The sequence below is a fragment of the Zingiber officinale genome, chromosome 1B, assembly GCF_018446385.1.
Source record: "Zingiber officinale cultivar Zhangliang chromosome 1B, Zo_v1.1, whole genome shotgun sequence".
NCBI classification, from domain to species: Eukaryota; Viridiplantae; Streptophyta; class Magnoliopsida; order Zingiberales; family Zingiberaceae; genus Zingiber; species Zingiber officinale.
Window position 1 is genome coordinate 38,855,518 of NC_055986.1, and position 72,089 is coordinate 38,927,606.

At 39.5% G+C, this 72,089-nt stretch overlaps 3 protein-coding genes and 3 pseudogenes across 4 annotated transcripts; 3 read left to right on the top strand and 3 right to left on the bottom strand.

Moving 5' to 3' along the window:
• The first annotated feature begins 2,728 nt into the window (after window positions 1-2,728).
• On the top strand, window positions 2,729-9,383 carry LOC122055260 (annotated as a pseudogene).
• A 15,898-nt stretch (window positions 9,384-25,281) lies between these two features.
• On the bottom strand, window positions 25,282-32,212 carry LOC122055271 (N-acetyl-D-glucosamine kinase-like). Of its 2 annotated transcripts, none has more exons than XM_042616647.1 (7): window positions 31,718-32,212; window positions 30,630-30,772; window positions 28,477-28,668; window positions 26,915-27,043; window positions 26,027-26,196; window positions 25,821-25,951; window positions 25,282-25,578 (listed from the first exon to the last, which is right to left on the bottom strand). In XM_042616647.1, the coding sequence occupies exons 1-7, from the start codon at window positions 31,901-31,903 to the stop codon at window positions 25,474-25,476; spliced, it is 1,056 nt and encodes a 351-aa protein (XP_042472581.1). In that variant the 5' UTR covers window positions 31,904-32,212; the 3' UTR covers window positions 25,282-25,473. The 2 variants fall into 2 exon arrangements, with proteins under 2 accessions (XP_042472581.1, XP_042472574.1); XM_042616640.1 differs by having other exon boundaries at window positions 30,630-30,777; window positions 31,718-32,211.
• A 1,321-nt stretch (window positions 32,213-33,533) lies between these two features.
• Window positions 33,534-36,701, bottom strand: LOC122037938 (annotated as a pseudogene).
• A 3,448-nt stretch (window positions 36,702-40,149) lies between these two features.
• Window positions 40,150-40,661, top strand: LOC122055296. Its single transcript, XM_042616667.1, is given in 1 exon segment — window positions 40,150-40,661. A coding segment is annotated over 1 exon segment (318 nt). The 5' UTR covers window positions 40,150-40,343.
• A 411-nt stretch (window positions 40,662-41,072) lies between these two features.
• On the bottom strand, window positions 41,073-43,027 carry LOC122055286 (annotated as a pseudogene).
• Window positions 43,028-43,724: 697 nt separating this feature from the next.
• Window positions 43,725-44,369, top strand: LOC122037945 (F-box protein At1g30200-like). Its single transcript, XM_042597445.1, has one exon. The coding sequence runs from the start codon at window positions 43,725-43,727 to the stop codon at window positions 44,367-44,369; it is 645 nt and encodes a 214-aa protein (XP_042453379.1).
• Window positions 44,370-72,089: the final 27,720 nt, after the last annotated feature.

The window sequence follows — 72,089 nt, forward strand, 5'->3', positions numbered from 1 at the left end:
CACGGGGCCTTCAGATACTATACCTCCGGCTGAGTAGCTCGGGGCCTTAATCGTCGAGCGCTTGACTCAAATAATTTACCTTCGGCCGAGCGGCACGGGGTCTTCCCATCGAGCCTTGGGCTCGGCTAATACACTCCAGGCCGAGCGGCACGGGGTTTTTCCATCGAGCCTTTGGCTCGGCTAATACACTCCCGGCCGAGCGGCACAGGGTTTTCATATCGAGCTCAGGGCTCGGCTAACATACTCCCGGCCGAGCGGCACGGGCTTCCCATCGAGCCTTTGGCTCGGCTAATACACCCCCGGTCGAGCGGCACGGGGTTTTCCCATCGAGCTCGGGGCTCGGTTAATACACTCCCGGCCGAGCGGCACGGGGTTTTCCCATCGAGCCTTGGGGTTCGGTTAATACACTTCCGGCCGAGCGGCACAGGCTTCCCATCGAGCCTTTGGCTCGGCTAATACACTCCCGGCCGAGCGGCACGGGGTTTTCCCATCGAGCTCGGGGCTCGGTGCTCGGTTAATATGATCCTGGCCGAGCGGCACAGGCTTCCCATCGAGCCTTTGGCTCGGCTAATACACTCCCGGCCGAGCGGCACGGGGTTTTCCCATCGAGCTCGGGGCTCGGTTAATACACTCCCGGCACGGGGTTTTCCCATCGAGCCTTGGGCTCGGCTAATACACTCCCAGCCGAGCGGCACAGGGTTTTCCCATCGAGCTCGGGGCTCGGTTAATATGATCCTGGCCGAGCGGCACAGGCTTCCCATCGAGCCTTTGGCTCGGCTAATACACTCCCGGCCGAGCGGCACGGGGTTTTCCCATCGAGCTCGTGGCTCGGTTAATACACTCCCGGCCGAGCGGCACGGGGTTTTCCCATTGAGCCTTGGGGCTCGGTTAATACACTCCCGGCCGAGCGGCACGGGGTTTTCCCATCGAGCCTTTGGATCGGCTAATACACCCCTGGCCGAGCGGCACGGGGTTTTCCCATCGAGCTCGGGGCTCGGTTAATACACTCCCGGCCGAGCGGCACGGGGTTTTCCCATTGAGCCTTGGGGCTCGGTTAATCCACTCCCGGCCGAGCGGCACAGGCTTCCCATCGAGCCTTGGGCTCGGTTTATTTACTCCCGGCCGAGCGGCACGGGGTCTTCCCATCGAGCCTTTGGCTCGGTTTATTTACTCCGGCCGAGCGGCACGGGAGTTTTTACTCAAGAAACTACAAATTTATGAGCAACAGAAATAATTGAAGAACTGACCTGCCGACCAGCAGGGGATCTGACCCAATTTCTTGACTCCCGAATACCCGTGGAGTGAGAAGAATATATATACTTGTCGAAACTCATCAAGTCTTCCTCGTCGGACCGATATCGGGGCAGGCGTTGCTCCCGCTTGAATTCCGGTCGGGCCCCCATTTTGCCCCCATTTCGCCTGTTGCTCCGGTCGGTCCGCTCAGCTGTGCTATCCGCTCAGCTTGAGCCTTCTGTTTCTGTTGTTCCACGAGCTTAGCTGCTCTTGCCTCAATTAGAGCGTCGGGCCTCTCCTGGGAGAGCATCACGGTGTGAGGTCATCCAGCCTCGTCCATCTATTCCGCTCGGATACAGGCGCGTTCCCACAGACGGCGCCAATTTGATCCTGTCTGAGTCGCTGAATCGACGGACGCTGGGCACGTGACGCTCTCCTCTATCTCCGACCAGCTGCACAGACCTCCGGCGAACCTGCACAGAAGTCGGGCCGGGGAGGAGTCCCCGGCGACGACCCTCCGACGCTCAAGTCAGGCAAGAAGAAGACGATGAAATAGCTCCGAAGATCAGAGTTTTCATACCTCCGGCGAAGTCTGCGGGCTCTTATATAGAGCTCTGAGGAGGCTGATGCACATACACCGAGGCACACACGTGTCCTCAGCCCATACCCAGTATGGGCTTGTCAGAGGAGCTTGCCTGACCCCTTATTGCTACAGTCCGAGCACGTCTCTGATGGGACAGCATAATCTTCTGATGAGATAGCATAATCTTCTGTCTTGTCATTCTAGCCCTTCTGTTTCCGCACCGAGCGGCATGCCGCTCGGCAGTCCCATCACGTCCGACCGGACTAAGGTATACGTCCGTTCGGGGTATTCCTGGTCATGTGCTCTGGACTGTTCGCAGTGTTGATACTTTATTCCTTCGGCCGAGCGGGCCATCCGCTCGGCACTACTATACTGTTCATCATGAGCGTCGGAACCCCGACTTCCCGCCGGGGTGTATTGCTTCCGCTCGGAAGCTTCAGCCGGTCGTCACCATCATTATCCGCTCGGCCAAGCTTCTGGTTGGCCTTTTACCTTTCGACCTCCACGTGACGTTGACTCTACTAAATGGGGACTCCCATTCTTACTGTCGGATCAATATTAATTATGTTTTAATCAAAAATATTATAATAGTGCTAAAAGAGAGAAATTAGGCATAAAACACTCTTTGATATAAAAATAAAAAATCCCTTTTAATTTAATTTATTTTATTTTCTACCTTGTTTATTTACTTATTAAAAATGGAGGAGTAAAATGTTAATAAATGAGCTATAAAATAATGGTAACAGAGTAGTAGAATAAAGGGTGATTTGTAAAATGTAATTAAGTGTGGGGCGAAATAAAATATCCCCTCATCTCTCTCTCTCTCTCTCTCTCTCTCTCTCTCTCTGCTTAAAATTACACTACGAAAAAAAAAAAAAAAAAAAAAGGAGGAAACAAAAGCAGAGTTTTGATGGATGCTCGAAAATAAAAAGGCGTACTTGGACACTCTCTTCTCAAACGAAGCGCCGTCAAGCTCTCTCCTCGGAGCACGCACTCGATCGGAGCGAGGAGAGGGTCGGCATTCAATTGCTCCTCCCGAGCTCACGAATCTGTTGTCGCGGGATGCTGCTTTCGCTTCCTAAATGTTCGTCCTGCGCCTGAGATCCCGGAGCGCGGCGCTGGTTCGCGGCGGCGGGGCGCTGAGCTACCTGGGGTTCAAGATGAAGCCTTTTGGGAGGTGGAGCTCGCTCTAGGTTCTTCTCGTTTCAGCTGTCAGCTTGTTTGGGAAGTCCGAGGCCGAGATCGGGGCGGACGTTGATGTTTGGTGAACGAAAGGAGCTGCTTTTGGTGCTTGGGTAGCTGTCGGTGCTGGTTCGGGCCGAGAAGGGAGTTCCTGAGGTGAGATCTGGGGTGGCTTGTATTTAGTACTTTTCTGCCGATGTCCTCCCTCCCCCTTCGAATTCTTAGCTGGCTTTTGAGATTTTGTAGAGTTTCTTTCCTTTCTGAAGCTCGGTTTTGGGTTTCTTGTTGATGCTTTTCGTTCTCAAATTCTTCGTTGGTAGGGTTCAAATTGGTTTGTTTGGTTGAGTTAGCTACTGCGATTTTTCGTTTGCTTGTTTTATGGTTCATTGACCTTGTTCTGTCGTCTGTCGTCTGAGAACCTGGACGAATTATTTTGACGTTGATTGGACAATAAAGAATGATTTTTTGCTTGCAACTTTGTTGAACCGAGAGGCGCAGGATCTCTTGAAAATTAAATAGAAGGGTTAAAATCTGTTTCTTGCTGAGAAATTGCAAATCTTTTTAGCGAGAGCTTACATAGTTAAATTGCTGGACTAAAAATGTTGAATTATAACTTTTTTGGAACTTGGATCGGCTTTGGAAAATTTTTCTCATTTCCTCTCTCCAGAAGATTGAACTTGTTATTCTATTTTGATTTGTTTCTTTTCCATATAGTCTCAGATCGGTAGATTCCATGTCAATTAAAAACATTTGGTGATGATGAAAGAATGATAGTGATAATGTTTTGCAGAGTTGAACATAATCATAGAGATACTTTGTTGTGTGAAAGAGAAAGGAAATTCTTGCTATTCAAGTTCCTTTTCTCAAAAATGTTTTTTGTGGAACTTCAGGACTAGAGTTGCAATTTTTTGGTTCCAGTCGTTGCAGTCTCTCCATTAAATAAGAAGATGAAACTCTCACCATCAGGTCTTGGAAATCAGCAGCAAGATGGTGAGTTCTATTGCATTTTTGTTGATTAGCTTAAAATGTTCACCGTATCAAGATATATATGCATTTTTGTTGTACTTAATCAATGATTATAATAAATTTTCATCATTAGTGATCTAAGTTCCCCTTCTAATTTTTTGCTATTAATCCTTCAATGTAAATGAATCTCATTGAGCATTGCTAACTGTGCTAGTTAACACTGCTGGGTCAATGTGTGGTTTATTAGAAGGATTAATAAAGTAATAATGCAGTTTGTAATTTTAATAAATCTTTCTCCTCCCAGAAGACTTTGTTAAATGTGGCTTTTCAAGATCCCAAACTGTAGTCATTTTTGCAAAACAATATTATTCCTAAATCCATCTGTTTGGAAGTGACATTTGACAAATATGTGTTTTCATCAACAAAAAGAAAAAAGAAAAAAGAAAAAGAAAAGGATATTGACTACTAATTAAGTTAAGACTTAGACATAATTCCATTATTTTTGTATGCAGCTTTGAAAATTTGGAAAACCATGAGCCATTTAGTGTATGTAAACAGTAGTTTTGCTTCTTCCAACCTTCACAGTGACTCAACCACTACATTTTGATGGCAATGATGATTCTCCCATCATTTATATATAATTTCTTCATTTTAACTGTATAATGTGTTAATCATGTAGTTCAAGACACAGAAGAACAAATTTGCTTGAATTCAGAGTTATGGCATGCTTGTGCCGGACCACTAGTTTCATTGCCTCTTGTTGGAAGTCGTGTAGTCTATTTCCCACAAGGCCACAGTGAACAGGTAAGCAGTTTTACTCATTTCCCAGTTGTTTTAAACAGTTGGCAGTCAGCAGTGTAACAATTATCCCTGTGAATCTTTTTTCTTGCTTGTATTTGATTATTTAGCTCGGATTGTTTGGATAAGGCCATTCTTTGTTTTTCTTGGCATGCTGTTTAATCTGGTTATCTCATCAGGTAGCTGCATCTACCAATAAGGAAATTGACTCCCTTCCTAGCTACCAAAGTTTGCCACCTCAGTTGGTTTGTCAGCTTCATAATGTTACTATGCATGTAAGTTTCACTCAGATATTTTTAATTCTCTCTCTTAATTTCACGATCATTTACATACTCATCAGTGTGCATTTTCTACAGGCAGACAAAGAGACAGATGAAGTTTATGCCCAGATGACATTGCAACCATTAAATCCAGTAATCACTTTATCTGTGCTCTCAATGCCTTATTTTGCTGCGACATCCTTTGATTCTCATTGCAACATTTAAATTTGTTCTGTAGCAAGAGCAAAAAGATCCCTATCTACCTGCTGAATTGGGTACTCCGAGCAAACAGCCAACTAATTACTTCTGTAAGACGCTAACCGCAAGTGACACCAGTACACATGGTGGATTCTCTGTTCCTCGTCGAGCAGCAGAAAAAGTGTTTCCTCCATTGGTAAATCTAGCTTGCTAGCAGAAGTTTGAATTGCCATTTAATCGACAAAAATCAATGGCATTTTCTCGCTGATCTGTAGTTGACTAGTATATATCATGATCCTCCTCTTCACCAACAAGCCTTTTTAGTCCCAACTATTTGAAGACTACCACATGGAACTTGTCCCTTGATTGAACTCTGTTCAAGGCTCTATATCCCATCCTAATTAAACTATATTACTGTTGTAGGACTTTTCACAGCAGCCTCCTTGTCAAGAGTTGATTGCAAGGGATCTCCATGGTAATGAGTGGAAGTTCCGCCACATATTCCGAGGTATGTGAATGTCTTGCCTCTATTTGCATTTCTTGATGGTGCTGATGCGTGATAGTCAATAAGATATTCATAGGTGCCGAGGTTGGATTTACTATTTGGTAGAACATGCCATTATGAGTTTGAGTTATGCCATCTCACAGAACTTTCAATGTTCTTGCTGTGGTAGTTTAACATTTCTAGTCAGGTCTAGCATGTGATATAAAATCTTCAACCGAGGGTATGGTCATGGTTCTGATGCAGGTCAGCCAAAGAGACATCTTCTTACAACAGGATGGAGTGTCTTTGTGAGTGCAAAGAGACTTGTTGCAGGGGATTCTGTTCTTTTCACATGGTGCTTCTCCAATTAACAATTTGTGCATTGTTAACAGATTTTTTTAAAAAAAATTATAAATATTGAATTTTTCCCGCCCCTGATATAATAGGAATGACAACAATCAGTTACTTCTGGGAATTCGGCGTGCTAATAGACCACAAACAGTTTTGCCCTCATCTGTTTTGTCTAGTGACAGCATGCACATAGGACTTCTTGCCGCAGCTGCTCATGCTGCTGCCACAAACAGTAGATTTACTATATTCTATAATCCAAGGTGAATAAGACATATCTTAAAGATCTATCTTTTCTGGTCATTTGATTAATCAGAAATTTTTATCTTTTTCAGGGCAAGCCCTTCTGAATTTGTCATTCCACTTGCTAAGTATGTTAAAGCAGTTTATCACACCCGTATTTCTGTGGGTATGCGTTTCCGGATGCTTTTTGAGACAGAAGAGTCAAGCGTTCGAAGGTAGCTTCATATGCAGCCTCTATTTTAGTGATTTGTTTGTCGAGCATTTCCTCTGCACTTCCATGATCATGTTGATGCTTCGTTGTTTATAATTTTCTTATTGTTCTCTTTCATGACTTAAGATGGTTACTTCTTTAATTTAACAGATACATGGGCACAATTACAGGAATTAGTGATCTTGATCCTGTCAATTGGCCAAATTCACACTGGCGATCTGTTAAGGTAAAAATTTACACAATAATCAGATTTACTTTGCCTAAGGAAAATTCTGGGTAATTTCTTTCTGCATAGAAATTCTTTTTGAAACCAATTTCTTGAAGATACGAACAACTCTAATCATCCTGCTTATGCCATCTGGGTTTCATTAATCCAGGTTGGCTGGGATGAATCAACTGCTGGTCAGAGGCAGCCAAGGGTTTCACTCTGGGAAATTGAGCCTCTGACAACTTTTCCAATGTATCCGCCTCCCTTTCCCTTTAGGCTTAAGCGTCCATGGCCAACCGGATTGCCCTCACTTCCAGGTACAATTGCTAATGTTATATCCTTTATGAAGAGATTGTCATTCCACTCACTAATATTTCGATAATTAAGTGGAAAAGAGGATGGTATCAGTCTGAATTCATCTCTAATGTGCCTCTGACATGCAGGAAGTCCTGCATTTCAGTCACTGAACTTTCAGGGTATGGGTGTTACACCATGGATGCAAATGCAGCCACGGTTTGATACTCAAATGCTTGGTCTGCAATCTGACATGTACCAGACAGCGGCTGCAGCGGCACTTCACGAAACTAGGAGCATGGACACTACAAAGCATCCGCCACCTCAGATGCTGCACTTCCAGCAAACTCCAAACAGTACTAGCAGATCATCCCCGATACTAGCCAGTCAGGTTCTACAGACTGGACAACCACAACTTCATCAAACCTTCCATCAAAATATTCAGATAAACCCGGTGCTAGGTCAGTCTCAATCTGAGTATTTTCAGCATCAGCTGCCACAAGTATACTCTCTTGGCGAGCAGCAGCAACCACAAGAAATTCTGCAGCAACAAATCCCAGAGCAGCAGCAAACTTTACATCATCAACTGCAACAGAAGAAATTGTTACCTAATCATGAGCAGAATTCTAATGGTGTACCTTCCTTTCCTCAACTAATGAATGAGTTGCAGTCTCCATCTGCAGCACTGCAAAATGTTTCTCCATTTTTGCAGACTCAGAACTTTACCGACTCGAATTGTAGCAGCGTCCCAACCTCTACTGTCTCCCCATTGCATAATATTTTGCAACAATTATCTCCTGAAGCAGCATCGAATCTACTTGCATGGGCGAGAAGCAACCAGATAATAAGTTCTAGGCCTACTCAATGGTCATCGAAGAGATTAGCAGTCGAATCAATGCTACCGCTCCCTGCTGGAGATCAATCTGTCATGCCTCAGGTAGAACAATTAGGTGTGACACAAAATAGCCTTTCTCAGCATTCTGTTGCATTGCCACCATTTCCTGGAAGGGAGTGCATGGTGGATCAAGATGGTAACGTTGAGACCCAGAGCCATCACTTGTTTGGTGTTAACATCGATTCCTCATCACTTTTGGTGCAGAATGGTATGACAGCCCCAAGTAATACTAGCACTGGGACTGATTCATTGAACATGCATTATGATTTTTCACTGAATCATTCATTGTCTGGTTCACATGGAGATGAACCTGGATATTTGCCATCTCCTGAAAATACAGATCCAATCAATGCAAAAGGTGGAACCTTTGTAAAGGTCAGTAACCTATCATTCTATGAAATTAATGTCGCCTTGCTCTGCGTTTTGTAGTTTGATGTTCTAAAGCTCTCTTTTAAAAAAGTGGATTTCAAATGTTCAGTGTTATTACAATGTTCTACAGCTGGATTTTAGATAAAAAGTTGAAAACCAAAATACTAATTTGTATTTCTTAGTTGTTAAAGACTGGATTGCATTCATGTCAGTCACAGAGTTTCAATTTCAATGATCAATACATTGGTTAGTAAATTTATCTCCTTGTAAATGAGAATGAGAAAGGTCTGCTACATCCAATTGATTGTTAAATAGTTTATGACTTACCAATTGTTTGATACTTTGATTAATACTACGTGCTTACATAGAATGAAAGGTCATTAACTATTTAGTTCAAACATGCTCATAAACTGATTAGTTTGATTTACCGGTGCAGATTTGTAAATCAGGATCCTATGGAAGATCGCTAGACATTACCAGATTTAGCAGCTACCACGAGCTCCGTAGGGAGCTGGAATGTTTATTTGGCCTTGAAGGCCAGTTGGAAGACCCTTTGAGATCAGGCTGGCAGCTTGTATTTGTCGACAGGGAGGATGACATTCTTCTTGTCGGCGATGATCCTTGGCAGTAAGTTCTCTACAATTTTGTGGTTACTTTTTCATATGGCAATTTTCTAATCATTGTTGACTTTCTTTCACGAGTTCATCCATTTCTATAAAATCCTCTGACTATACTTGTGCATCCATCAGTGAGTTCATGAGCAACGTATCGTGCATACAGATCCTTTCACCTCAGGAAGTGCAGCAGATGGGAAAACAAACTACCAATTTCCTCAACTCCACCCCCACCAAAAGGGTTTCGAACAATAGCTGCGACGACTACATAAAGCACCAGGATTCAAGGAACCTCAGCTCCACCACCACCAGAATCGCATCCGTCGGATCGCTCAAATACTGAAAGAAAAACAGTTGTCAATCTTTTTTTATCACACATTCATGCCGCCCTAAGTGCTCAACTCAAGTAGCTCTTAAATTTACTTAATTTATGCGTGTCTAATAATTGTATCATATGATTTCCGTCTCATAGTATTGATGCATAATCCCTTCTACTAGTTTTGCAGAATCTAATTGTTGTCTCCTGTTAATGAGTATCAAAATTACAACCATATTATTCTTCAGGTTTAGCTCCTCTGCCTTATCTTTAGCCATTGGCATGTGGAGCTGGACCACAAAGTATGTTTCTTCAGTCCTTTCCCATGTGATTGGGTCCATGTCTGAGTGCTGGAATTTGCACTCATTAAATTATACTCTGCATCACTGATCCCCACACTCACTTCTGTCCTTTTCATGAGAACAGTGATTCATTGATTGAGTTGTTTTTCTTCTCTTTCTTTCTTTGGATTCAGTCGTTCTTGTGCTTTTACTTCAAGTGGCAATGGAGGAGCCCACCATCTTGTGCATTGTGGTTGACTGTATCATCATCATCATCATTATCGCATAAAGAGAGGTGAGCATGTGGCCTCCATTAAGACACCAGCTGCTAGCTTCGCTTTCATAGATGTCTGTCTATCAGCAGCATCTTTTTTTCTCCATGGCATGGCATCTCATCTTCTTTCTTTCACCTTCTTGGTGATTTCATGGCCCTTCCAAATCCTTGACTGGGGCCACCAGAGAGGCCTCTCAGAGCTCATACCTTTTCTCAGTTTCATGCTCTGCTGCAGCAACAATGGTGGTGGTGATGGTGGTGGTGGTGCTGCTGCTGCTCAATCTGGGCAATTTTCTCAGGCTTCTGATGGCAGTGTGGAATCAGAGTACTGTGCACTCCGTGGAGATTTCTTCTGAATCTTCTTACAAAAAAAAATGTTTCCTTTTGCTTTCTTAAATAGAGGATGAGTTAGGACAGCTGATGGTGTAGATGTTCTTGTTGCCAACACAGTCATCAAAATCTCAGTTAAATCAAAATGATCCATGAAATTTATTTATTTTGAAAATTCAATTCAGCTAATATGAAAGTTCAGTTTATATATATATATATATATATATATATATATATATATATATATATATATATATATATAATGGTGGCAAAAGATAAATACGTTTGTCCTTGTCAATCCGTCCCAATATTAATACGGAGGAGGTAAATTATGAGCTGCCATTAGTGTTTGGAATAATGACTAACACGTAAAAGAGGTATTTATCTTGATTTTATCGAAATTTGAACCTCAAAAATAATTATTTATGCTCCTTGATCAAATATATTTGTTTGCTTTAGCTTCACAATGAACACCAATTTATCTCATTGTCTGTCATTTTAATTAAAACATACTAATACTCATTCTTTCCCTCCAAATTTTCAGTGACGCCTTCTATCCTAAACTATTGATGACCATGACCATCGAATTCGTCGACTTTGAAAGTTAAAATCTCTCCTTTTTAAATAAAAAAGTCTAAAATAAGGTATCATTCTTTCTAAATTTAGTACTATTTAACTAGAATTTAGTATATTTTTTATCTCACTGAGTCGTGTTTAATTGAATAGAAAATATACTCGATTCTAATTAAATAATGCTGAATTTAAGAGAAATTATATATCATTTTAGACTTTTTTTTTTACCTTCTGTTTCCTCACAGTAGATCGATTGATTGACAATCGATTCTTAATTAATAAAATATACTTGATTCTAGTTAAATGAGGTTGAATTTAAGAGAAAGTATACATCATTTTAGACTTTTTATACTTTATATTTCTTCACAACAAACCGATTGATTGTTGATCGATTCTTGATCTATCAAAGTAATCCAATTTATAGAAAATATGCTAAATTCTAATTAAATGATACTGAATTTAAAAAAAATTATATCACATTTTAAATTTTTTATACTTAAAAAAATGAGAACAATTAGATACATGGGTGTCTATTAGGGAGTTGAAGTAAGAAAATATTTAATTAAATTTCCCTTATTCGATTCTGTCTTAGTTAAAAAATTCAAATTTTAATTAAATTGATTAAATAGCAGTGTCAGTACAGTAGTCATCGACTGATGATACTGGTGATCCATAAGTCAAGCATAATAAATGTAGGAATCGACGGGCGCAATCGATTGTTGACATAGCAATTGAGTGTTGATAAAAAGTTCCATTAATTCGATAATTATTAAATTAATTAATTTTATATTAGTTTAATTTATTTGATTTTAATGATAAATTTTATATTAGTTTAATTTGTAATGAAACAGTACGCGTGCACTTTAAAGAGAAATTATACTGCAAAATTTGAATGTCTTTTCATTCATTGGAAGTAATTTAATTTTGTTGTTTCTTTTTAAACCGAGAAAAAGAAACCGAGTGAACACCGTTTAGTTTATTTTAAGTTCGAAAGCTTGAACAATATGATCCCTAGCAAAAATTATAGTGTTAGATTGAATACTTGATGGCTATCATATTTAATATAAAACAAATGCATTTATTAAATTTGATAAAATTTAAAAGTTATATTGAATTTGAAAAAAAAAACAAAAACAAATACTCCAAAAGATTGGACTATATTGATAAATTAAGCTTTGAAAAGAACACATTCATTTAATGTTTTTATAAAAATGGAAAATATAAACATAATAAATAAGAAGCAAAGCTGTTTTGTTTTTATAAAAGGTTACTCAATTGACATTGAGTCTTTATTTAATAGATTTAAAAATAATTTAGTTTGAAAAATAATCTAAATAGATTATTTTAAAACATTTTTATAGATGTTTTTTTGTTAGAGTAAATCAATTGAAAGCTACATTTTTAGAAATTACATATTCATCAAATATTGTGTTAAGGAATGAATTATTGATTTTTCTCCAGAAAATTATTTTTCTTAAATCAAATTTTATTTCCTCAAAGTAACAAATATAATATAACTCTGTCCATGATAAATTACCGAGAGTTATATTAGATTATGTTGTTAACCCGCATTAAACTAAAGTAAATGTTTAATAAATTAATTTATTCTGCTAATAATAGATTATTCTTCAAAAGGAAGACATTGTAAGATCTAATTGTAATATCTCAGCAGGGACTACTATTTCTCTATACCTCAGGTGTAGTATCAAATATACAAGAGATAGCGTTATAGGGTCCGACTGTAACGTATCGACAAGGACCACTATATCTTCATGAGAATTTGGATGTGATGTTAAATAGGCAAGAGTTCTCATAGCATATATTTCTTACCCGAGCCGACATAGGGGTTTTCAAGGTGGGGCTAAAGCACAGGGCCCCACCTTTGGCGGATCCTATTTTTAAAAAATATATATATATATATATATTTTTAGTAAAAGTTAATAAAATATATTCATTAGAAAAAAATTTAAAAGATGTAATTATAAATTTTAAAATATTATGATTTTTTTTTTATAAAGGTGCCCCCAAAAAAGAGAAAAATATGCACGAGAGTAGACGAGTCTTTTTTTATTTCTACCATAAATCCTAATCTTCCGGAATCCACTTTTGTTCATCCTCAAACTCTTCGCCCACACCGATAGCCATCATATAGCGTCATCATTGTCGCATCATCGCGTCACCGTTGTCGCATCGTCACATCGCCGTTGTCACATCATCGCGTCACCGCCCTCCCCCAGATACTATACAGTAGTGCACACATTTAAACCCTTCGATTTAAATGAAATTTTCATACTTGAATTAAAGGAGGGGGTTTTTTTTTTTTGCACCAGGTCTTTTAAAGTCTAGGACGACCCTGTTTATGTCGGAGTAAAAAATGGAAATATAAGAGGGTGCATAGGTTATGAGTTTGGAACAAGAAATAAAAAGGGAAAATTATATTGAATTTTGTGATAGCATATGATCTTATACTAGCTAATATACTTTTTAAGAAAAACTACTACAAAATGAACCTAAGGTATTACTTTGGGAGCAACACTTCAATAAGTATTGTCATATATCAAATTTTAGAAAAAACATGCAATACTTTCAAATAAGCGTTGCATTATAATTAAAATGCAACACATTTTTTAGAAGTGTTGCACTTGTTATTATAAAAAAGCAAACTTTTTAGAAGTATTGTAATAGAAATACATAAGTTATAATCAAAACCCTAAGTTTGATTTCTCCCCTCCCGATTTCTTTCCATTTCCCCCATTCCTCTTCCTCTTTCCCCGATTAATCGCCACCGCCTCCCTCTCGCATCGCCCTCTCGTCGTCGGCCGAGTGAGAACCGTCGCCACCCTATCTCTTCCACTTCACTCCATACCCTAGCCTCCCAATCTACCGGAGCCAACCACTCTCTCTCGCAGATCTGCTGCCCCTCTCGTCCAAGCGTCTCTGCAATCGTAACCACCACGAGCACGAAACATTGTCGTGCTCGCTTCTATCTCGCCACCGCGAGCAGATCTCGACGCTCACCGTCGCCATTGTTCCAGCGGAGTAGATGCCCCTTCTCCTATTTATACGACTACAACACTAGTCCATGGTCGGCCACCTACAGCTATAATCCTCTTCGTAGTCACCCCAACCATTCCACAGTTTGGGCCATCTCCGTTGATACTCCGGCCAGTTGTAGGGTTTTCCGCCTGAACGCTGGAGCTACCATCGGAGAAAGAATCGTTGTTTTACTATCGATGAAGGTAAATTTGGGATTAGATCAAATTTGCTCAATTTGTTAACATGAATCTGAACATTCATTTGCATCATTGTTGGATCAACTAAGTATTTATTTGATTAACAAGCTAATTGGGGGTGCTAACCTTAAGGATTGAGATTTGAAATGGAAGGTAACGGCTGTGAATGAAATTGAGGTTAATTGATTGATTGTTTAGATTGATTAATTCATGTTTATAGGTCAATGCAATTGGATTAACTCGGGCAATTTAATTTGACCAATGTTAATTGTATTTATCTCGAATTGGTGGATTAGATTGGATAACATTGCACCCTTGCATTAGTGTTTCTACCAAGATTAGGGTCATATTAGAGTTTCAAAATGTTTTACGAATCAAGAATCAAATCCATCAACAACTTTGATATACAATGCATTTAATTATTTTGGGTTCAAAAAATGTTTTGTATGTTTTAAATACTGTTTAATTTTTTGTAAGTTATTTGCACCTAACCTCGTTATCCGAGATTATTGAGTTTGGTCATTTGGTTATGTTCTAGTCTACTGTTCAAGACTTGAAGACTCAGTTGAGACCGCCATCAATGTAGGTATGACTCATGAGCATCTGCCTTTTTCTATATAAACTAAGTTAGCTATCAATTTTAGATAATGCGTGTGCTATTGATCTGTCCCCCCCCCTAAAAGTTCATCAATTGTTAATTGCCCTGCCACTTACTTCATAAGATGCATTGTATTCCCAATAATAATTTTCTAAAGTACCTTAGTCAAGTGTCACCCTGCATTGATCCTTTTTTTCTCATTATCAGGAAACATGTAAATAATTAAACTTATCACATACTCAGATTTACATCAAGTAATATGCCAGGGAATCTTAGCATAACTGGTTCATTCAGACATTGATAAATGGACGGTTACTATCACAACATTCCCTTAAGTTTCATGGTGGTGGAATTTTGGAAGTAATTCAGTTTCCATTTGTTTTTTTTTCCTTTCTTGATTTAATTCAATTATCATCCATGTATGTATCTTGATGATCTCACATCTTTTATGTAGGTGTTGCCCACTCGGAATATTTATATCTTGAAGGTATCGTCAGTTTTAGCAATTTAACTTTTTATCTTATCTTGATGATCTCAAATATTTTATGTACGTATATTTTTGTTTAATTGATATTGGGTCATTGTTTCTTAAGGTACTCATTGATGGTTTGTGCATGCACTTTTATTGATGTTTCCTTGTCAAAATTTATTTATTTATATTTTTCTATGTCCATAGTACATCCAAAAGAGGTAAACTAACTACATCATGCCTTCTGCATGTTTCAAGCAAGGAAACTTTCAAAAAACCCATTCTTTTGCCCACTATTTCTTATCATAAACAAGCACCAACATCGAAACTATTCTAGTTTATTTGGTGAACATGTCAATATGTTTGTCAGGTTTTTCCTTAGTTCTCACTTTTTTTTGCTTAATCTTCCACATTTTTTGAGGCAAGCAAAGAGTTTGTGATCTGATTCCACTGTTGAAACTTTAGTAGCATAGGCATGCTCCTCCTCCCCTGCTCGTGCTTGCAAATTTATATGGTTTTGGCAATAATTAACTTGCCAGTACTTTTGGAGATTCCTACTTTTGCATAAGGCTGATAAATTTCAAATGACTTGTAGGAATGGTAAACTCAAAATTTGAAAAGTGTCATGCCTTGACAGCTTTTGAAGTACTGAAGAACTTTTTTTTTCTAGGTTGAGCTCCATGTAAGTTCTCCCTTTCGTTATTTAGTTAAAAGGCTTTTCCTGTTCTTATAGTCTTGAGTTGTTGATTTTTTTTAAAAAAAATTCTTAATAGTCTGTTCTTGGTTTTAATATGTGCAATATTAATGTCCAGTTTAATAATGATTTGCTTATCTTTCTAGCCTCTTAATGGACTTGTAGCTAAAGACACTTCGGATGATTTTATTATTTATGTGTAGTCTCTTCTATAGGTGTGGATGGTTAACCAAACTTATCTATGGGTTTTTGATTTGTTTTTGTTTCAATAATTTCTTCTCAAGATTAAACTGGTAACCATATTTATCAATTTATTTATGTGGTTCTCCCATTTTCTTTTTCAAGATTCAACTAATGACTAGAACTGATCTGCATGTGTAAATATGTTGTGTAGCTTTACTGATTAAAGATCTTTCTTGAAACTGAACAAGTATATTTATTTTCATTGGCAGAACTGAATTATTTCTTTATATATTCTTTATGTTGTGTAACTTTACTGATTAATGTGTGTTGTGTTGTTTTTAGTTTTCATGCTAGCAGGAAAAATTTAGATGTCTTTTTTGGTGGGCACGTTCAATGTATGGACAAATGCCTTTTGGGGGATTAATGAAGTCGACCACACATTGCCATTTGTTGGCTTTTTATAAATATGTAGTTGCCTTTTTTTTGGGATTCATGAAGGTATTAATTGATGGCTTTTGTATAGTGCTTTAGTTGGCTATATATTGTTAGATGTCAGTGTTGGGACCAAATATGTAGCTAGAGGGGGTGAATAGCTCGGCGCGATCTCGTGCTCGTCGTTGCTTGCTTCTTGCGATGATGTGCAGCGAAAAATACAAGAACATAAATACAACAACGCTAACTCGAGGATTTACTTGGTATCCACCTCACAGGAGGTGACTAATCCAAGGATCCATACACTCACGCACCCTCACTAATAAAAACCCTCCTTTACGGTAACTACTGAAGGCGAAGAAGCCTTACCAGCTCTCAGTACAAGAAGAAGGAAAGGGAAAACAAGATACAAGAAAAAGCTTACAAGTTTGCACACGAAACCCTAACCCTAACTTCTTCCTCGCCTCTTGACTTGGACGTGCACCAGCACAAGCCTCCAAGAACCTTCAAGAACTGGCGTGAGAACTATGGAGAAGTGGTTGGATTCGCTGTGAGGATCGGAGATGAAAGCCGTGGAAGTTCTCCCGAGAGAAGCGCTCGCAAACAGCTATATCCTGCGCCAATGGTCAGATCCCGATCGATTGGATTGCTCCCAATCGATCGGGGAGGCTTTGGATTGATCGGTTGATCGATCCAGAGCGCCTCTGTGCTCTCGGGAATTGCCTAGATCGATCGGCTGATCGATCCAGGGTTTATCGTGCGAATCGCACTTCCCAATCGATCGGCTGATCGATTGGAGGCTCTCAATCGATCAGCTGATCGATTGGGAGGCTTTCTGTTCGCGCGACACTTCTCCCCAATCGATCCACTGATCGATTGGGAGGAGTCTTGTCGCGGGGACTCTCCCAATCGATCAGCCGATCGATTGGCTCAGCCCTTGTTATTGCCCAAATATAAGTCCAAAGTCCCCTAAACCAACATCCGGTCAACCATGACCTGTTGGTACATCATACCTAGCATCAGGTCACCCTTGACCTGCTAGGACTCCCTCAACAAGTGTTCAGTCAATCCCTTTGACCCACTTGGACTTTTCTCCTCGTGCCAAGTGTCCGGTCATCCTTGACCCACTTGGACTTATTTTCACCAGGTGTCCGATCAACCTTGATCCACCTGGATTTCCCGTGCCAAGTATCCGGTCAATCCCTTTGACCTACTTGGGTTTCCCAACACCAGATGTCTGATCAAACTTGATCCATCTGGATTTCCTGTGCCTGACTTCACTCACCAGGACTTTCCTTCTGCCTAGTTTCACTCACTAGGACTTTCCTTCAGATTAGCTTCACTCACTAGGACTTTCCTTCTGCTTAGCTTTATTCACTAGGACTTCTCATTTGCCTGACTTCACTCACCAGGACTTTCCATACTGCCTAGCTTCACTCACTAGGTCTTTCACCTGGCTTCACTCACCAGGATTTTCCAGCTGCCCGGCTTCACTCACCAGGACTTTCACCTAGCTTCACTCACTAGGACTTTCCAGTCAAGTATCCAGTCAACCTTGACCTACTTGACTCTCCTTTACAATCTAACCACTTGAACAATTGCACCTGCAATCTCCATGTCTTGTCTCCATGTATTGTCAAACATCAAAACCCAAACATCAAGACTTGAGCTTGACCCGATTCAAGTTCAGTTAATCATGTCAACCTTGACCTAGGGAATATTGCACCAACAGTCAGTTGTTAGGTTTTTGTAAAATTCTTAAGCAGAATATAGTGTGGTATAACTTTTGCAATACAATGATTATATTTTGAATAATCTATTTTGTACAAATGTGTTTGAATGGATAATAAAATTGCATTATCAATAATATATTGGTGTAAAAATAAGTGTTGCTATTAATGGGTAAAAGTGTTACATTTTAAAAATAAAACGCAAATATAAGTGTTGCATATGTATCAATAAGTGATGTGTTTAAGAGGAGAAAATTTTAATAAAAAGTGATGCATTTAATGAAAAAAGTGTTCCATTATTGGGTTTAAAAAATTATAAAAAGTGTTGCTATTTGATCCAGTGGTAAGGACGGGGGGCCCTCGTTGGCGGGAGGTCAACGACACGTGGAGGCTAATGGTCAAGAGGGTCAACCCCAAGGTCGGGCCGAGCGGATAGAGGTCACGCCGAGTGGACTGGTGGGCCAACCAAGCATCCGCCCGACCAAACAGCCGGCCATGGGTCTCCCAGGCCGGACGAAAGACATCCCGACCAGGGGTCGGGTTTCCGATGCTCAAGGTAAAAGAGTCTCTGGGCCGGGTGGACAGGTTGCTCGACCGAGCCGCAGGATAATAAGGCGCAATTCTATCCGAGCACATGAGCAGAGCTTCCCGGAGGCCATGAGCGCCGAGCGGCTGGTCCGCTCGGCCCGAGAACAGGTAAGAGCGCTAGGAGACAAAAAGGACAACTGATAATTTCGTCCTCGAGACACCTGCCACCGACAAACAGCATAGTCGGCAGTCGGAGCGGACAGAGAATCGTATGGTGGAAGCTTCCACCATCACATCCGGGATATGCTCAGACAATTGCGGAATGACGTCAGACATGCTTTTCTGACACAACCCTACTGAGGTATATTTGGGGAAGCATGCGTGCATCGAGAAGCGTGCTCGCGCCTCCCAGGGGTCCTATATAAGGACCCCCAGACTACGACGGAGGTATGTAATTCTCATCACTGTAGCCACAGTAACGATGTCTTGTTCTTCTTCTTCTTCGCTGCCTGACTTGAGCATCGGAGGGTCGTCGCCGGGAAACCCCTCCCGGCTCGGCTTCTTTGCAGGTCCGCCAGAGATCCACATCACCAGCCGAAGACAGCGGAGAGCACCACATCCCCAACGTCCATCGACTCAGTGCTCGGACAGGATCACTATTAATAGTAAAAAGTGTTAAAATTGCTTAAGAGTAACAAAAAAATAAGTGTTGTCGTTGGAAGAAAAGAGTGTTGCATATAGAGAAGTATTGCCTTTGCTATATATCACGAAAGTTCAAGAAAGTGTTGCATAAAATGACAAAAGCGTTGCATTATATCTAACATGACAGGACTTGATAAGATAGAATGAAAAGTATTACCTTAGGCATAATGCAACATTTATATGACCAAAAACAACACTTTATGAGTGATTTCTTAGCCTTAGTTTGTAGTAGTGAAAAGAGAAGAACATTTGGTCATATTCAAAAGTGAGAATAATAAATCACAAGTTAAATTTCTTATGGCTAGGAAAAGGAATAGAAAATTTTATTAAAATTGCAATGTCATCTTTGGAGAAAGCTTAACTATCTAATAAAGGTTAGTAGTATTGGATATATACCTCAATCATAGTATCAATAGAAAAAAAAAAACATACACGACTTCTAGAAATAAGTGGTGGACGTTAAAGGATATAAAGTAAAATATATCTAAGGAGAAGAAAAGAGTACAAGCATTAGGTGAAATATACGATAATTCTAATATAACATGAGATAAGATGATATCAAAAGTTGAAAATAACAGTTGAGAGTGTACTTGGTGCGTGAAAGGAGCATGCACCACCAAAACAAGAAATCTTAGTGGTGGAATGAAAAAGTATAAGAGAAATTAAAACAAAAACGAACAACCTATATATGGAATTTATATATTTGTAAGAATGAGGAAAACTTAATCAAGAAAGAGACTTAAAAAATCAGTGAACGAAGCAAAAAATAAAACTTTTGAATGTTTATATCAAAAATTAGAAAAGATATTTATAGAATAGCTAAAGTGAGAGAGAGGAATACAAGAGATATTATCCAAATAAGATGTATTAAAAATGAATACAATAAGGTATTAGTAATAATGGAGACATATAAGAGTGGCCGAAGAGATATTTTTATCAATTTTTTAATAAAAATTTAGATGACCAATTTGTAGGATCGAAAAGAATTTAGATATCTCCACAATTGCATGATATTGTCCACTTTGGGCCTAAGCCCTCATGGTTTTGCTCTTGGGCTCTCCCCAAAAGGCCTCATTCAAATGGAGATATCTTTTCTCTTATAAACCCATGATCTTTCCCATGTGTTCCAATATGGGACTATGTTTGCAACCTTGCAACCCCAACAATCCCCCCCCTCAAACAAAGGACCATATGCTTCCCACGTCCGATCCTCGACCCACCAGGTTTTCCTGCCCCTCGGTCCACCCGACCTACTAGGACTTCCTGCCTGGCGTTTGGTCCTCTTGATCCGAACATAGGAGCCCCTACTTTCTTTGTTCGAGGTCAATATTGTACCTGTTGGTGCAACCTTAGGTCAAGGTTGACCTGGTTGACCCGACTCGAGTTGACCTGACTCGAGTTGTATTTTGATGTTTGACGAAAACAGAAGAGTTGTATGTTGATGGAAGATTGTTAGTGCAACCTTGGTCAAGGTTGACCTGGTTGACCCGAGGTGAGTTGACCTGACTCGGAAAAGTCCAAGCAGGGAGTTTGGCACGGGAAAAGTCCAAGTATGGAGACTTGGCACGGAGAAGTCCAAGTATGGAAACTTGGCATGGGAAGTCGGAGAGGGCTCGGTAGCTCGTTCTCTGGACCGGATGGAAGTCAGAGAGGGCTCGGTAGCTCGTTCTCCGGACTGAGGTCAGAGAGGGCTCGGGAGCTCGTTCTCTGGACCGGATGGAAGTCGGAGAGGGCTCGGTAGCTCGTTCTCTGGACCGGATGTGAAAGTGAAAGTCCTGGTGAGTGAAGCCAGGCAGTGGGAAAAGTCCCGGTGAGTGAAGCCAGGCAATGGGAAAGTCCTGGTGAGTGAAGCCAGGCAGTTGGAAAGTCCTGGTGAGTGAAGGCAGGTGAAAATCCTAGTAAGTGAAGCTAGGTGAAAGTCCTGGTGAGTGAAGCCGGGCAAGGGAAAATCCAGATGGATCAAGGGTGATCGGACATCTGGTGTTGAGAGGGTCAAGTAGGTCAAGGGAGTGACCGGATACTTGACACGAAGAGAAAAGTCCAAGTGGGTCAAAGGGATTGACCGGACACTTGGTGGTGAGTCTTAGCAGGTCAAGGGAGTGACCAGATGCTAAGCATGAGATACCAATAGGTCAAAGTTGACCGGATATTGGTTTGGAAGGCGTGGAACTTGGTTTGGGCAAAAACCAAGCTCTGGATCGGTCTACAGACCGATCCAGTGATACGTTTGTGTATCTGATTGGTCTGGTGACCAATCAGATAACAAACAGAAGGTGATCATGGTTCTGTGGGCTTACTGATCGGTCTGGGGACCGATCAGCATGGAGCCTGATCGGTCCCCGAGACCGATCAGGGACGCTACCACCTAAGGTGGGATCGGTCCAGGGACCGATCAGATTCCACACAGAGAGTTGGGAAACTCTCTGTGAAGCCTTCTGATCGGTCTGGGGACCGATCAGCACAGGGCCTGATCGGTCCCCACGACCGATCAGGCAAGGCCCAGACCGATCAGCACAGGGCCTGACGGTTAGGTTCTGCGTCTTCTGTCTTCGTTGCAGGTTCTTCGCAGGCACAGGTAATATAAAGAGGTCGAGGGCTACAGGGCTGAGTGTCTCTCTTCTTCCTCTCCTTCTTCTAGCTTGCTGCTGCTTGCGATCTGAGCTTTGTTTGAGCTCTCCCCAGTAAGCTTCGTGTGAGCTTCCAGTCGACGGTCAGCTGCTGCTGTTGTCCGAGAAGTTGTTGCTTCACAGGCAGTCGACGAGAAGGCGAGTTAGTGTTTGTACATTGTTCTTGTCTTTCTACTTGTATTTCTTGTACACCTTCTTGTTGTTGCAAGTTATTGTGGCGAGGTTTCTCCACCCACAAGGAGTATATATTATCCGGTTCTCCGGGGACTCATCCACCGACGGATTGATAGGCTTCGTCCACCTTACGGACACGCCGAGGAGTAGGAGTATCATCTCCGAACCTCGTTACATCGATTTGTTTGAGGTTTGTCTTCTTTCCCTTTCGTTTCTGTGTTTATTTTCCCCTTTCTAATCGTGATCATCGGTCCTATCAGTACCCACATGGCTCAATCAGACCATAGCTCTTGTGCACAGTCGGTGGTTAAACCTTTTGGCAGTCCGTGCTCTGATACCAATTGTAGGATCGAAAAGAATTTAGATATCTCCACAATTGCATGATATTGTCCACTTTGGGCCTAAGCCCTCATGGTTTTGCTCTTGGGCTCTCCCCAAAAGGCCTCATTCAAATGGAGATATCTTTTCTCTTATAAACCCATGATCTTTCCCATGTGTTCCAATATGGGACTATGTTTGCAACCTTGCAACCCCAACACAATTTAACTTAGATAATTTAAGTTGATCAAATGAGTATAGAAATTTAAATTTTTATTATTGAATTTAAATTAAACTTGAGAAGTAAAATAAGTTTTAAATAGGATGCAAAATAGAAAATCTATTAGACCAGATGATATTATAATAGAAGTATGAAAATACTTAGGAAAATAAGGTATTAATGACTTAAAAAATTATTTAATATGATATTGAAAATTAAAAGATTATCTGATCAATTAAAGGTAAGTACTCTAGTTTTCCTATATAAGAACAAGGGAGGCGTATAAAATTGTACAAACTATAAGAGTATTAAACTAATAAGTCATATCATAAAACTTTGAAAAAAAATAATAGAAAAAAGATTAAAGAAGGAGATTATAGTGATCAAAAATCAATTTGGATTCATGCTTGGAAGGTCGACAATAGAAGTTATATATCTTTTTAGACAATTAATTAAAAAGTACCAAGAGTAAAAGCAAGATCTACACATGGTATTCATTGATTAAAAAAAAATTATGATAGAGTCTCAAGAGAAATTATATGAAGAATTCTAGAAAAGAAAGATATCAGTGTAATATATATTGAACTATTAAGGATATGTATGGAGATGTAACGACCAGAGTGAAGACTTCAGGCGGATTAACTGAAGTATCTCTAATAAATATATGATTACATCAACTCTAAGTCTCTATCTTTTTATATTTATCATGGACAAACTCACTAGACACATTTAAGACACAGTACCATAGTTCATGTTGTTTGTAAATGATATTATTTTGGTAGATGAGACACATGAATAAGTAAATGCTAAACTAGAATTTTGATGGGAAACACTATAAGTGAAAGGTTTTAGGCCTAGTAAAGACAGAAAACATAGGATTTAAGTTAGCAATATTAGACGTAATGAAATAATTGTTAAGATAGGAGATAACGAGTTGTCTAGAACTGAGAACTTTAAGGGAGCGTTTGGTTTGTATTTTTCATGTTGTTTTCTATTTTCATTTTCTGAGAAAATGGAAAACGCATTTGGTTTGCATTTTCCACGTTCATTTTCAAGAAAAAGAGAGAGCGTTTTCTAAGAAAATGAAAAATGCAGAAAAGTCATTTTCTGAAAAATGAGAAAATGCGATTTTCTGGAAAATGAAATAAAAATACAAATAAACCAAACGCATATAAACGATAGAATACAAATAGGATGGTTGAAATGAAGGAGTGTCGAGTGTTTTTTTGTATTCGTAAAGTATCTCTAAAACTTAAAAGGAAGTTCTACAAAATGATAATTAGACTTTCTATGTTAGAAGATAAGACTAACATAGATAAGGATGTTAAGGTGCATGTGTGGGCATACGAGAATAGACAGAATAAAAAATGAGAGTATTAGAGAAAAAATTTGCATCTATTGAGGAAAAATTCTGAAAAAATACATTTAAGATGGTACAAACATATACTTAGACGATCAATAAATATTCTAGTTAGGCCATTTCAAATTATGACAAATACGTACATCAAATGAGAAAGAGGAAGACCAAAAAAATACTTGATTAAGAACAATAAAATAAGATAAAATTTATTTAAGTATAGATGCTAATATAGTAGGAGATAAAATCTTCGTAAAATGATTCATAAAATTAAAGACTTGGTTATTATCATGGTAACAAATATAGTATTTCTTGCATATTATAATTTTGCTTGATTTAATTTCAGAAATAAATTATTTTATTTATGAATTAAGAAAATTTAGTTAAAATAAAAAATATTGAAAGAGATGAGAAGAATAGAAGTGTAGGCACGAAGAAAAATGAAAAATAAATGATGATTACTCCATTTTTAAAATTGATTATTATATTTAATATATATTTGGATATAAAATTTATTAGAATAATAATTCTTTTTTTATCGTATTTATTTAACTGTCAAACGTAGCTGAATTGATAGTCAAGTAGTACACTTGTGTTAATAAGTAAGGGTTCGAGTCGTGATTGTAACAAATAACCTTTCATTTAGAAAGTCACTCAGTATGTAATTTATTTCTCTTTCATCTTACCGTTTGATGATGAAAAATATCTGGCGTGAGTGTTATCATAATTTATATGATTGAATTTATTTATGATAAGACATGAATTATTATTTATTCTATGCTACTAATAAGTAAATAGATTATGATTGATTTTAATTAGAGCGTCCACCTTCCTTAACCATTATTGTTTTTATCACAATGTAAAAAAAAACAAAGTCATTCTAATATCATTATCAACTTTGAAATTCACTCTTCGTTATTTACATACTTTTATAACATAAAATATTCTTTAATTTTTTATCTCATTCAAATGTAAAATAAAAAATAAAATTGTATGATTAAAATTATTTAATAAATTAATAAATATATTATTATTTGGCCCAACTACCATTCATTTACATATATTGATTTTACCTAAATATTTAGTTTGCTCTAATTTCATAATCAAAACTTTAATTTACAAATCAAGAAAATTTATTTAAGTTTGAATGAGAAAATATGTAGTAAAGTTACAATAATAAAGTTGTTGTCGTTTGATTTTATGGTCATGAATTTGAATTACATAAATAACTTTTTATAATAGAAGATAAGATTATATATAATAGCTTTAATATAATCAGATCCTTTCCTAAGATCCTGTATTAATAGGAGTTTCGTGCACTAGAGGTTCTTTTATTAGTCTAGCTAGGAAAAATAGTAAAGAAGAAACCAGGATTATATATGAATCTTGTTAAGAACACCAGTTATGAAATACAAATTTAGGCCCAACCAAATTGATTCTCATTTACAGGGAAATCTTTGCAAGAGAAAAGAATGAGTTGTTTACTGGTGATGACTCTCCTCTCTAGTATGCCATTTTTAATGATCATCAGCTGCTATAGATGTGTTACTATGTGACTGAGATTTGAGGGGAATCAGCTTCTTCCTGTACATCTTTAATTCCTCTGATATATCGATTCCAGGCTACTAATGCAGCACCTACTGCTGGTTCTACCTGCAAGAAACAAAAGAACAATCGAAGTATGTCATGGCAGAAACAGAGTTCTGTAAACATGATAGTCTTCTCTCTCAGGAAGGAACAGGATTCTGTGAGCATGAGCCAGGAGTTTGTATGTATAGAAGCTAATATAAATCTAGAGATGGAACTGGAAAGAATCATACGAGGACATTTAAAACAAAACACACACTTGAATGTCAAAATCTAACAGAAGGGAGAAAATATAGTTGATTTCGTACCTCAGGTCGAATAGGTAGAGCTCCTGGAAAAACCTTGGAAATGCACTTCACAACTTCCTTACCAATATCCCATCTCTTATTAGCTTCGAGAACACCGCCAACCATTACGAGCGGGAAAGTCTCCTTGCCATCTGCAATTTAATCAACATGGAGATGTGTGATTTAATAGAATTTTCATTCAGCATGATCAGTATGCCGCACTTCACCTTCGCCACACAATCTCAGTCTCTTTACAACTGCTATAATACTATCTGCCAACTCTTGAACAGAATCACATAGAATCTTATTTGCAACTTCATCACCATCTTCAGCAGTAGATACCACAGTGGGAACCAATGCGGCAATACGAGCCCAAGAAGAATCTGCATAAGTCCACCTGTGTCGTACAGGTAAAAGGGATTGCATGAACTCATCTCAAGAAGTTAGTATTGGAAAAGAACTTCTGTGTCTTTTTTGAAAAAACATACACCACATACATATTGCATCCCTGTGTTGAAAAGAAGCTTGAAGAACATAAAAACAGATGAGAAAATACAGGAAAAAGAGGAATTTATGTAGTATCATTTGACCAGTTTTCTTGTACTTTCAATTTAACTTGCAAATTTAGGTGGACTAATTTAAGAAAATAATAACAATTTCTATTTTTTCACTTTTCTTTCTGATTTTCCCATTTCAAAATTTATCCTTCCCTGTTCATTTCAAGTAAATACACACTACATTCAATGTTTTGGCATGCCAGCGATTAAAATAATTTCTGCAAAAAGTCACATGCTGATCCCGGGCCTCACACAGCTGGCCTCATAACCATTTACAAAAAGATAGATCAAGAAATTGAGTAGGCCACTACATAAGGAGGTATTTCCTTCAGTTTATTCGAGAATCTGACCTTTTCCTATCTCTATAAATTTACCATATAGTGATCAGCTCGATTATGTCATAGGGTTGCCAACGATTAAAATAATGCACAGCTACATGGTTGACTAGTTTTAGGGTTGGTGAAAAATAGTCCTTTGATTACTATACTACCATAGTAATTTTTCATCGGGTGATTACATCATAGTGATCAATATTGTGTAGGAAAGTTGAACTAGTACCCAATCAGTTCATCTGGTGAAGAAAGTTGAAGCATGTCAAGCATACTCTTTGTTAACTTTGTCTGAGGCCCCCGCCCATCGTGTGCCTTGATGACTGCAGTCAATGCCTGAGCAGCAATGCCATATCCACTACATATGGCCAGAATATCAGTAATTCCATGCTTGCATAAGAATAATAGTAATGTAACATAACTAAATCTCTTCAGTCTAGACTACTTAAAACCAGTACCACAAACCATATATTCTTGAGCAAAATCACTCAACATGTATGACAGGTGACAGGTTATCTGAATGCATTGTTCTATAAATTATTTGGAAAACAAAAAGAAAAAGAATATTACATTTCTATAGTCAATGTTGAGTGAGATAAAAAAAATACAAATACAAATATTGTAGTAAAGCTTACTCAACTATAAGGCGAGTAACAAAATAGAAGCTGAAAGTGCCAATCTGGCATAATATACAGTCTGTTTTCTAAACACATAACTAAAGCCTCCCCTCTCTCACACACACAAAGCTTGAACGTTTTAAACACCAACACAGTATGGTGATTGAGCTACAAAATATTGACTGAAAGAACTGACATATATACTCACAACCTGTGTTTTCTAAACGCATACACTCATCTACAAATCTCTCTCTCACACACACAGTGTGCGCGTGCACACCACCACCATCACCACCACCACACACACATACACAAAGACACCTAGAGAAGACTATAAGGTGATTTAAGTTACAAAATACAAGATGAAAGAGCTAGCACAAACACACACATCCCTACACTCGACTGTTAGGTGATTTGAGTTACAAGATACAAGCTGAAAGACACAATCTGACACACTCAAGGACACACCTGCGCTCAACTATAAAATGATTGAGTTCCAAAATAATCTGAGAGAGAAAACATAATATCAAATTGAGACCAACAAGTAGTCATATATTATCAATTTACACCACATAATATCAAATTGAGATAGACAAGTATCGTTCCAATGTTATCGGATGTCTCCGAAGACAAGTAGTCGCCTTTTGCCACCACGAGATAGACAAGTAGTCATATATTATCAGTTTACTTGCACTGGATCATAAGGAATAACAGATCCATACAAGACCAGTAAATCTATCATTTAGTAGATTTCATAGATTTATATTGAAAGAAACATCCATTTCCAAATGCGTCAGACTATCAAGTTGGAAGCCAAAGAAGAGCTAATAAAAGTTGCACTTCTGGTTATCCATCTTCTATAACTACATTACTTCTCTGACATCCTTGTTCTATTGCATGATATTTCATTTGTATGTTCCATCTCATCAGTGAACACCTCCAAAATCCATTAGGTGCAGTTTGGTTTTCTTTTTATTGCAAAATCCATCCCTATCTAACTTATGATATCAGTATAAACTCTGCCAAGAACAAATCATCTTGAATGTTTGATACATTTACAAAGTAGGAAAAAATATCATAAACATATCGTGTTAGACAATGTTATGAATCATGAATGTTGCAAGCCAATCATGTTAAGAACAAAACTAGATCAAAGATAAGGAATAAGCATAACCTCCCCCAATCCCCTAAAACTGGTCCTGCACCAGCTGCTCTGGCTTGTTTTCCATCCTCTGTGAATGCATAAGCAATGGTTCCTGTGCCTGCAATTAATACACATCCATGAAGCTTGCCCATTGTTCCACTGGCCATCGCTGCAACAGCATCATTTTCAACATAGAATGCAACTTTATCTGGGAATATATTTCTGTTAAATGAGACAAAAAAAGAAGCTACAATATTCAGATTCAAATCAACAAGAGTGCAGGGTCATATTACAGACAATTAATGAATAATTTCAGAAAGTTGAACAATCCTAAAAAGAAACTTCCTTGCTCTACCATGTTCCATGATTGGTAGATTTTCTACAAAGGTAAATTGATCTCCCAGTAATATATGTTTATGACAAATACATAGTTCATAAGTAAATGGCTAGCATAATAGTTCTTTTCTCTTCAATTTTTTTTTTTAAAAAGAATAAAATAAAATAAAATCAATTATTGTTTTTCAATACTTACATATATCAGAAACAGAAGACTTGGGAGTGCATCATTGACCTATACATGTATATGGATATGGAGGAGAAGATAAATGTTTTAATTAACCAATTCTGTTCAAATTATCTAATCCATCTTTTCTTTCAGTTGGTCATATTATAGAATCATTTTTCTCCCAAAAAATCCTAACCACGCTGAGAATACTTGCATCATAAATGCCATGTACTGACAAACAAGTATATACTATTGTTTCACAGAAAACAAACAAGTAACACCTTTGATTTGTTTGGCAGTGAATTTCAAAAATCTAAAACTAAAACAGAAACTAATGTAGGATAGTGTAATAACTCAATCTATAATCATCAAATCCAGTTGATTCTGAAAATTCAGCATGTCAGATAATAACCAACAAGCAGTCTAAAAAAACCTTTACATGAAATCATCAAAGATTTCAATTTTATTTGGAAAGATCAATGAGCCAAACTAAATTTTGGTAGAAGTTAATGAATCTAAGTTCCTATCACATTACAAGTAATGAATTTCAACTATCTGAAGTCAGGAATTCTTAGATCATTGTTGAAGTCTATGTAAGGCTATATCACTAGCAAAATTCATAACTTCTAAATCATATTTAATTATGTTTGGTCCCCCATTTTCGATTCCAGTTAATTTGACTTGTCTAGCGATCTATTGGTCACATTTTAATTGACAAAGTACCTCGCGTGAGTCTTAATTGCACACAACTAGAGGTGTAAAACATGCTCAATGCAAATGGTCCCAAAGTCAACTTGCGTTGCTGGAATCACCACACTTTCTTTCTCATTCCTAGTGGCCCAGTTCATTGAGCCTCACATGCTCACATCTCGAAGTGCTTCATTTGGTCATGATCCCACTATGTAGAGGGAATTGATGCTTGACTCAGACCAAACAATATACCTTTTGCAACTGTTCAACTAAGAATATTTTTGTTACTACTCTACAAAATGCCAACATCCTCATGTCTCCCAGCTTCTCCCAGTAAAGAAGTCTGCCAAAAGACAATAAATAGCCAGTCGACCAGACCTTAATCATGAATAAAAACTAGTGCTTGGAGGGTAATTGAGAAATATAATAAAACAGTAGTTCCTGCTGTAATAAAAGAAGACTACAATGACCTACCAAGAAACTTCTGTAAGAAATTTCAGATATATTTCATTATATTCTCAAGTTAACTTTTCCAACAATGTAGCTTAGTTGTCCCTTTAGCTTTTAGCTATCTGAGAGATCATTCTCCTCTTAGAAATGTAAACCGTAGTCAAAAGGGCACTAAGCATGGCTTCATAAACCTGGTACTTTCAAGTAGTCGAACCAACCTAAACAAATGCACAGTAGCTTCTAACAAAGCTGCCGTTCCAAGATCTATGCTAAAATGCTCTGTATGACATGACTGTTATTTTCATGCATTTGAGACTTTAAAAATCAACATAGTACTAGGTGAAAAGAATATTACAAGAAGTAATCTTTCATACTTCATAATCACAATGTATGTCACTCCCTTCAAATAAATGTTGCAATTATCTTTCGAAAATAACATTGCATATCCTTTAGAACAAATTGCCATTAATGGAATGTCAAAAATGCCCAGGAAGTGAAATAAACTACAAAAGCCTTTCTGGCGAAAATATGAACAAACCTGAGCCAGTTAATTATCCTCTGTTGATCTGAAGGATGGTTAACTCCAGATATAGCCAAGCAAACTGCCCGTACAGATGAGCGACTACAAGAAGCTTTTGAAAGAGCTTGGGCCATAACATCCTCTAGGGTCTCCCTAGCAGCCTTTTCTACATAGAATTCATATGGAAGTTAGAACCCTCCTAACAGCCATTAATTAACCAGAGACGCAGTCATCATTCATCTCAATATTACCCATAATGCAACTAATAAAATCCGATGAAACCCTCACTGATTGAATGAATTTAAATTAGCACTTTGTTATTTTGTATGGAAACAACCAAAATAGCAACCAGTACAACTATGGACTTAATTAATTAAGAAAAGATCTACCACAATCATTTTGTTTAGCCATTGGCATTTTTTTTATCTCGGTGGTACACCAGAATACTTTCCTTGCAATAGTTTATATAGACTGAGCCAACAGCTTAAGCTAAAGAAAATTTTCAAAAGAGAAAAACTTAGGCCCTGACAGAACATGAGACCATCAAATGATTGAAATTATAAAATGATCCTCAAACATTTGGTCATTGTACACGACATTTCCAATCAGAGACTAAACTCAGGCAGTAGTTTTAGGATATGATAATTTTTTTAAGAAAAAAAAACAAAAGAAAAGGCATGAAATTTTCCACTCTCAAACAAGCTGATACCGAAAAGCGGATGCCAGTTAGGTGCTAGGAATTAGGACTTAGGACTTTGCATTTCATATTTAATCACCAGATATAAAATGAACAATTCATGTTGTGATAGGAATAAAATCTGTTCTACTATGTCATCGAAAGTTTTTCATCTCGTATGACATGATAAAGATATTTTTTTTTTTAGAAAAAAGGTATTTTACATTGTTACTACTTCCTCTCCAGTCTCAACACGTTCCAAATCCTTTACCAAAATGGTCTCGGACGTACATTCTCTTCAATGTGAAGAGAGTGCATGGCCAGATTATTTGATCAGTCTGGCAGAAAAGACAAAGTTGCGACCTTGAAAATCATTAGCATCCGAGAAGTCAAGGAGGACAGAAAGGAACAGGGAAAGGGGAATCGGTACCTCCAACGGAATTGTGATTAGAGCATCCACCAACGGCTCGGGAAAGGACAGCCAAGGGCTGAGGAAGGGGCCAGGAGGCCGGAAGGCATACGCACAACGTGGAGGTGGTGCCTCCATCGACGCCGAGCACGACGCCCCCGTCGGGACTCGGCGGGACCTGAGCCTCGAAACCCCAAATCTCCCCATTCCTATACAGCTTCATGGCCTCCGTGTTTCTCTCCCACAGCACCCTCTTACCTCGGCGTAGATAAACGAACTCGGAAAAAGCCTCAAAAAGAAACAAACCAAAACTCTGGCGACCTCGTCTTCCTCCGATTCGCCGCGCCGAACCCACTCACCGCCGCACAGAATTCGACCTTGAGAAGGAATCGTAGAATCGATCGCACACAATCCTTCCTTTTCTTTCAAGATCATGGGTGAAGGAGAGGGAATTGGATTCGCGTCAAAGAACCGTCGAAGGAAGGAGACGAAGAAAGGCAGTGTTTGGCGTCTACAATAGAACAGTAACAGGCTGGCGTCTACCAAGCTAGTCCCACGCTAAACCCTTCACACAATCTCGTACCCCGATTGTGTGGGGTCCTGTTTGCCACGCGTCATTAACTCCGTGGTTATTGTCTCGCATTAGAAGGAAATCTCGGGTGCGTATCGTTGAACCTCGCGTAAGTTTAAGAAACCGTACGCGACAGCTACGAGCATTCGGAAGAAAGGGAAACTTTGATTTTGCCCAAAACATTTTGCTTATATTTTACAAAATGCTCATTATAATTTTTAAATTATCAAAAGATCGAATTCTCGAACAAACTCTTATTATTATTATTATTATTATTATTATTATTATTATTATTATTATTATTATTATTATTATTATTATTATTTACTTCTATTCATTTTAATTTATTCCGCACTAGTAAGCCTGACCCGCCTATCAGGACTTACTACATTCAATGGACCTCCCTTCCCATCCAGGATGGTCCAATTAGTTTTGGGCTCGGCAGCCACATTGGGGGTCAAGCTGAGCTGATTCTTTTAAAATGTTCATTTCTAATCTTACCAGGTTAATATTCACTAATGATCCTCTTGAGAAAGAGACATCGACAACTACATAAAGTCAACGGTACAAAATAATAATTATCTTCATGTATAGAGAGGTTCATACGTGTGATCAGTCATGAAACAGTATTTTACTAGTGTGGTCGTAAATACCACTTGCCCCCTGAGCTATCATGGTCATCCATATGGATCTTCTTTGGATAAGGCTTTATAAGTCTTCATACTGATAGGTAAAGTTAGAGCTTGCAAAGGTTTCTTGTTTTTTCAGTTCTTCCTTTTCTAACTCTTTATGTTTCTTGGTGTCCCTTCTTTGTCTTGAGTATCGGAGGGTAAAATTGTCAAGGTTGACCACTAACATTCATTGATCTTCAAGTCTTCATACTGATTAGAGAATGAGAACTTTAATAATGGGACAGGGTGGATTCCATGCGGCCACCTTTTGCTCCAGTTTATCTTATGATAGAGATATTTAAATTTTAAAACAAGATGACTAATTTTAAGGGTCGATATGAAATTTGGTGAGTTGGACACGATATGGGAAACGGCCTAAGTCACGAGCTTCGACGAAGTGAGGTAGGTAGTAGTGGGGAGTTGGTAAGGCCATATATAACTAATCAATTAATACGAAAATGACTTTTAAAATCATTTTATTAATTATTTATTTTTCATAAGTTGATAATTTGGCCATATATAACTAATCAATTAATACGAAAATGACCTTTAAAATCATTTTATTAATTATTTATTTTTCATAAGTTGATAATTTTTAACTCATCATAATCAGGATCTCGAATTCCTCTCCCAGTAGGAGCCCTAGCCCCTTCATCTCCACCACCCCGAACCTTCCTTCCTCTGCCTCTTCCACGCTCGCCTCCACCTTCCTCGTGTTACCTTGCGCCGCCACCGAAACAGAGCTAATCTTCCTCGCCTTCTCCATCTCCATCCCCAGCACCACCACCTTCTCCACCACCATCCCCTGCTTCGCCGCCCAGTCTCCGTTCACCACCTCTGACTTGATCCTCACGTCCCCTCCGCCGCCGGCCGCCACCTCACACCCGAACTTCACAAGGCTCCACTCTCCCCCAGCCGCCTCCGCCATCTCCACCGACTCGCCGTCGTCCACAAACACCTCCCCGCTCGCTGCCCCTCCCTCGTCCTGCACCACCAACACCTCGAACGGCGTCTTCCTCGCCAGCCCCGTCGTCGGCGCCTCCCCCTGCATGGCCACCACGCTTCCACCGCGAACGTGCACGTTGATGCTGTCCTCCGGCGCGTCCAGCGTCAAGTGCCTGCCGGCGGGCGCCTGCACTGCCGGCGGGCGCCTGCACTGCCGGCCGCGAGTAATTGAACAGGTCGAACCAGTTGCCTCTCGGGAAGTAAGCGTCGACTTGGGTCGTGTAGTCCTTCAGCACCGGCGAGACGAGGATTCCGGAGCCGATCATGAACTGCGAGCTGATGCCGTAGGTGGAGGTGTCTTCCGGGAAGGCGAAGAAGAGCGGGCGGGCGATGGGGGCGCCGGCGACGTGGGCCTCGTACATGAGCGTGTAGAAGTGGGGGAGGAGGCGGTACCGGAGTCCGAGGGCCTTCTTCGCCGCCGCGGCGACGGAGTCCCACAAATAGAGCTCTTGCGGGATGGAATGGATGTCGGAGTGATCCCTCGAGAAGGGATAGAATGCGCCTACCTACACAGAACGAAGATCATTTTGCACCCTAATAATTCTGAATTTTCAATTTAATGCTTTTTAAAAAAAATTCTCCGATTTTAAAAAATATTGCATTTTACCTTTGTGATTTATAAAATAAAAGTAAAATAATTTCCATATATTTAACCTTGTGTTTTGTAAATTATATGGATAAAATATAATAATTGAAAAAATGAGAGTTAAAAAGATAAATAAAATATTGGATTTGGATATAAATTTCTCACCTGAATCCACCGCCGGCATAGCTCTTCGTTGGTGTCGCCGACGAACCCACAAATGTCGGCTCCGACCATGGGAATCCCAAACAGTCCCGAATTCAATATCGCCGGAATCGAACGCTGGAGGTCATCCCAATTCGCGGAGTTGTCGCCGCTCCAGTGCGCAGCGTACTTACCCGACCCAACGAACGTCGACCTACTCAACACGAACGGTCTCTTCCCGGTCGACTGGACCAGCCCGTCGACGGTCGCCATCGCCTCCAGAAGCCCGTGGAGATTGTGCGCGTCGTACTCCGACACGTTCCCGAAGTGGACGGCAGATGCCGGCACCGTCCTGACGTAGATGGGCCGGCGACCGCCGGCGTTGTTGATGGCGTAAGGTGGGTTGTCCAGAGAGTTCAGCGGCGGCGAGGTGATGAAGTTGGATATCTCGTTCATGTCGATCCACAATCCGTCCACCGGAAGCACCGTCTTGAGGAAGTTATCGATCTCTCCGGCCCAGAATTCAACGGCGTTGGGGTTCATGAAGTCGGGGAAGTAGACCGGCCCCGGCCACACACTGCCGAGGTAGTTGCTTCCTCCTCTCTTCAAGAACACGTCCTGTTTCATCCCTCTCAGGAATGTGCCATACGAGTAATTGACATTGATGCCTAAAATTTTCAATCCATTGTTCTAAAAATCAGATTTTGTTTCGTACGATCGCAAAAAAAAGAGATTTTTGTTGATTAATTTATTACCTGGATCGATTATGACAACGTACTTCTGGCCGTTCTTGTGGAGGTTGTCGACGAACCGGTTCATTCTATCCGCCGGAAAGTTGACCGGATCCAGAGTAAAATCTTTGTATTTATCCATGTAATCGATGTCGGTCCACATCACTTCGAGCGGTAAGCCGGCGTTGGCGTACCCTGCGACGACGCGCTCTAGCTGCGAAACGTCGCGATACCCATACCTGCACTGGTGGAACCCGAAGGACCAGTAAGGCATCGCCGCCGGCCTGCCGACGAGCTCTGTGTACTGATCCATGACTGCCAATGGCGACGGCCCGGAGAAAAAGTAGAAATCTAGGACTCCTCCGATCACCTTGTAAGTGATGTACGATCCGCCGTAGACGACGTCCATGCCGTTGCTGTTTAGCAGCAGGACTCCGTGGGAGATCCCCGGCGAAGAGGTGGCGTTGGAGGAGGACCGGACGTCCATGTAGAAAGGGTGGGAGCCGTAGAGATTCTGGTCGAGGGCGGACGACGGGATGTCGGAGTTCCAGAGCGTTAAGGTGTCGCCGGCGACAAGCTTGAAGGAGCGCTTGGTGTGCTCGCCGAGGCCGAAGAGGGAGGCTCGGTCGGCAGGCAGTGAGGAGGTGAGCTCCAGGTACTGGTCCTTGAAGACGAGGGCAGGGAGGGTGTCAAAGAGGACGTCGCCGGTGGAGCGGCGGGAGACGGTGAAGGTGAAGGGGGAGGTGGAGTGGAGGGTGAGGAGAAGGTCGGAGTCAGGGGTGGAGAAGACTCTGCTTCGCGGCGATGCCGGAGATGAGTTCGCGTCAAGGAGCGTTAACAGTCGAGGGGGAGACGGCGGAGCTTGTGGGCGGGGGAGGACGGTCGGAGGGATCTCCCAGCGCCGGTTATCGGCGTCGGTGATTCGGACACGAAGGCGATCCTCTGTCTCGTAGCTGCGCACGAGAAGACAAAGAATGGTCAAGAAGTCAACTTAAGACATTTGAATGCGTTGACTTTGTTTATAATGGCAATGAGTTGACCTAGCAAAAAGATACAGATTCGGTAAATCTACTCCATAGGCCGGCGTTCCCTGGATCAACTTGAGCTTCGCAGCCATGGTCTTCCCTGAAGGATCAACGTTGACCGGCCCGAGGTTGTATCCCTGTCCATTTGCTGCGGGGGCATGTGAAGCAATGCACGAAATGAAGGCAAAAGACAGATAGAAATGCAACGATAACGATGAAAGAAGGGAAAAGCGACTTGATTTAGTAGTAGAATCTAGCACGACTTTCCTCCTCATCGTGAGTTTTTTTAATGTATTCGATGGAAATCTATTTGTGACTGTTGTCGAGGCTTTATAGGATCTCGTGTGTGGGACCCCAAGAAGAGATAAGGCGGCCCCTGGATTGGGTTGTTGCAATTTGGAATGGGCAAGCCTCATTCTTTGATGTCATTGTCGATAACTCAAACTTTAATGGCAACAAATTCCAGTTACACCGTGAAATTAAATTTATTTGGTTATTTATTTTTTCCTTAGCATAGAGATATAATGTTGTGGATAGTATATATTATTTCTGATTAATATTATTTTGATTAAATTGAATCAATGTTTATTAATATTTAAATAATTTTAATTAATATAAAAATAATTTTTATCTCAAAAGGGTAGAAATGACACGATGGATATGGTGGATTGGTGATTGACTAGTGGACGATCTTTTTTTCTAAGAAGAAATTTTCCGTCGATCCTGCGCACAAGGAGATAAGTCAATAAAACGTTAGCGCCCAGAAACAATAGGAGAGTCCCTCTGAAACTCAAGTCAGAACGAATCCGGATGGGTGGAAGAAGAACAGTAAGAACATGTGCGCGAGAATAAAGTTACAGATGTTCAGAGAACGCACCTTTGTCACGGAGAGGATTCCCTGTTTATATATCACCTCTCAAAACCTCCACAATCGTGAGGTGGCAATGTGTCTTAGAGTTTGTTAGGTAATGCGTCATAATTATTCGAGGAATATTTCTTTTACCCACATGTATATACCTCTTTTATCATTTATAGCTTCCATTACAGCTAAGATTGATAAGAAAATATATTGTCATGAATGATTTGTTGATGGGAGACCTTTTTTTCTAAGAAGAAACTTTTCTTCGATCATGTGCACAAGGAGACAAGCCAATAAAATGATAGCGCCCATAAATGACGGGGGAGTCCTTCTGACGCTCAAGTCAGGACGAATTCAGACGGGTGGAAGAAGAATAGTAAGAATATGTGCACGAGAATAAAGTTACAGATGTTCAGAAAACATACCTTTGACACGGAGAGAATTCCCTATTTATATATCACCTCTCAGAATCTCCACAATCATGAGGTGACAATGTGTGTAAGAATTTGTTAGGCAATGCGTTATAATTATTCAAGGAATATTTTTTACCTACATGTATACCTCTTTTATCATTTATAGCTTCTATTACTGCTAACATTGATAAGAAAATATGTTGTTATGAATGGTCTGTTGATGGGAGACATGATGGTCCTCAAAGAAGTTTCCAAAATAATATTCTCTGACACATAGTTGTTATTCTGATAAGTTGTTAGAATGTTATCTACTAGGTATATCTCGGTCGGTCCTTAAGGTTGGTTGTCTGTACTGAGCTGCTCGATTACATTTTGTATAGTATGCTCTGTTATGTATTGTATTGCATGTATCTTGGTCGGCTCGTAAGGCCAACTGCCTTTATACCTACCTCAACATTAAGCCGCCCAGTTATGTTCTGTACAACATTGAGACATTTGTTCGGAGAATAATATAATGCCTTATTCATGTTAGAAATCAATTTGAGAAATAATATGATGCTCTGTGTTTCCTGAAAGTTCATCTGACCATCTATGCTTAGCTAGAATCTATCTCAGTAGTTATTTGAGGATAAATATTTCAAAACTAGCTAGCCTTTTATCCGACCGGGCATGCATAGAGGAATTGACAATCCTCGAGGAGGCCAACCCATACTCTAACCAATTGTGAGGACCTTTGGTGGTTTGCTAGAGGGGGGGAGGGGGAGAGAGAGAGAGAGAGTGAATAACCCTTGCACAAATTAAATAAAACAAATACCTTTCTCGGACTTATAACTTAGAATAACACACTTGTATAGATAAATTAAGAAATAAACTGAAAAGACGTAGACACAGAGAATTTTACTTGGTTACAACCCGAGAGATTGTTAATTCAAGAAATAAAGTCATACTAATTTCTCTTTCAAGCGAAGAAGTCTCTTTACAGCAATGAAGCACAGAAAGACGAAGCTAAAATAGACAAAGAAGCGTGTACAAGTGTTGTTTCATAATTTCTTGTTGTATTAGCTTCTAGGAGCAGGACTGCTTATATAGTCCTGTTCGGAGGGCTTGGAAGGGTTCCAGGCACCTGAAGGGGATAAAATTGTATCCCCTTCTTAATAGATCGTGGTTAAACGCGATCCGGATAAAATCTTATTCCGAGCGTCCGGACCATAAAAGTCAACCAAGTTGACTTTTTCCAGGGGCTTCCGCTCCGATTTCACTCGCCTCGGTCTGGGTCTTCCGCTCCAATTCCTCTTGCTTAGGTGATCTCAACCATCCGAAATAGGGCTCACCTGAACCCAACTTTCGACATTCTCGATCAAGCTTCCGCTCCTGGCTTCTCGTCCCTCGGAAACATCGCGCGCCTCTTCGTTCGCCCACGTACTCTTTCGCAGCACCTCGTTTCTCAGACGCACCGAGCCCGTCGGCTTTCTTCCGTACCGTCCTTCCCGCTAGCTCCATATTTTACTCGACATCTTGTGCTCCTAAGTTTCTGCACACTTAAACATAAGATTAAACACAATAGGATCTAACATAACTTATTTGATCACATCAAAACAACATTGAGATACCAATACCAATCTTATGGCTGAGATGGCTTGCCTAGGAGGCCGATAATCTCAAAACCCTGATCGACTGTTAAATGATCAAACTCATTATCTTTTAAGTGGAGTACTAGGCTTTATATGTTTAATCAGCTTAAAAGCTGATTAGCCACTGCTCGTCCGGCTAGCCTATTACTTAGTCGGATCTGGACGACCAATTATAGCAAGAGATGTTCTCTTTTTGACATAAATCACTACTATCTTGACTTTAACTTTCACGTCATCTCCCAAATATGCTCATCATAATTTATATCGGATGTCATGATTGATAACTTAAACTTTAACGACAACACTTTCTAATTACACTGTGAAAATAAATTTATTTGATTATTTATTTTTCCTTAGCACAGAGATATAATGTTGTGAATAGTATATATAATTTATGATTAACATTATTTTGATTAAATTGAATTAATTTTATTAATATTTGGATAATTTTAATTAATATTAAAAGAATTTTAACTATAATTATTTAATAATTTAAAATATATTAAAGTAACTTTATTTTAATTAATATTAAAATAATTTTAACTATAATTATTTAATAATTTAAAATATATTAAAGTAACTTTATAACGATATGGAACAAGGATATCATGATTTTAACTGCAAAAAAAATAAGCAGCTGCTCCTACGATCTTATCCCCACGCCATGCTGCTGCTTCAATTCAGTTCCTGGTTCTTATCTGCATTTTCAAAAATCACAGATTTTTCGGAACAAACTGTATGGGAAAAAAAAAAAATCAGCTAAACGACTAGAGATATCAGAAATGCAGATAAGAATACAAATTAATGAGTACATTTGCAAAGGTCAAGGTTGATCTCGATATCTATCACAACATTGCACACACAGGTGGAGAACTAACTAGTTTCTTAATCGAAGCCCACAAGTGCAGAGATAACTTACTCGGTCGGTTCTTCTTCCTCTTCTTCTTCTTCCTCCTCGTACACCTCTTCGCTGTGGCATCTTGGTACTGCTGGTACTCCGCCACAAGATCATTCATGTTGCTCTCGGCCTCGGTGAATTCCATCTCATCCATACCCTCTCCGGTGTACCAGTGCAAGAAAGCCTTTCGCCTGAACATGGCAGTGAATTGCTCGCTGACCCCCCTGAACATCTCTTGGATGGAGGTCGAGTTACCGATGAAAGTGGAAGCCATTTTCAGTCCCTTAGGCGGCATGTCGCAGACGCTGGATTTGACGTTGTTTGGAATCCACTCCACAAAGTAGGAAGAGTTTTTGTTCTGAACATCGAGCATCTGCTCGTCGACTTCCTTGATGCTCATCTTCCCGCGGAACATGGCTGAGGCAGTTAAGTAACGGCCGTGGCGAGGATCGGCAGCGCACATCATGTTCTTGGAATCCCACATTTGTTGGGTCCATTCTGGAACTGTCAGAGCCCGGTATTGCTGCGATCCCCTAGAGGTCAGGGGTGCAAATCCTACCATGAAGAAGTGTAGGCGTGGGAAAGGGATGAGGTTTACAGCAAGCTTTCTGAGGTCGGAATTGAGCTGCCCAGGGAAGCGAAGACAGCCTGTGACGCCGCTCATTGTGGCGGAGATAAGGTGATTCAGATCACCGACTGGCACAACGAGAATATACATCAGACTAGAAATGCTAAGAGCTAGAAGTGGATAACTAACATGTAATTGAAACTTTGAACATGCTTACAAGTAGGATTTGAAAGCTTCAGCGTGCGGAAGCAGATATCGTATAATGCTTCATTGTCAAGGACCATGCACTCATCAGCATTTTCGACAAGCTGATGAACCGAGAGAGTAGCATTGTACGGCTCCACGACCGTATCAGACACCTTTGGTGATGGGAAAACAGAGAAGGTTAGCATCATTCTATCTGGATACTCCTCCCTAATCTTAGAGATAAGAAGGGTGCCCATGCCAGACCCGATTCCTCCTCCCAAAGAATGGCAAACTTGAAAGCCTGAATAACAACATGATACATTGATTGCAAATTGTTGCTCTGTTGATGGCACCAAATACGCAGAATACTAAATGAGAAAGAAATAACATCACGTTTAGGGGCTGACATTGTTAGTCAAAACAAAGCTAATCACATTTAGGGGCTGACATTGTTACAGATATTGCATTTATTCAGCAGCCGATGTCAACGAAAGCTAATCACATTCCAAACTCATAAGTCCCACTTAATTAGCAAATGTGGGGATTAGGAATCAAAGATAATTTATATTAGGACAAGCAGCAGAAATTTGTAACGTAAACTGCTCACTTTGATTGGTAGTTTTACTTTCCATTCCTGTTCATGCAAATTGAAGAAACTGCTAAAGGACACATATTTGATTGTCAAACTTAGAGTAGTTGCGCAACTTACTGAAACTGAAAGTGAAAGCCAGGCCAGTAAACATAACCAAAAACTCAAATGGAATTTAATCTTTGTACATATACACCAACTCAAAGATCTAACAGATCTACCCTGTTATGTAAAGAAATCAGTAATCACAAAACATAATAACACTACTACTAAAGCATACAATCATATATTAGAAAGGCAAAAGAGGCAAACATAAAATGTTGCAATGGCAATGGATGTTGTCACAAAGTTAATTGGATATTAACAAATGATACCTTCAAGTACAATCTCATATGTCAAATATAATTAAGGAGTCAGGATAGCTACGCCTTTTCTTTACAAGCGCAATTTCAGAAGAGTAAAAAGAGAAGCAAGCAAGAAGTGCCCACGTGATGGTTATAAGAAGAAAAACAATTTTTTAAAAAAGATCTCAGAGTAGAATATGCAAATAAGTACAAAACCTAACATTATGTATTCACATTTGTTAAATCGAAGGAAAAACTATTGTAGAATTGAGTCTCCACTTATTTCACTAAAAACATGCATTTTTTCAATGTTTTAAGCAGCAAGATGCAACTCATAACAAGCTCAACGGAGGGGGAGAAAAAAAACTTTAAGTTCATAAAACGCCTAAAAAATGGAAGATTGCCTTGACACATTATCTGAACAATTCCAACATAAATCGAAAATCAAAAGATCCATTTAAAAAATGCAGATCTAACAAATATCATACTTATTCAAGAAGAAGAAGAAGAAGAAGAAGAAGAAAACTAAGTCATACCCTGCAAGCAGTCACAATTCTCCGCTTCCTTTCTCACAACGTTCAGGACCGAATCAATGAGCTCCGCTCCCTCAGTATAGTGTCCCTTGGCCCAGTTGTTCCCTGCGCCGGACTGTCCGAACACAAAGTTGTCGGGACGGAAGATCTGGCCAAACGGCCCAGATCTGACGGAATCCATGGTTCCCGGTTCGAGATCCATAAGCACAGCACGAGGAACGTAGCGGCCGCCGGCCCTCATTGTAGTAGACATTGATCCTCTCGAGTTGCAGGTCGGTACCACCGGTGTACTTCCCGGTGCCATCGATGCCGTGCTCGTCACAGATCACCTCCCAGAACTTGGCCCCGATCTGGTTCCCGCACTGCCCGCCCTGAACGTGGAGGATCTCCCTCATCTTTGACGGTCGCCGGAGCTTCTGCGACGATGTAGGGTGGTTTCGGATCGCTGGCGTGGAAGGAAGAGAGAGAGAGGAGCGGAGCAGCGAACGGACGCGGAGAGGGGAAACGGAACTGACTCGTGTCAGAGATCTGGAATGTCTTTTATAGCGAGGTTAGATGCGGTCTCCAAACCGCCCCGTTGCTTTACCTTTCGGTCACGAGAGATCTCTGTCTTTTATAGCGAGGTTCAGTTTTCTTATCTGATAACTTTATTTAAATTTTTTAATATATATATATAAATATATATATATATAAAGAATAATTACACAGTAATAGTATTTTAAAAAAAAATATTTAAAATTCTGACCGTTTTTGAGTTACCTATTTATCCACAATCTTCATCTTAGCCTTGATCTTGCTGCCGCCAAGAACCATTTTTCTCCTTCCACTTCCATGCCGTCCGACCACGCTTGATCTTGCTGCCGATTTCTTCTCTTTCCACACAGCCCGATCACATTCCTGCCATCTCCTCTCCTGCCACGCCCATGGCGGACGAGGAAAAAACGGAGATCGACCACCACTCAGATGCGGATGAGAAAATACCGGCGGATGAGGAAACGGACGCGATCGACTACTTCGAATTCTTACCTGAGGATTTGATTCATAAAATCTTTAGCCTAATAGGCGACGCCGAGGTCTTGGGTCGCTGCTTGCTTGTGTCCCGCCGGTTCAAATCCTTCGCCCAGATTGTGCCCGCCGTCACCGTCCGTGCCGATTTCATCCAGCCCACCTGGTCCTTGACACGCCGACGCGTCCTTAATACGCCTCTCCTGCCGGTTAATTCAAAGGTCTTCCTCCTCGATCGCGTCACCTCATACTCGCCTTTTCAGCGGATTTCGATGCATCAGGTACTCACCAATTTTAAGAAAATTAAACGCCTCCACTTAGAGCTTCCTGTTTCTGAAATTAATGTCCTAGACGGCGGCGGCTTAATTTTAAAATGGAAAGTGGAAATCCAGTCATCAGCCGATCGATTCGCCATATTCACGGCCACTGAATCATCAAACCCCGACGATCCGTATCCGATCGGACTCGATCTGGAAGCCTATGGCAATGACCGCAAGTGGAAAGGGGAGGCTTGGTTTTTTACTGCTCTTGCTGCTGCTTGGGCACGGAATCATTGTCTCAGTAAAATCGTCGCCGATTACCCGGCGCTGGAAACCATACTCGTCACAGATGCTAACGGGCAAGGGGTGCTTGCCTTGGACCTGAAGCAGGGCCCAAACGTTTTCAAAAATTCATTGACGACTTGGTTGACATCAAAAGACATAACTGTATGGATTCTTCCAAAATTGAAGTTACCTGGAGGGATGGTACTGGATGAACCAATTTTAATAGCTAGAGACACTTCTACAGCGGACACAGTGGATCTATCCATCAGGAACGGTGATAATCACTGGATCCTCAACTCATTTGAGGAGCCATTCAGGACTGCAGTCAACATGATGATGCAGAGCGAGCTGCTTTTCATAGAAGAATTATAAGGCAACTCTGTCTGAGAGACTGGAATTTTGTGGCAATCGAAACTCAATGTTCCTAAGCATGTAAGGTTTAAGTCCGTCTCTTGTGAAACTGTCATCCTACCTCTACCTTTTCCATCTTGCACAACTACTGTTCTCAGCATTTTGCTGCAATTCAGCTGTTCTAAGGAGAAATCTCTTTTTTTCTTTCAGTTGATAACTGTGCATTTCTTTATATGCTTTTATCTGGGAGGGAGGGAGCTTTCCCTGTCTTGTGCCTTAACATGGTGCTAGGAGCTTTCTTTAACTGTAATTTACAACAGAACACCAACAAAAAAAAAAAAAAATCCAAAAGATTTCAATGTTGTCATCATGGGCAAATCATGTTTGTCACAATTATTTAGGTTGGCTATAAGGAACTTATTTTCTATTGAGATCTATGAAAGATAATATCACTACACAGTAATATTTAAATAAATAAATGTATTTATTTATATTTTATTGATTAATATTCTGTTTAACCTTAACCGGTAGGTCTCTTATACTTTTTCATTTTAAATGTAAAATCTATTGATGATGTTTAAACAAGTTCATACCATTTCAATTTGTTTTCTATTTCCATGTATATATTCATGCAAATTGTACAGTGTATTCCCCTTTATATCTTGGAAATGTGCACATGACACCTCATGCAAAAGATATTAGGGTTGAGTAACGTCTATGGATGTGTGACCATTGTTGCAACAGTTATTGTGGTGGAATCCTGAAGATGAGCATACAAGGATCTCATTTCCCATGACTTTCTGGTATTCAACTTGTTACCTGTGGATGTTATGATCTGGATATAAGTACTTTTCATTGTATATTTTAGTCAACAACATCATCTACTGTACAAGTCTTCTTGTTTTTCCCCCCCTTTTTTGAAGGGATATCTGCTTTATTGTTACAAGTTGCTGAGCTCTTTGACACTATCAGCCATTTACTTGATGCTGCTTCAGCTTTCGCCATGGCAGCATCTGCCTCTGCAATAGATTGAGCAGCAGCAGCAGCTTCTTGATCTGTCATATATATTTCGCATTCGTGCTAATTCAGCATCTATCTGAAATTTCTAGAGGGGTTTGATTTCAGGTCTAGCTAGGTTCCCCTTGCTATCATTCAACAAGAAATTTGGAAAACTATTTTCTCTTTTTGAATAAGCAGAAATTGGTGCTATTCTATACTTGCGCTTCACCTAATAGGTAGGAACAAACTGTTAACACACTGCTGGTTAGACAAACAGATTGCCTAGCTAGCTATAAGACAACAACCAAACTACAAAAAACTGATGGGATATGCTGAATAAAATTAAGGTATACATTTGCCATAAAGATTTTACATTTTCAAATGATATATAAAACGAAAAATGGAAGAAATTGTTGAGGTACATTTATTTTGTACCGCCGGGACGTAGCTGCTGTGCGTGGAGAGTTCGACGAAGAGGAATGCTACTGTAGCTTCTCATTTGAATAAGATCTGGATCTGAACGGACGGCTGGGATTGATTTAGAGCTAAATCAACGGTAAAAGTTTGCCCAAAATCCGATCTGAAGGTACTGATCTTTCTCTAGGGTCTGGATCTACTCTCCCTTAAGTCGGATCGATCAGATCATCACTGGATGGCTCGGATCTGCACAGTATTCAATGAACGGCCCAGATTAAGTAGGGCTGGATCAATAGCTAGATGAACTCAGATCTGCATCAAAACTTCTGGATCTTCGTCAATGGCTCAGATCTGCTCCCCATTAGGTTGGATCGGCCAGATCTTCAACAGATGGTCCAGATCTCTCCTATTCTTGATGAATGGCCCAAATCGACCCAAAGCTTGATCTTGTCGTTTAAACTCCGATTCGAGTCCAATTTCGGTCCAAATAAATCCAAATCCAAGATCCTTTGATGCCTACAAAATAAGAATCAAATATTAGCATCAAATAACACCAAAAATAATATTATTTGTAATTAAGTCCAAAAATACACACTATGCACAAAATGTGATGTAACCATGATTTACCTATAAAATCAACCTCAAAATCATGCATAAATGAATCAAAATAATGCAGTAAAATCATGGTTATCAAATCCCCCACACTTAGTCTTGAACGTCCCATGAAAGTAAAGAAAACTAAAAATAATCTCCACAAAAAATTCCCTAGCAATACCTAGAAGATAGTAAAAAGAATTTAATTAAGACCATCTAAAGATCACAAACAATCATGAATACAATTCAAACAATAATCAGTAGGTATGGTAGTTTCAATCCAATTGACAAATTAAGCAAGTTGCAATCTCACAAGGGATTTACCTAATCTATCTCTCATACTCAAGAATATGTATAAGTGGAGCTCACTCAATGCAACTCACAACATTTCACTACCATAAGCTTGCTTATTTCCTAATTCTCCACCACTATAAACATAGCATACATGAATCAAAAGGATTTAATCAACAAGAATTGAAATAGAAGCAAAAAGAAACAATGGAAGTGAATGTAGTTGCAAAAGAAAAGGCATAAATGAAGAAAATGAGAAGATGAGAGTATTGGAGGAGTATACTTGATGAGTTGACCATTTTGATGTGAAAAGAGATGAATACCATTTGTTTTTATCAATTCAAAATGCCCAAGCTAACCTCCCCTCCAATTTAATAGCAAACCAGAAATCTTGATACTCTTCCTTCACCTTTGATACTCTTGATTTGCCAACAATTTGTTTCTGTTTTTCACCATTTTTCCACTTAAATTTCAGCATTTGAAAGCTCAAATAATCATTCAACTAACAAAGAACTCACTCCCCCACACTTAAAGCATTGGCCGTCTCGGACAATGAAATACATCACACATTCAAAAACTTGATACTCTTTTACCACTGTAGTATACTTATCTTCATTCTGCAGCTTTCTCTATTTCTCAGAATTCTCAAAATTTTAGCAGAAAAGTTCAGAAATTCTTCAGCAATAAAGTGGATGAAGTGAAACTAATGGAATTGCATACAATTCTGGCACAAAACAGTGTCAACAATTCTCTAATGTCAATCAATACCAACTTACTGATTTAGGAACTTAAGTGCAGCTAGTCAATTCCAGAAATCACAAGCTTCTGCATTCAAATCTGATTTCAACAGGATGTTTCTCAGGTTTAGTATCAGAATTTTAATTTCTTGTAGCCTCAAAATTTTGCACATGAGAGACTTGAAAAAGATAGAGCATCAAATAACAATCAAAGACCGATAGCTTAACAAATCAAAGTCAGAATTCACTGCTGAATTCTGAAATTTATAACTCAGTTTTCAGTTTCAGAATTAAAGCAATATAAGTTCCAAAAATCAAAACCATTTCTTCTCTTGCTTTTACAACTAACACTCAATGCCATAGATGTGCAATTCTATTGTATTAGTAGGAAACCAAATTGATCATCATTGAACACCTTCAGCAGTCTTGTTTACAGAATTCAGCTTCAATCAGCACAGCATCAACAACTTCAACTGATTCTGTTTCCTAATTTCAGTTTATAAACCCTTACCAATATACATACTTTCCAGTTGCTTCTTGTATCAAAATTTCGGAACACTTGCTCCTAATTTGTTGATTTCTGTAAACAGATTCTGTTAGAGTTCAGATTCTGTAACTAGTGTTCAGAAATCAGAGATCAGCCCTGTTTTGTGCCAACCTTTCAATCCAATTCTGATCTGGTGCAAGGAATGGAGTGAATTCCATGATATTGAAATTGAAATTTAAATGCATATAGTAACTGGACAATTATTGCACAAGTAAGGTACAATTGGAGGTTGGAACCAGAACTCAGCTTGCAGATTCAATTATGAACATCTCTAGCAGGACAGTATTGAAGAGTTCTGAAATTGGGTATCTAACTCCACACAAACCAAATCAATTGCTGAACTGATTGTGATATTAATCTACTTCAAGTTTCCATGAAGCCTACTTTTATTGATCTCGAGATCTATGAGGACAAGAAGTTACTTTTAAAATGCCAATCCTGGACAAATAATTCCGATTTGCAGAATTTGCAGAATTAAACAGAACAAGGAATACCAGAATTGTGTTTAACAGAAATCAACTTCAAGTTCCAGAAATATGGCTCGGTAGCTAATTCGCAAGTTCAATGTATCAACTTACATATGTGCAATAACACAAAAATATAGCTCGAATTTAACTTCAACCTGCTGCAATTACAAACTGCAAAACCCAAACTGCAGATTTGGTTTCCAGTTTCAATTCCTAACTCTGTGTATCTGTTTTCATCCAATTCTCAGTCTTAAATCTTGTAAACTCTATTGAAACAAGATCAGCATCTATCAACACTTAAACAACAGTTGAGTTTCAAATTATTTCCATGAACAAATAGCTTTAAACTCCTTTCTACACAGCAAGGTACAGATTTCAGCATTTTCCTCATAACTTTGTATCAACTTTGCATTGTTTAGCCAACAAAAATCTCAATTCTTCTTCATCTTGTTTCTTAAGACCCTTTACAATGCATACTTGAAAGAATTCCCAGTTTCATAAACTCTAGTTCATCACCATTCATTTCCCAAATTGGCACAAAAATGTGCATTTCATTCTGCAAAATCTGCATTTCCAAATTACTGCTCTTTGTGTTTTCCTGTTCTTTCAGCATCATCCCTTTTGAGTTCATTTCTGAATTCTTGATACTCCCACAGCTCTCAATTTTTTTACAGAATTTCCACAATTCATGTATTCCATTTCTGATTTCTTTTGAAGTTCCACTCTTAATTCTCATTTTCAGATTTAGAGAAGCTTAACTTCCATTTTGAAATGGCTTGTAGATTGTATCTTTGCTGTCAAATATTACAGCAACCTCTAATTTCCAGCAATGCAGTGAAACTATGCGGTTTCAGCAACTTCTGAAATAAGCACATCACTTTTGATACAATAACTTGAATTCTCTTTTAAGCTTAAGGTTCATGAATCACTCAACATCAATCTTCAATCCAGTATACTGATTACTAATTGAAGCTTCCAGTAAATCCAGAATCGTAGAAATAGAATCTCAAATAGTCTAAATCAGTTTCAACAAGCCTGAATTCTTGATTCTGGAATCCAGCAAAACCTATTAGATTCAACAAAGACTGAATTCTGGATTCGGAAAGCTTGAGGATAAATAAACAGCAAACAACAACGAGAACTCAGGCTGATACATCACTAAATATAATTTCCATAATTCAGAATTTCAGAATTCTGAATCAAGTGTTAGTTGTGACAAACAAATTCTTCATTTCTTGCATTTCAGAGTCACACCTTCATCATAGAATCCCATAATTCAAGGGTTTACGGCTTCCAAAAGTTCTTGGTCACAAACCTCAGTTGATACATCAGTCCTACAGAATTAAAATCTGTTGCTGCTGATCCAACTTTCAACTTCCAAAATTCTACCTATCCTGAAAATGAGTGGGCTGTCTTTCCAGCATTTCTGAAATTGTCCTTCACTGATCAAAAAGCATTATAAGAACTCAGCAAACACATCTTCAAAATCTGCCTTTCAGAAACTCAGCCTTCAATTCTAGAGTTTCAGAGTTGATAATCTAGGTAAATTCCAGCATTTTGCAGAACCACTACTGCTCCAGCAGTAGCATAATTCAGATTCTCAGCTCGAGTGTCATATTTCACTACATTTCAACATCAAAAACTAGCACAGTTCAGCAGGTTTCAGATTTTCATTTTCCAGATTCCAGTTTCATACATTAACAGTTTTCAGTTCAGCATCAAACCTGAAGTTACAGCATTTCAAATGTCAAGTAGCACTCAAAGAATTCACTTGGTTATGACTTCTGGTTGATAATCTGTAATCAATTTGGCACATAAAATTTTGAACTATCCTACTTGAGTATCAGCCAAACAAATTCATCTTTTCTTTTCTTCCAACAGAAACCTTGGACTCAAATGGAATTGCTTCAACTTTTGAATTCTGAAACACAATTCTGTTAAACACAATTCTACAACTTCTGCATTCAGGTTTTTATAACTGAATTTCTGCAATGCACTTTCCAGCAGATTTTCTTCAATTCCAGGTGATGGATAGTTCCAGTATCCTGCTGCTCCAGAATTTCAGCAACCATTAAGTTGCTTAACTGACATTTCAGAGGTGTTTTTCGTGGTTCCAAATCCATTCAACCCAAACAATACTCATCTCAAATTATATCATCAATAATTACAGATTCAGCAATTTAACCAATCTGCAGAATGAGCAGCTTTAATTCCTTATTTTTAACTTCAAGTTTTCAGCTTATGTCTCTATTTTTTTTTTTTGTATCAAATTCCCAGTCTAGAATTCAGTCAAGCTAGCTTCCAATTTTTCAGTGAATTCCATATATTTTGAGAGCTGGTCATAAAAAGTTGATACAATTTGATACATCTCTAAGGCTGAATCTTGTTTTCCAGCTGCTGCCTTACTGCTTTGTGTGTCAAGTGCTGCCCTTTTCTCCCTTCATTTCAGATTAAATGATGCTATTTCAAGTGCTTCATTAGTGAATTGATACCCACCAATTAAATTCCGAAATCTGGTCCATTAAAATCAAATTTCAGTAGCTACAAAAGCTACCTGTTTTTTTTTTTTTTTTTGCATTTCTGTGTCCAGAAAAAATTTCTGATCTCTACAGAATTGAATGTATCAATTTCCGGCTGTTGACAACACTTCTAATCACATATCAAATGTATCACTTATGAATCAAAGCTGAGTTCTGGAACATAAACAACTTCTTCATTTCTTGACAGTTTTACAGCACAGCACAAATCTGAATTCTTCATTTCAAAGTTTCAACTTCATATAATTTCAGAATTAATCTAACATTCCTGAAGTTGATGTTTATCTAAGAATTTGTTGGACATTGATTCCAATTTTTCCAAATCATAGAACAAATTCAGAAATCAGACTTTACTAGAAATAAAATTGCATTATAAATTCTGCACTTGATTCCTGAACTTCAATTGCATTACAAATCAAAGACTTGCTTGAACCCTTCACTGATCAAGAAACATTGTAACAGCTTGATACATAGTCACAGCAACTTCTCAGTTCTGATTTTTCCATTTCTGTAGATTCCTGGATTCTTTCAGATGTTACTTGTAGAATTTTCTGAATTCCTATCAATTCTATTTCTCTTCCAGCAACTTCAAATTCAGAAATCAGATTCATCATCTTCTTCCTTCATATTTCTCCTAGAGTTTGGAATGTATCAACATAGTATCAAGTCTCAAAATTCAAAACAATTGTAACTTGCTCTTGACATGATAAAACTCAAGAAATCAATTCATTTAGCATACAATCTTAAGAGCACTTCATTCATGGTAATAATTTCAGCATTTTCTTTTCTAGCACAGTAGCATCCCAACTTTAAAAACCTTAAGCATTTAACTCCATTACATCTTCCCAAAACTTCATCTTTGGCTTGAATTTGAATCCCGTCCATTAACAAATGAATCCAAACATTCAAAAGCTCTATACATCTCCCCCACACTTAAAACTTTGTCATCTTGCACAATCTAACTCATCAAGAATTCAACCAATACTCACAATGGAATAAAGACAAGGCAAAGTGATCAAGGGTTAAAATGTTTCAAGAAAATTGTGAAGAAAGGAATTGGAATTTATGTGGGATCAAGAATGAAAACAATCCTTAATTTCCATGCATACATATGCTATTGTGACTTTGAAAAGAAGCGAATCAAGTTCTAGAGTTTCAATTTGCTATGAGTGCATGCCACACAAAGATAAAATAGCGTATAGGCTTAAAGTGGTCCTCTCTAGGTATTTTTTATACAATCAAGCTTAATTGATCAAAATGGAATCCACTACCAATTTAACCAATATCATATAAGAAAAGCATCCACTCTTGTCCAATGACCTAAAATTGATGATCAAATTTAAGGAACTTTTACCATCTTAAAAATATTACTTAGAAAATTCTCATGGAGAATTTTATTCAAATGACATGCTATGTATACCAACTAAATGCAAAGTATGGAAATAAAATTGCAAAATGTATAAACAAAGTGCAAATGCAAAGTATGAAACTAAAATGCAAATGAAAAGTATTAAACTAAAGACACGTATAAAGCAAGAATTTATTAACAAAGCATGAATTAAAACGCAAAAGGAAGCAAAATTGGAACCAACTCCCCTTTAAATTCCCGGTGTTTGAAGAAGATCTAACAAAAGAATCCACCCCGGAAGTGGAGTAATCATGGTTCTACTCAAATTCTTCTTATTAATCCTTTTTCCCTTGAAAATTCTTTCTGGAGGTCTGAGGCGGTTCAGTGCAAGCACCCACTCCAGAAGCTTATGTTCTCCTACACAATCAATAAAAGAAAACACCTCCCACACACTTGTCATGCCGAAAGGTACCTGGAGTGGTGATTGTTACCTCCTTATCATCTAATAATGGCACATGCTCTGGTTCTGGTGAGTGTACAACTCCATGTAGTGATTCTTGGGTGCTTGGCTCTGTAGCACAAGTCCCTACACTTACATTCTCATCATCATCATCAAATTCAGGTGATCCTTGAGATATTGCTTCCAGTAAGCAATCCCCTACACTTAAATCATTTTCAATAACAATACCTGCATGATTCACATCATCTAAAGAAACAACATTAGTAGAATCAAAATTATGAACAATTACATCATCATCATAAATAAAACTAGATAAATCTTATTGTGAAGAAATAGTAGTGTCAGGTCTGACAAGATCTCCACAATCCACCTCTTCACTGGCTCTTTGTGCTTGTATCTGATTAATAGATGATGCAATCTGATCTAACTGACTCTGAATATTCTGTATCCTTGCAAATTGTTGCTCTTGATGCTCTCTCATTTGTTGCATAACTTCATTGCATTTCCACATTGATTCTTCAATTTGTTCTTGTGCTTCCTCATACCTATTCCGTTGCTCCATAGGTAGGTAGGACTGATATTCAAGCTGGTAAAACTGAGTCTGAGGCTGATAACTTTCCCTCCAATCTCCAAAGTACTGATATGGATCCATGGTCACATAAATGTCCTGTTCTTACACTGAAACACTAGAAAATAAAATCAGAAGACTCAGGAACAAATAAAATCAAACACATGGATATAAACATGAAAGCATTCAAAACAATCCTAAAATTACTAAACATTGCATATTACAATTTCCCCGGCAACGGCGCCAAAATTTGATAAGGCGAATCTGTCACATCCGCTAATCAAATTGTACAAATGTATTTTCCACTGAACCCCTTAATTAAACAATAATGTCGTAGTAATGAGCCCAGGATCGATCCCGAGGAACCAACGGTAGAATGTAATTTAGGATTGTCTTTATTTCCTATTTTTGGGGTTTTTAATATAGAAATGGGGGAGTTTAAGCTTTAAATCTAAATGTAACAAAGGAAAAGCGCAGCAATAAAGAGATTAATCTAAAGCAAGAGTAAAACCTAACTATGTGCCAATAATCAAACCTCAACGTATTGTCACTTTACGTTGTGATTAAACCATCGACACACACTTAAACTAAAGATAAAATAACAAGACACAATTAAATCTAATCTAAGAAGAATTTAAACCCTAACTTAGAACTTAAACACTAAACAATTAACTAAGCATCAAACAAGAATTAAACAACTACCAAACATGAATTAAACTTCAACAAAATAAAGAAATGCTAAATTGCAATGATAAGAACACTAATAAAACACTAATAAAACGAAATAAATCCTAACCAATCCAACTCACAACCAATCCATACAAGTTTCACACTCAAGCCGTCACACAAGAGTGCCAAAGTCGAGACCACCCAACTCTGGACCTCAGTGGAGACTCTCTACAGCGTATCAGTTCCAGGATTGCTCAAGAACGTCGACGGACCACCCCCGACGAGCTAGAACAAGCCAAAACCCAAGAAAATGCCGAAAATCTGCCTCTGGATCTGATGGAAGGCTGTGGAACGCGGATGAACGTCGAGTGAAGCTCAATAACGCCGGCGGACCACCTCCAAGCGCCACTGATGGGAATCGGAGTCGCCGATTGGAAGACCACCTCCAAATCGGGCTGGAACAGAGAAGATCCGAGAGCAGATTTCCGTCGGAGAGAACACCCAGCGACGGTTCCAAATGATCGGGATGAGCTGCTGTAGAGATTATCCACCGAGGTTGAAGCTTTGGAAATGGATTGGAGAAGGAAAGGGGTCGAAATCTGAAGAAATGCCGCCGGGACGAAGCTGCTGTGCGTGGAGAGTTCGACGAAGAGGAATGCTACTGTAGCTTCTCATTTGAATCAGATCTGGATCTGAACGGACGGCTGGGATTGATTTGGAGCTAAATCAACGGTGAAAGTTTGCCCAAAATCCGATCTGAATGTACTGATCTTGCTCTAGGGTCTGGATCTACTCTCCCTTAAGTCGGATCGATCAGATCATCACTGGATGGCCCGGATCTGCACAGTATTCAATGAACGGCCCAGATTAAGTCGGGCTAGATCAATAGCTAGATGAACTCAGATCTGCATCAAAACTTCTGGATCTTCGTCAATGGCTCAGATCTGCTCCCCATTAGGTTGGATCGGACAGATCTTCAACAGATGGTCCAGATCTCTCCTATTCTTGATGAATGGCCCAAATCGACCCAAAGCTTGATCTTGTCGTTTAAACTCCGATTCGAGCCCAATTTCGGTCCAAATAAATCCAAATCCAAGATCCTTTGATGCCTACAAAATAAGAATCAAATATTAGCATCAAATAACACCAAAAATAATATCATTTGTAATTAAGTCCAAAAATACACACTATGCACAAAATGTGATGTAACCATGATTTACCTATAAAATCAACCTCAAAATCATGCATAAATGAATCAAAATAATGCAGTAAAATCATGGTTATCAATGACGAGGAAGCTCGAACAGTTGAAGAAGCTTTGAGATGCTCAGTAAGAAAAGAATGAAAAGTTGCAATGGATGAAGAAATGGAGTCAATGAAAAAAATCAAGTTTGGAATTTAGTCTATCTTCCTCTAGCTGAAGGGCTATTGGGAATAAGTAGATTCTCAAAATAAAGAGGAAAATAGATGGATCGATTAATCGATACAAGGCTCGATTAGTTGCAAAAGGATATACTCAAATGGAGAGTATTGATTTTGACGAGACATTCTCCCCAGTTATAAAGTTTGTGTCAATATATGTCATCCTAGCTATAGTAGCACAATTTAACATGGAATTACATCAGATGGATGTAAAAATGACTTTCCTTAATAGTAATCTTGACGAAGAAATCTATATAGTATAACCAAAATGTTATATTGCTGAAGGCCAAGAGAATAAAGTATGTAGACTTAAGAAGTCTATATATGGGCTAAAGCAAGCATCAAGACAATGGAACATAAGATTTAATGAAGTTATTTTGTCTTATGATTTCAAAATGATCAATGAGGACCATTGTGCTTACCATAGAAAAGAAAAAGGAAAGTTTGTCATTTTATTATTATATGTTGATAATATGCTAATAGTTGGAAGTGGCATAAAGTGTGTGATAGAAGTCAAATCTTGGCTTTCATCACAATTTGACATAATATATATGGGAGAATAAGAGTACATCTTAAGAGTGAAGATCATTAGAGATCGATCAAAAAAGCTTTTGGGTTTGCCTCAAGAAGCTTATATCACTAAGATGCTACAACACTTCAATATGTCAGATTGCAACGTTGAACAAATGCCTATACCGAGAGGTATTGTCTTGAGCAAAAGTATGTATCCTAAGACTTCTAAGGAAATAGCCGAAATGAAGAAAAAAAACATATGTCAATACTATTGGTAGTTTAATGTATACTATGTTGTGTACTTGTCTTGATATAAGCTATGCTAATAGCTTAGTTAGTCATTTCCAGTCAAACCTAGGATCGAAACACTGGAAAGCGGTGAAGAGGATATTCATATATCTCAAAGGAATAGCAGATTATTGTCTCTGTTTCCAAGGATCAGATATGAGCCGAAGTGGCTACACAGATGCAGATTGGGCAGGGGATCTTGATGACAGAAAATTCACATCTGGCTATACCTTCTTGCTGAATGGTGGTGCCATCTCATAGAATAGCAAGAAGCAAGCTTGTGTAGCCTTGTCCACAGACCGATCAGGGTTCTAGCCGTTGCAACGCAACGGCTAGTTTCTTCGTTGTTTCTTCTTCGCAGGTATAAAGGAGACGAGGGCATCTTCTGGTAAAAAGCTTCTTTCTCTTCTCTTCTACTACAGAGCTGCTGTTCTGGTGCTTGAGCTTTGTTGAGCTCTTCTTTGCAAGCTTCGCATGAGCTTCTTCCTTCGGCTGGGACTCCGACTGAGCTGCTGCTGTGGTTGGCGTCTGAGAAGTTGTTGCTTCTTCAACAGTCGACAAGAAGGCAAGGGTTGTTTACATTTGCTGTGTATTTACTTCTTGCTTCTCTTGTATTTGTACTCCTTATCTTGCTGTTGCAAGAAGTAGTTGTGGCGAGGTTTCTCCACCCATAAGGAGCTCATATTTAGCCGGTTCTCCGGGGACTCATCCACCGACGGATTGGTAGGCTTCGTCCACCTTACGGACACGCCGAGGAGTAGGAGTTCATCTCCGAACCTCGTTACATCGGTTTGTTTTTCTTCTCCTTAGTTTCTTCCTTGTATTTCCGCTGCGACTAACCCTAACTATAGGAAGAACGCGAGAATTTGGGGTGGCTATTCACACCCCCCCTCTCTAGCCGAGTACGAACGATCCTAACAGATCGGTCGACCGAACCAGAGGATAGGTCGACCGAAAGATCATTACATTAATGGGCATTAAGTGTGAATCTTGGCGAATAGGGAATTTTTTTGTTCGGTTGACCAAACAAAGGGATTGGTTGACCGAACAAAGGGATTGGTCGATCGAACCATTAAACATCATTAATGTCAAGGATCATATCTTAGCAAAGAAGGAAGGGAGCGGGTTTAATCGACCGAACCCATGGATCAGTCGATCGAACATTGGCAAATCTTATAAAAAGAGCTTAAGGTTCGAGGCTCAACAACCAAGCAAGAAATCTGTTCGAAGTTCATCTCTGTGTAAGTTGCGGTTCGTGCTACGACTACTCATCTTCATAAGAAAGCTACTGCTTCAAGAAGTGTCGACTAAGCTTCCACTTTTATATACTGTCGGTATAATTTTATATTGCTTGCATTGTATGTAATTCAAGTAAGATAGTAGGTTGTTACTATCTTACTCATCTACTTGTATGCGCTGCTTCTTTCCAAGGTTTTCGGAAAGAAGAGTTTTAGTGAATTGTCTAACGGTGCAATCAAGGATCACAGGTTTTTTAGTAGGAGTCGACCTAGGCTCTGAACCAAGTAATCAAACGAGTCTTTTACTTTCCTTTGCATATTCTGATTGTCTTTAAAACACGAAAAGAAAAGTTTTTAGAGTGTGATATTCACCCCCTCCCCCCATCTATCGCACTCTTTCGATCCTACAGGGCATAGAAACATTCTGTGTCTTGTCCCAGTTAACTAGTCAAACCCTAATCCTAGGATTTGACCCTCGTGTACATTCACTTGACAGTCGTCCTCGCCTGACCAACCTAAACCTAGCCTTCTAGCCTCCTCCATCAGGCTCGCGTCTCTCAGATGTCTCCCCATCCTTCATGCCTTGCCTTTTAGAGCTTTCGTTGACCTTGTCATTATTGTCAGGTCTTTCTTTGTCAAGAGGTCATGCCTCCGGGACTTCATCCATTGCCAAGTCACACTTGGACTTACGTTGCTAAGACTACATGCTTGGACTTATACCATCAAGACTCATCCTTGGACTTTCCTCCTTTGCCAAGATCACCTTGGACTTTCCTTGTTGTACCTGTATCCTGCACACTCACAATGCATATCAAATACAATAATAAACCTAACTTAAACTTTTGCCCAAATATCAAAACGTAGGGTACCTAGATTGCTCCAACAAATCCTATTTGTTAAATCCTTAGAAAAAGACATATTTATAACTTAAATATAAGTAGATGACATAATTTTTGGTTCAACAAATATAAAAATCTTAAAAGAGTTTATTAAAGTAATAGAAAATGAATTTGAAATGAGTCTAGTAGATGAACTTAACTTTTTTTAGACTTACAAATAAAACAAATCAAAGAAAAAAGCTCAGACCGATATGCAAAATAAAAATCAACAAGTTACAAATGTCAATGCATGTATGTATGCATGTATAGGAGATCATACTACAAAATAAAAGTTATATTATTCTAACAAAGCTAAGACTGATATAGAAAAAAAACTATAAATGCCAAGCAGCAGAAATTAACCTAAATAACTCAAATAGAAATCCGAATTCGAGTGGGACTGACAGCTAGGACCTCTGAGTGACATAACACATCCTCTATCTGCTAACCTGAAAGTCATAGAAAAAGTAAGGGGTGGTGAGTACAACAACTTAGTGGGTATAAGAAAATAGTGCATGATACTATATATATATATATATATATATATAGGAAACAGTCTCAGGTAATAATACTTACTACAAAAGTAAAAGTACTGACATAAAATCATCTACTAAACAAAGCATAGCCAACACCTTAACCCTTCACTAATCTGCTCTACCAGGTATAACCAATAAATCAGGAGTACATACAGTATATTCAAAAACTATCTGTATAAACTTAGCATATAACAAGTCCTGACTGCACGCAACAACATGCTACCATGAATGGATCTCATGGGCAGTCAGGGTATCCACTATCTGTTGGCGACGATACATGCTACCACCATTTGGTCTAGTGGGTAGATAGGACGAGGTAGCTATCTAGCTCCTCAGCTACTGACTGCGGGTGATAATACATGCTACCACCAACTGGTCTAGTGGGGAGTCAGAGCATATAAATGTCACTGGCTGGGAGTGATAATATACGCTACCACTACCTAGTCTAATGAATAGACAGGACATGTAGCTATCTAGTTACGGACTACGGGTGACAATACATGCTACCACTATCTGGTCTAGTGGGCAGTCTAGAGGTAAATATATACATACAATAAACACCAAACTAGCTGAAATAATCACATCTGCAGGTAAAGCTCTACAAGCTACACATGATATCATAAACATAACGACACAAGTATAAATAATAATAAATGACATGGATAGCAACAAGGCTTCATGGATATCAAATAGACTAAATGTAAGGATAAGTAATAAAGTATCAACTCAAGAAGTAAATAGAGTGGAGTCAAGGTAAGAAATAACTGTTGTGTAATCAATAAACAACAATAAATAATCATTCACTAATATCAAAGAACTAAAGAAGTCAAAGCAGGAACTATCCATCTTGATTGTAGATTGTCCTAATCATCTTCACATCAAAGGAATCTACCTTGAGCTCAAATTCTACAAGTATAGGATACAAAATAAATTTAAGAATTCATAATATGTAAATCCATCAATCTACCCATCGATTAGTAATTCCATTAACTACTAACTAATAACTTAATTCACTCTTAATTGATGTCTAATCAATTATCAAAGTCAATTAATCTTAATTATGTTGAGACCGATTATGTAGCTAAAGGGGGGGTGAATAGCTCGGTACGCTCGTCGTGCTCTTCGTTGTTTGTTTCTTCAAAGATGTGCAGCGGAAATATAAGAAACAAAACATACAACGCTAACACAAAGGATTTACTTGGTATCCACCTCACAAGAGGTGACTAATCCAAAGATCCACGCACTCACACACCCTCCACTATGAATAACACTCCTTTATGGTAACTACCAAAGGCGGAGAAGCCCTACAATCTCTCTATACAAGAAGAAGGCAAAGGGAAAACAGATACAAGAAATATCTTACAAGATAAGCAATGAAAACCCTAACCCTAGCTTTTCCTCTTGTTGTGTTCTCGCCTCTTGACTTGGATGTCTCTCCAAGATCCTTCAAAAACTAGCGATCTGAACCTCAAAGAGTTGCTGTGGAGATGTTGTGCTCGCTGGAGAAGATCGGAGCTGAACAGTGCAAGCGAAATCTAAGGAATCGCACGCCAAAGGCTTTATCCTGCGCCAACGGTCGGATCCCGATCGATTGGATTGCTCCCAATCGATTGGGGAGGCTTTGAATCAATCGACTGATCGATCCAGATCGCCTCTGTGCTCTCAGAAATTGCCTGGATCGATCGGCCAATCGATCCAGGGCTTATCGCACGAAATCGCAACTCCCAATCGATCCACTGATCGATTGGGGGCTCTAGATCGATTGGTCGATCGATCCAGCATTGTTCTATGCGATCACGCACTTGTCCCAATCGATCCACTGATCGATTGGGAGGAGGCTTGTCGTGAAGACTCGCCCAATCGATCGGCCGATCGATTGGGCATGAGCCAATCGATTGGCTGATCGATCCAGCTCATGATTTCTCCTTAAAATCAAGTCTAAAGCCTCCTAAACCAACATCTGGTCAATCATGACCTGTTGGTTCATCGTACCTAGCATCCGGTCACCCTTGACCTGCTAGAATACCCTCACCAAGTATCCGGTCAATCCCTTTGACCCACTTGGACTTTTCTCCTTGTGCCAAGTATCCAGTCAATCCCTTTGACCTACTTGGACTTTCCTCCTCGTGCCAAGTATCTGGTTAATCCGTTTAACCTACTTTGTCTTTCCAACACCAGGACTTCCTCGTGCCTGGCTTCACTCACCAGGACTTCCTTCTGCCTAGCTTCACTCACCAGGACTTTCACCTGGCTTCACTCACCAGGATTTCCTTCTGCCTAGCTTCACTCACTAGGACTTTCCATCTGCTTGGCTTCACTCACCAAGACTTTCACCTAGCTTCACTCACTAGGATTTCCAGTCAATCTTGACCTACTTGACTCTCCTTCACCCATGAACAATTGCACCTGCAATCTTTATGTATTGACTACATGTATTGTCAAACATCAAAACCTTAACATCAAGATTTGAGCTTGACTCAATTCAAGCTCAGTCAACCCGGTCAACCTTGACCTGGAGAATATTACACCAACAATCTCTCTATTTTTGATGTTTGACAATACCTTCTTTAAGTTAGGCTAATCTCATAGCCTCAACCTTCTTCATGCCACTAGGTAATGAAAACGTAAGTTAAACCCTACATTCTCCCCTAAGAGGGAAAACTCCCTCTTGGATAATGAAGTTCTAACTTAAACCCTTCATTCTCCCCCTATTAGCACACATCACAAACATGCCCCATCTTTGGGCACTCTCCTCCGGAAGAGTTACCCTTCGTTGTTGACGACTTCACTCGTTGCTCACAATACAATAATAAAGGTCTCATACCCTTCATTATCATCACATGCTCATCTATGAGCATGCACCACTTGAACAATGAAGATATCCACTCTCCATTGTAGTCAAATGCCCAACCTTGAGCATTTTAACGACAGAAGGTTAACCACCTTCCAAGGTATATGAAAATTAGATTTTCATGTCCTTAAAGAGTAATTCCCCCTAAAGACATCACGTAACTTCTGTCATTGCACCAACAATGACTTGGAATCCCTAAACCTTTAGGAAACCCAATTTTAGAAGTTTTGAGGTTCAAAAATTCAATATTGAAACCAAACCTCAACCTAAACCTCTACTTAGTCTTCCTTAACTAATTCATCCTTGTTTTCATCATGAAAACTCCCCCTAAATGTATATAAATGTGTTTTGAGGGGTAAGGAATGGTTGCCTAGACTAAAAATAGTCCAAAATACTGAAATCAAGCTTTACCAACCAAAATCAGCATTCCCAATCGATTGGAGTTGGGTCCCAATCGATTGAACCATGCTGAATCGATCCACTGATCGATTCAGACTGCGTGGATCGATCGACTGATCGATCCAGCGAGCTTCTGCTCGTGAGAAATGCCTTCTCAATCGATCGCCCGATCGATTGAGGCACTCCAATCGATCGAGTGATCGATTGAAGTTCTGAAATTGCTGAAATACCATTTCAGTCAATTTTAGAAACCCCTAGAAAAATCTACAAAATTCCAAAAATCGTGAAACTTGTTGTAGACATTATTTAGCGTATTTGCTATCAAGGAAAAATAGTTTCCTATGAAAATACATTTTATTTTCAAAGATTGACACAAACTTGGAAACTTGCAAAAAGTTTAGTGTTTTCTTCCAAATTTGTGCTCAACTATTCAATGATGATTACTATCAAAAGATAGTCTTCATCAAGGTTTTCCAAAGGTATTTTAAAAACATTTTAAAAACCAATATCCAACCATGTTCCTTGGGCTCAATGCACATGATTTGTACATTAGCTCTCCCAATGATTGGAAAACACATAACTATGTGTTTTGATGAACCTAAAACCCAAAAGAATGCACTAAGTCAACATCTTGAGTTTTGTTCATCATCCTAACATTTCACTTGTTTCTAATGTGTACTCAAACACATACAAGTCACCTTATAGTTTGTGTTAGATGTAAAGTTTTGATTTTTGCCCTAATCTAGGGATCATGCACATCTATCTAAGCATTTTGAGTTGTGAACATCCACCAAGGATGTTACTTGTTAATAAATGCCATTACTCCTTAATTTACAAGGAAATAAAAATAATGCATGATGAAGTTATGGCATACATCAAAAATAAATAATTTTCAAAAGAAAATTTCCTATAACTATATGATGTATGTATAACATGACATGGTATTTTTGTGTTTTTCATAATAAAGCATGAATGCAAAAGCAAATATGATGTCATGGCATATGATGGGCAAACAAGACATGACAAGTTTTTAGCGTAAATAAAATATATCTAGATTACCTATCTAAGTATCCTTAATCCTTAGCTAACTTAGAATTTAAACCCTACATTGCCCAAGATGTCCCAAGAAAATGCCAAAACCTGATTTTGACATTTCTTTTGCTTTTCCTAAATTGTGCCAATTTAATTTAAACATATTCCTCAAATTTTGGCACCGTTTACTCTTCCAAGAGTAACCGTTTCAAGTTAAGGCTTAAATTGCCTTTACTTTCCTAAGAACATACCAAAATCCCAACTTGGTAGTTCTTTACACTTGATTTCTTGTGCCAATCAAAAACTATATCAAATTTATCAATTTATGGCACATTTTACTCTTTTCAATAGTAAATTATAATCCTTTTCATTTTCAAAGGTTAACAATAACCTAGAAAAAGCTCTCTGAGTGTCAACTGTTGGTGCAACCTTAGGTCAAGGTTGACCTGGTTGACCTGACTCGAGTTGTATTTTGATGTTTGACGAGAATAGAAAAGTTCTATTCTGATGTTTGACGAGAGTAGAAAAGTTGTATTATGATGTTTGACAGAATACAAACTTGGGAGATTGTGGGTGCAATCTTTGGTCAAGGTTGACCTAGTTGACCCGAGGTGAGTCGACCTGATTCGGGAAATCCTGGTGAGTGAAGCCAGATGAAAGTCCTGGTAAGTGAAGCCAGGCAAGGGAAAGTCCTGGTGAGTGAAGCCAGGCAGTTGGAAAGTCCTAGTGAGTGAAGCCAGGCAAGGGAAATCCAGATAGGTCAAAGGTTGACCAGACATCTGGTGAAAAGTCCAAGCAGGGAGCTTGGCACGGGAGAAGTCCAAGTATGGAAGCTTGGCATGCGAAGTCGGAGAGGGCTCGGCAGCTCGTTCTCCGGACTAGGTTGACCTGGTTGACCTGACTCGAGTTGTATTTTGATGTTTGACGAGAATAGAAAAGTTCTATTCTGATGTTTGACGAGAGTAGAAAAGTTGTATTATGATGTTTGACAGAATACAAACTTGGGAGATTGTGGGTGCAATCTTTGGTCAAGGTTGACCTAGTTGACCCGAGGTGAGTCGACCTGATTCGGGAAATCCTGGTGAGTGAAGCCAGATGAAAGTCCTGGTAAGTGAAGCCAGGCAAGGGAAAGTCCTGGTGAGTGAAGCCAGGCAGTTGGAAAGTCCTGGTGAGTGAAGCCAGGCAAGGGAAATCCAGACAGGTCAAAGGTTGACCAGACATCTGGTGAAAAGTCCAAGCAGGGAGCTTGGCACGGGAGAAGTCCAAGTATGGAAGCTTGGCATGCGAAGTCGGAGAGGGCTCGGCAGCTCGTTCTCCGGACTAGGTCAGAGAGGGCTCGGGAGTTGGTTCTCTGGACCGGACGGAGTCGGAGAGGGCTCGGCAGCTCGTTCTCTGGACTAGGTCAGAGAGGGCTCAGGAGCTCGTTCTCTGGACCAGACGAAGTCGGAGAGGGCTCGGTAGCTCGTTCTCCAGACTATGTCAGAGAGGGCTCGGTAGCTCGTTCTCTGGACCGGATGAAGTCAGAGAGGGCTCGGTAGCTCGTTCTCCGGACTAGGTCAGAGAGGGCTCGGTAGCTCGTTCTCTAGAGCAGATGAAGTCGGAGAGGGCTCGGTAGCTCATTCTCTGGACCGGACATGGAAATCGGAGAGGGCTCGGTAGCTCGTTCTCCGGACTAGATCAGAGAGGGCTCGGTAGCTCGTTCTCTAGATCAGGAAGGCTTTAGGTTTAAGGCTGGGAAATTGGATCGGTCTGCTGACCGATCCAGTGATACACTGGGTCATTTGATCGATCTGGTGACCGATCAGAAACCAAACAGAGTGGGAGAAGGAATGGCCTGATCGGTCCACAGACCGATCAGGGCTCTGGCGACCAACTCTCTGTGAGTGTTGGGATCGGTCTGGGGACTGATCAGCCTAGGGCCTGATCGGTCCACAGACCAATCAGGGATCGCAACAGAGAGTTGGGATCGGTCTGGGACCGATCAGCCTAGGGCCTGATCGGTCCCCTGACCGATCAGATCCATCCTGGACCGATCAGGATGGAGCCTGATCGGTCCAGGTCTAGCCGTTGAGACACAACGGCTAGATTTCTTCTTTCTTCTTCTTCGCAGGTTCATATAAATCAGATGTTGAGCGCCTCTATTGTGCTGGCTTCTTCCTCACTCTTGCGATCTGAGCTTGGCTGAGCTCCCTAGTCCTGAAGCTTCGTGTGAGCTTCCCTCGACTGAGTGATCAGCTGTTGTTGACATCGTGAAGTTGCTGCTTCATCGAACTCCAGTCGACGAGAAGGCAAGCAAAGTGTTTTTACATTTATATTGTTCTTGTTTTCTTTCTCTATCGGTTGTACTCCATTCTTGCTGTTGCAAGAGAGTTTATGGCGAGGTTTCTCCACCCAGAAGGAGTTCATATTAGCCGGTTATCCGGGGTCTCATCCACCGACGGATTGATAGGCTTCGTCCACCTTACGGACACGCCGAGGAGTAGGAGTATCATCTCCGAACCTCGTTATATCATCGTGTTTGAGGTTTGATCTTCTCCACTTTCGTTTCTACATTGTATTTCCGCTGCGCTAACCTAAATTGTAGGAAAGAAATGATAATTTGAGGTCGGCTATTCACACACCCCCTCTCTAGCCGCGACCGTCGATCCTAACATCAACTTCATCAAAATTGGGTTAACTACCCTTCTAATCAGAGTTGACATTCTTTAACCCATCTATGGGGTAGAGAAAATGCTCCTAAGAACCCAAAACCTATTGGTACTCCTTGGATGCTCTAGGTACTCGCTAGGAATAACCTCCCTAGATACCTTTCTAGTGACTTTGTTTGGCTTCTTAGAAGCCTTGGTCACCTTTTCTAGGTCAACCCTAGGGATTTCTTCCCTTGTGACCTTTCTAGTGACTTTCTTAGACTTCTTAGAAGTCTTAGTCATATTTGTTGCAAAAATACTTTTAGGGATAACTTCCCTTGTATTTTTGACTTGATCATTTGACCTAGGGTTGGTTCCATAACTATATGGCCTATGGTAAGAAATTACATCCTTCTTAGCCTTAGATTTGTATCCCAAACCTCTATGGTCATTGGATGATTTTAGTTGCCCTAAACCTAGGTTTTGCTCATTTTTCCCTTTTAGGGTATTTTCCATCCTTTTTAGGGTCTTTTCCATTTTATCAAGTCTTGACCTCAATACTTGATTTTTCTTTCCATAAGTCCTTAGTTTTTTATTTATCATTAAGTCCATGAGCATTTTTATTTCTAGGCTTATAACTATGGTCCTTAGTATTATTGCCTAACATTTTACCTACCTTCCTAACCTAGGTGTGGTAGTCTTAGCATGAAAAGCTACATGATTTTCCTTAAAGCTATCATGCTTTCTATTCTTATGGTAAATAGTATTAAAATGATAAAAATTAGAACTAGCATGCTTTTTACCATTATTCAAGGGAATAGGCTCAATAAATGATACCTTTCTTTTTACCTTGGAGGCTCCCCCTTGACTCATGCTTCCTCCTTGAGCTTTGACCACTTTCTTCCCCTTGGGACATTGGCTCCTATAATGTCCCTTTTTATTGCAAGAGAAGCACACAATGTGCTCCTTGCTCTTCTTTGTTCCGGAAGTGGTCTCTTTAGGCTTCACTTTGTCCTTTAGTGCCACTTGGCCCTTCTTTTTGGCCAATTTGGGGCACTTGCTCTTGTAGTGCCCATGTTCCCTACACTCAAAACATATAATATGATTTTTATTCTTAATTGAAATATTTATACCTTCATGTGTAGGGATGACATCTTCTCCTTTTGATCCGGAGGTAGAAACTTCCTCTTGATCTAACAATGATGCTCCTCCAATAGATTTGACTTAACTTGTGAAGGTGGAAGCTTCTTCATCCTCTTCTTCTCTTGACCCGGGTGTGGAGATTTCTCCTTCTTCTTGATCTAGTGTCAACAAAAGTTGCTCCCCCTCAATCCTAGAGGTGGAGGCTTCTTCATCTTCATCTTGTGTATGGAACAAAGAGTATGTTCCCTCTTTGCTCTTTTCATTGCTTTCTTTTGAAGATGAAGCTTCTTGGACTTTTTCTTTGGAAGTTGAGCATCTCTCAACTTCGGAGTCCTCCTTCTCTTGGTCTTGCTCCAATGAGTCGCCCTCTTTGGATTTTTCTTGATATTGTACAGTGCAGGGGATCTCATGAATCATTGCCAACTTGCTTCAAAGCTCCTTGGCATCCTTGAAATCTCCAACTTGAGCCAAAATATTGCTTGGCAATAAATTGACCAAAAGCTTGGTCACTTTTTCATTTGCCTTGCTCCTTTGAACTTGCTCTTGACTCCATTTGCTTTTCTTGAGAATTTTGCCCTTGGAGTTTGTTGGAACTTCAAATCCTTCCATGAGAGCAAACCATTGCTATATCTCCATCATCAAGAAATTTTTGATCTTTGATTTCCAAAGATCGAAGTGTTGGTTGCTACTCGAAAAACCTAGAGGTTCCACTGTACAAAAATTTTGTACAAAGGTCTGAACCTTTTCCTAGCTACCATGTGTTCTTTTAAATTAAATTTTGGATCGCCTGCGGAACTTAACACGTTTGATCCAAAACTTAATCTATTCGTTCTTTTAGGTTTTGACTTGGGTCTCCTGCGGAACTTAACACGTTCGACCCAAATCACCTTAAGTTATTAATTCCATTAAATATTAATTTCCATAATTGGTTCCCAGTACTGACGTGGCGAGGCACATGACCTTCTTGGATATGGGAGCAACCACCACCGACTAGACAAAACCTTTTATAGAAATCTAATATTTAATTTCCTAAAATAACTTTAGGTTAACCGAAAAGAACAATCAAATCACAAGGATAAATAAAACAAAAGAACACTACATCGAAAAACATATTCGAAATACTAGAATCGTAAGCCTCTTGTATTTGGTATTATTTCCATAAATAACTAGTATGATGCGGAAAAGGAAAAACTACTAGTTATACCTTCTAGAAAGACCTCTTGATCTTCTACCGTATTCCTCTTCTAACCTCGGACGTTGTGTGGACAATGATCTTCCGAGATGAGAAACCACCAACCACCTTCTTCTCCTCCTAGCTAGGTTTGGCCACAACAAGGAAGCTTCACCAAGGAAGAAAATCAAAACACCAACCAAGCTCCAAGAGATGCTAGCTTTCTCTCCTTCTTCTTCTTCTTCTTCTTCTCCAAGTAGTATCCGGCCACCACAAGAGCTCCAAGGGAAGAGAGAGGTTCGGCCACCACAAGAGGAAGAGAGGGAGAGGATGGCCGGCCACACCAAGGAACAAAAGAGGGAGAGAAATAATAGAAGTTGTGTCTCATGAAGGCACCCTCACCCCTTCTTTTATATTCCTTGGCCTAGGCAAATTAGGAAATTTAATTACAATAAAATTTTCTCAATTTCCTTGACATGATTTAATTGAGAAAAATAAAATAAAATTTCCCAATTTAATCTATATTGGCCGACCACATCAATGAAGAAAAAAATTAGACAAATTTTAATCAACAAATTAAAACTTCCTAATTTGTTTCCGAAAATTTTAAAAATAAAATTTCTCTTCAAAAATCTTTTCATGGTTGATAAAAAGAAATTTCTATAATTTTAATTTTATCAACATGTGGATAATTTTTTAAAGAGAAAATAAAATTATCTCACCAATCTATAAATAAGGAAAGAGATCTAATCTCTTTCTTTAATCTTTTATAGATCTTTTACAAGAGAGATATTTTAATTTTAATTCTCTTTAATAAATTATTTCTTCCACATAATAAAAATTAAAATTAAAATTCTTTTTAATTTAATTTTTCCGGCCCCCACTAGCTTGGGTTCAAGCTAGGGCCGGCCACCCCAATTTATACCTAGGCCGGCCCTAGCTAGCTTGGCCGAGCCCCTTTATGTGGGTATAGAAGGTGGGTATAGGTGGGTATAGTACTCTATAAATAAGAGGCTACGATAGGGACCGAGAGGAGGAATTGGTTTTGGTCTCCCGATAAAATTAAGCATCCCGTGTTCGCCCTGAACACACAACTTAATTTTATCAATAATAATTCATTCCACTAGATAACTATTATTGAACTACCGTACCAATTTCAAATTACATTTTTGGGCTCCTTCTTATTATGAGTGTGTTAGTCTCCCTGTGTTTAAGATATCGAATGTCCACTAATTAAGTGAGTTACTGACAACTCATTTAATTAATATCTTAGTCCAAGAGTAGTACCACTCAACCTTATTATCATGTCGGACTAAGTCCACCTGCAGGGTTTAACATGACAATCCTTATGAGCTCCTCTTGAAGACATTATCAACCTAGTATCTCTAGGACACAGTTTCCTTCTATAATCAACAACACACAGTATAAGTGATACCATTTCCCAACTTATCGGGCTTATTGATTTATCGAACTAAATCTCACCCATTGATAAATTAAAGAAATAAATATCAAATATATGTGCTTGTTATTATATTAGGATTAAGAGCACACACTTCCATAATAACCGAGGTCTTTGTTTCTTTATAAAGTCAGTATAAAAGAAACGACCTCAAATGATCCTACTCAATACACTCTGAGTGTACTAGTGTAATTATATAGTCAAGATAAACTAATACCTAATTACACTACGACCTTCCAATGGTTTGTTCCTTTCCATCATGGTCATGAGCTACTATTTATAATTTATAAGGTACTGATAACATGATCTTTTGTGTGTGACACCACACACCATGTCATCTTCAATATAAATTAATTGAACAACTACATTTATCATAAATGTAGACATTTGACCAATGTGATTCTTATTTCTAGATAAATGTTTATTCCAAAAGCTAGGCTTTTAGTATACATTCCAACATGAAGCTTGTTGAAATAAATGATGGAGGCACCCTTGTATCGAATCCAAGCCCGTCTTGGAATTCCATGTTGAAGTTGAGCTTCTTGTGATGAAGTCTTCGACTTGTAGAATTGCTCCAACTTCTTCACCCTCTAGCTTGTTGACCCTTCCGGCGACGATTCCGTTGAAGAGCGGCCTCACTCTGATACCACTTGTTGGGACCGATTATGTAGCTAGATGGGGGGTGAATAGCTCGGTGCGCTTATCGTGCTCTTCGTTGCTTGTTTCTTCAAAGATGTGCAACGGAAATACAAGAAACAAAACAAACAACGCTAACACAAAGGATTTACTTGGTATCCACCTCACAAGGGTGGCTAATCCAAGGATCCACACACTCACACACCCTCCACTATGAATAACACTCCTTAATGGTAACTACCAAAGGTGGAGAAGCCCTACAATCTCTCTATACAAGAAGAAGGCAAAGGGAAAACAGATACAAGAAATATCTTACAAGATAAGCAATGAAAACCCTAACCCTAGCTTTTCCTCTTGTTGTGTTCTCGCCTCTTGACTTGGATGTCTCTCTAAGATCCTTCAAGAACTGGCGATCTGAACCTCAAAGAGTTGCTGTGGAGATGCTGTGCTCGCTGGAGAAGATCGGAGCTGAACAGTGCAAGCGATATCGAAGGAATCACACGCCAAAGGCTTTATCCTGCACCAACGGTCGGATCCCGATCGATTGGATTGCTCCCAATTGATTGGGGAGGCTTTGGATCGATCGACTGATCAATCCAGAGCGCCTCTGTGCTCTCGGAAATTGCCTGGATCGATCGGCCAATCGATCGAGGGCTTATCGCGCGAAATCGCAGCTCCCAATCGATCCACTGATCGATTGGGGGCTCTGGATCGATTGGCCGATTGATCCAGCGCTGTTCTGTGCGATCGCGCACTTGTCCCAATCGATCCACTGATCGATTGGGAGGAGGCTTGTCGTGAAGACTCGCCCAATCGATCGGTTGATCGATTGGGCATGAGCCAATCGATTGGCTGATCGATCCAGCTCATGATTTCTCCCTAAAATCAAGTCTAAAGCCTCCTAAATCAACATCTAGTCAATCATGACATGTTGGTTCATCGTGACTAGCATCCAGTCACCCTTGACCTGCTAGAATACCCTCACCAAGTATCCGGTCAATCCCTTTGACCCACTTGGACTTTTCTCCTTGTGCCAAGTATCCAGTCAATCCCTTTGACCTACTTGGACTTTCCTCCTCGAGTCAAGTATCCGGTCAATCCGTTTGACCTACTTGGTCTTTTCAACACCAGATGTCCGATCAGCCTTGATTCATCTGGATTTCCTCGTGCCTGGCTTCACTCACCAGGACTTCCTTCTGCCTAGCTTCACTCACCAGGACTTTCGCTTGGCTTCACTCACCAGGATTTCCTTCTGCTTAGCTTCACTCACTAGGACTTTCCATCTGCCTGGCTTCACTCACAAAGACTTTCACCTAGCTTCACTCACTAGGATTTCCAGTCAAGTATCTGTTGGGGTTGCAAGGTTGTAAACATAGTCCCATATTGAAAACACATGGAAAAAGATCATGGGTTTATAAGAGAAAGATATCTCCATTGACATGAGGCCTTTTGGGTAGAGCCCAAGAGCAAAACCATGAGGGCTTAGGCCCAAAGTGGACAATATCATGTCATTGTGGAGATATCTAAATTCTTTTCGATCCTACAATTGGTATCAGAGCCCAGACTGCCAGAAGGTTTAACCGCTGACTGTGCACAAGAGCTATGGTCTAATTGAACCATGTGAGTACAATATTGACCTCGAACAAAGAAAGTGGGGGCTCCTATGTTCGGATCAAGAGGACCAGACACCAGGCAGGAAGTCCTAGTAGGTCGGGTGGACCGAGGGGCAGGAAGTCCTAGTAGGTCGGGTAGACCGAGGGGCAGGAAGTCCTAGTAGGTCGGGTAGACCGAGGGGCAGGAAGACCTGGTGGGTCAAGGATCGGACGTGGGAAGCCCATGGTCCTTTGTTTGAGGGGGGGATTGTTGGGGTTGCAAGGTTGCAAACATAGTCCCATATTGAAAACACATGGAAAA

Coding starts and splice junctions, on each gene's coding strand:
- LOC122037945 (XM_042597445.1), top strand. CDS start 43,725: ATGCATCAGGTACTCACCAATTTTAAGAAAATTAAACGCCTCCACTTA.
- LOC122055271 (XM_042616640.1), bottom strand. CDS start 31,919: ATGAAGCTGTATAGGAATGGGGAGATTTGGGGTTTCGAGGCTCAGGTC. Junction 30,778..31,717: donor TAATCACAATTCCGTTGGAG/GTACCGATTCCC, acceptor AATTCTATGTAG/AAAAGGCTGCTAGGGAGACC. Junction 28,669..30,629: donor AGGATAATTAACTGGCTCAG/GTTTGTTCATAT, acceptor CTCATTTAACAG/AAATATATTCCCAGATAAAG.